General features: G+C 42.3%; 1 pseudogene; it reads left to right on the forward strand.

Annotated features, from left to right (window-relative positions):
* The first annotated feature begins 20538 nt into the window (after window positions 1–20538).
* LOC115663398 (G-type lectin S-receptor-like serine/threonine-protein kinase At1g61370) lies at window positions 20539–28068 on the forward strand (annotated as a pseudogene).
* The last annotated feature ends 44021 nt before the right edge of the window (window positions 28069–72089 follow it).

The following is a 72089-nucleotide window of genomic DNA, read 5'->3' on the forward strand; positions in this document are numbered from 1 at the left end:
GCTTTAACATGTTTCCTCTTTCTTTTGATTCTTTCAACTCTTAAAGTTTTAAGGGAAAGAAATACTTACCTATCTTTGCAGAGATGAGAGGTAAACTGTAAGGCAATAAGAAAGACCGTGTTAATGAACGGCTCTTTGAGGGACGGGAATTGGGAACGATACAACATTACCCTTCGTGATTCCCCTCATTTGAGATTAAATTGACAACTCCTTGAGTTTTCTCGGATGTTGACAATTCCCTTCTGACACAAGCAATAGTTTATGTTAGAAATGAGAGGATTGAGGGTAAACTAAGAATGATACAAATTACCCTTCTTCCATTTTGCCTTCAAAGCTAGCAAAGTCTTTTCTCCTCTTTACTTTGTTCAGCCTTCTCTGTTTCAGTCTACTCCTCCATACTCTTGGTTTCGAAGCTCGAATGAAATCCTCTATAATTAGGGGTGCTTCCAAATAGAGGGTTCTATTGTCAGCGCATGCTGTGTCAATGCGGTTCCGGCATGTTGAGAAGTTTCTCGTGAATGCTCTGATTCTTGACTGCACAGGCATGTGCAATTGCTTGCATGGGCAGCAAAGCTAATCTCTGCTTTAAAGGTCTTTGACGGACGTAGGCGTGACCGCCATTGAGACTTCGATGGTTGTCAGGATCAGCTTTGACGTCATTTTGTCATGTAAAGTCCTTTCCAGCTGCTTGCACCATGAGTGTTCTTTACTCAATTTTGTCCTATATAAAAGGAAAAGATATGTCATTTTTATGCTAAAGTGGATGAACTTTAGGAACGAAATACACCCTTTTAGATGGACTGCGAGATTGCGTGCCCCTTGGTCTACTCTTCCAATTAAGCACTTCTTCATCATGTTTCATTCGAGAGGTCCCAACATTGGTGCTCTATCCGGCTTGCTAGCATGTCTGAGTCTAGCATGCTCCCCAGTTCATTATCTGCAAAAGAAAATGGGTGGAATGTCATTTCCAAAATTTGTTAGGGAATAGGACATACCTTTTTCTTTCAAAATGGGTAATCTTTTCTTGATCTGCCCCCGACTTTTGTACGAAATGATATTTCGCTCATTATGGGGTCAAGGAATGGTCAGCATTCTCTTTGACTTTCTGGTGTTGATATCACCCACTGGTAGTAGTGAGATTTCCCCCATGTTTCATTTGAAGGTTGGATGATCTTCGCTCGGACTACCCCTATCAGATGAATTGGTCCGCTAGCATCATCAGGGTCTGATGTGCTCTTCAATTTGTGTCATTTCCAAATGTCCCCTTTGTAATAACGAATCAAAAAGGAGTATGCTCTGAGACACGAAGTGAGCGAGTTAGAAAAACAAACAGGGCTATGAGCATACACGCTTTTCCACCACCGTTATTTTTGAAAAATGATAAAACGTTTGTTTTATTTTCAAAAGCTTAGAAACAAGGAAGCATGAGGAAGCCCGGGCCTCAGAACACTTTCCTTTTCGTGGCTGGATATCATCAACGGGCCGGTTTGGTATACTACCTCATGCCCTCAAAACATTATTTATTTACAATACATGGATTTACAACCTCAAAAGAGGGAGAGTTCAAAAAGACATTTCCTCCAGCAGAAATGACGACAAAAAGCAAAATACAAGGATAGCCCCTTTTCCAGGGATTCATGCAGAAGAGAGGAGAGAAATTCTACTCAAGCGGGCTTGCGCCCATTCCCTTCACCGGTCTCGAATGAGAAAGTCTTGGTATCCAGCAGGTTTTGAATTCGGTGCTTAAGAGTATAGCACCCATCAGTTGAATGCCCCACCTTGCCCATGTGATAATCACATTTTTTAGACGGATTGTAGTTTGAAAAGCTCTCAGGATTAGGTCGCTTTGGTTCAGTGGAGAGCAGCCCTTTCTTCTGGAGTATTGCCAGCATCTGAGACGGAGGTCCTGGGAGGGGAGTGAATTGTCTCCGGTTGTTTCGCTTTTGTGATGGAGGGATACTGGGTTTGTATTGTTCATGTTGCATAAACTTTGGGCATAGGGTGCTCAATTCCTTAGGATCAGGGGACTCGTGGACATTGTCAGCCATGACATCTTTACCCATTTGGTTGAGACCAGAGGGCTCCATTTGAATCATCACCCCTGGTCTTGGATGGCGAAGTGGAGTCATGGTGAGTTGATCTAAGCGGACTGACAGATGTTCCACTTGTTTTGAGAGTTGTTGAAGAAAGGCGAAGACTTGCTTCATTTCGGTCTCCATGTCCGTCACACGAGTTGTCATATCTTTTTCAGCCATTTTTACTTGGCAGGTTGGTATAATTCGTAATTACCTGTTAGAAAAATGGCAACGAATGAATATAAAATCTCATAAATGATCAGTCCATGACTGAGTCTAGTATTGCATCTGTCTATCATGTATTTTCTTTATTTACAAAAAATAGGGGAAGCAAAAAAAGGTTTTTATTTATATTAACATTACAAACGGCGTCCCCGGGGTTCGAACCCCGATCGCCTCGGACCGTTTCGCTCATCCCGGATACCACTGGGCCGAAGGCCACGGTGGTGTCATTAAAGCGCAAAACAAATATTTATAACAAATTTTCTCCCTTTTGAAAATGACAAGAAAACGTATGGGAGAATAGTGATTTGTAATGTACTTATAAAAATAAAGGTACGAATTGGAAGTAAGTATTCTAAAAAAGTTTTAGTAACTATTTCTTCCAAAACAATTACGGTATTAAATCCACAACTAACCTAGACTAATCATGGACCGACCGGGATATATAAAAATAAATAAATTGCAAAGTGCATGAATAGAAAACTTACTTTACCAGGAACCATGGCAATCACAGAGACATACGCATGAGGAGTGAGGTTCGATTTCTATTTAGACTGGTTCAGCAAAATGAAATTAAAAGGGTGCCTGACCATCGCAGCCTCGCGTTGGTGTCAAGTCCTTTTAACCTCGGCCAAATCGAAAGGAATATCTTATAGTCACGCGAATAGCGGCTAAAGATATTTCTTTACGATTTTTAGAAATAAATTTCGGGGAAAAGAAAGGCAACCTCTACATCGTGGGCTCGCATTCGAGGTCGTATCTTTCTTAACACCATCCTAAAATGCCCTATTGCGGCCCAGGTCCGGCAGCGTAGTTGTGTGTGCAACGGTGTAGTGCTAAATCATTAAAGCATGCACAACAATTTATAAACAATCAATTTGAACCCGCAAGAACAAATAACACCTTAATGTCAATGTCATACCTGGAATCCTCGCTGCCAAACAAAAATTATTTTTGAACAGGATTAAATTTTTTTGGCTTAAGTCCACTTTTTTAAAAAAAAAAACAAGTCCCCAGCGGAGTCGCCAGTCTGTCGCGACCGAACTCCCGAGCCCTTTTTTTTATCGAACATGCAAAAAAAGGGGGGCTCGCCTGGTATGTGCTAAGTCTAGGTTCGGGACTTAACTCGGGCTCTCTCAAGCCCATACCATATCGCGACTTAGGGTTTAAGTTTTTTAACATGCAAGTGGTTTATATCAAGGAGTCGCCACTAATCGATTTGGGGTGGGTCGATTAGAAACCCAAATAGGGTGATGGGAGAATCACCCTATTCCTACAAGCCAGAGATTAAATGAGTTCGGGGATTTGGTTACACTAGTTGGATAACTAATGCCCTTTCGGTACCATTTTACCCTGTTCATTTCTGAAAACATTTGTCAGGCAATTTGGATTGATTTTAGGACCTTTCTCCTAACATGTGAGGTGATCAAGCGAGTGCATAATCAAAAACGATCAGCAGTCAGAAACACAACAATTCATGTAGCCTAAGGTTCTAACCTTAACTAAGTCAGATGACATTCAAAACACAACTCATGCGATTGTATTAAAAACATGCATAATAACACAACGGTAATAAAATTAACATGCAAAATACTACCACGCAATCCTAGGCTTGTCTAATTTAAACAAGACAAAAACTTACATAATAATACCATAATAAATTAAAACACTTAGATATAACATAATTAAAAAAAATCTTTTCTTTTTAAAAAAAAAAATTTTGAATTTTTTTTAGAAAAAAAAAATATATATATATATTATAATAATAGTACAGAAGAAGAAAAAAAAATAAATTGTTTTTAATAATTTTTTTTAAAAAAATAAAATAAAAATATTAATATAATATTAACCCGGGTCGGGTCGGGTCGCGGATCCGGGTCGGAACCGACCTGGGTCAACGGATCCGACCCAAGGGGTTGACCCGGGTCGGGTCGCGGACCCGGTCCGGGTCGGAACCGACCCGGGTCAACGGATCCGACCCAGGGCGTTGACCCAGGTCGGATCGGTTGACCCGGGTCAGGTCAACCCTGCGTGTACAGACACGCGGGGGCGCCGGCGAGGCCAAAATTGGCCGTCCGCCGGCCGACCCAGACCTCCGCCGGCGCAAAACCGGCCTCTGGGAACGCCACCAAGCCTCGCCGGCCACCTGGGTCGCCGTCCGACCACCGCTCGCCGGCCGGCGACCGAATTAAAAACCGGCCTCACTGAGGCATTTCAACAAACACTCGGCGTGCGTGACCAAAACAAAGATATTCCGACCTGTTCCGGCGAACTGGTGGACTCAGGCGACCCAACATACCTTCGGTGACGACACATGGACGGCGGGGGACGACGGTATGGGCCGGGACTCGCGCGAAACAGCCGACGCGGGTCCCGGCCAAACCGAGCATAAAAACAGGGGAGAACAGAGGCGGATGGGACCCCAGGAAAGCTCACTAGTCGACGGCGCGTAAGGAGGGGCTTCCGGCTGGTCAGGGGGGCGACGGCGACACTGCTGGCTCTTCTTTTGCTCCGGCGGAACCTCGGTATGCCTTCTTTCTCTCTGATTTCTCTCTCTGTCTCTCCCTCTCCTCCGGTGCTCTGTTTTGGCCGAGAATGACCAATCGGCCGGCGACGTCGGTTCGGTGGATCGTCAGCGACTCTGGCTCGTTTGGGGGACCCCTGCGACTGTGTTCTTCCACCTGCAAACCAAAAATCAAAAAAAAATTTCTCCAATCCTCTCTTTCTCTCCCACGGTCTCTCTCTCTGTTTTTCTCCCAAAATTGGCCGACCCAGGCTCTCTGTGTCGCCGCCGTCGGCTCGGCGGTGGGGATGGATGGCTGAAGCTGAGGCGCGGTGGCCGCCGGAAGCTCCCTTTCTCTCTCGGCTCATACTCTCACGCTTCTCTGTGTTTTTGTCAAAAATGGCCGGCCCCCTCTCTCTTTCTCTTTCTGTCTTTCATAGCCGACGACGACAAGTCTGGGCCCGGCCGCGTCGGCGTGACGATGGCCTGCACCGGCCTACGCCACCCCACGACTTTCGTGGCTATGGCAGGCCGGTGCAGAGCAGGGGGGCCGTTCAATGTGCAGAGAGAGAGAGAGAGAGAAGGAGAGAGAGAGAGAGAGAGAGAGAGAGAGAGAGAGAGAGAGAGAGAGAGAGAGAGAGAGAGACCGGGAAACGGGGGGAGAAGGGACTGGCCTTAATGGCCAGTCCCTAGTGGCGTCTTGCCCGGTCCCGCTTCCGGCCGGATGGGGACGGGCGGCCGCGCTCGGCCGCTCGTCGCCTCTGTGTCAGCGGCAGAGGAGAACAGGGGGAAGGAGAGCGACGGCTTGGCGAGGGGGAAGAAGGAAGGGAGCTGGGCCGGGCCGGGCCCAGCTCGCGCGGGAAGAAAAAAAAAGAAAAAGAAAAGTGGGCCGAGCCCACGCCGGGGAAAGGGAAGAAAAACGAAAAAAGAAAAGGGCCGGGTCGGCCCAGCCCCGACCCGGCCCGACTCGGATTTTTTTTTTAAAGGATTAATTAAGGAAAGAAAAAAAAAGCTCAATTAGGCCCTATTAATGCAAATATCCCTAATGCCTATATGCAATGCATTTAGATAGAAATATTTTTTTGTTTTAGGAATTAATGAAAATTAACTCCTAAATTTTGTGTAATTAATTTTGGGCAAATTAAAAATAGGTGTCAACACCCGCGATCCGATCGTACGTCGCTGGCCAAACCAAATCCGTCACTCTCCTTGGACCGGCCCACATTGGCACAAAATATTCCCTCGTCGTTTCTCGGAATCGGACTCAATTCACTGTCGAGTTCTTGGGTCCACGTACCGTTTTCCTAGTTAGCAATTCCCTATTGGTCAGTATCCCGAGAATGATCAGTTCCGGGCGAGACTTACTAAAACGAAATGAGAAATACATATCCATTTTATTGATCATGAAAGTGGGTCGAATTCATGACATTACAGAACACTACACACAAATCTTTATAGTGATTCGGCTTTATTAAGCCTACGACCACTCTTAACGTTGGCAGCCTATTGGCTGTGTTTCACTATTGAATCATCAAGAGATTATAAGAACAGTGCTTCTCAGATGATAGATTGCACTATCACGTACACTCATCACTCAAGTAATTTTCTTTTTAAAGTAACAACGTGGAATACAGTAATCACAAGTGTGTAAGATCGAAGCTCTATTCAAACTTTGGAATTCTCGATTCTGATTTTCTCGTACGACGTTTGCACTCTTTTTATACTCCTCTATTTCCAATCTATCCGTTGGACAGTCTTCGAAGGATTGATCTCCAAATCAACCCGTTGGAAAATCTTCCCAAAAGAAGATGCATAACCATTAGAAGAAGAACCATTATCACCAGGTGATTTGATCTCCCATACAATCAAATAAAGGTTTCCATAAGTGTAGTTCTTTGTGTTTAAAGAACGATCTTGTGATTGCCAATTAAGATATCTTGAGATATCGATTATAAAATCAATTTGATTGTCCTGCATAAACTTGCCAAAAATAACACTTATTGAATTTGACGAGGAATTTTGAGTCTGATAACAAAGTTCTTTCATCGACTAAGTCTGATGACTCAGTATTTATCTGCATCAAATAACTTAAGTGTAATTGTGGTCAGAAAATGATTGTTTTGTCTTTCTTCAAAACTAATTAGGGATTTTCCTCAACATTCTCCCCCTTTTTTATGATGACAAAACTATCCATATGCTTTAAAAATATTTATGTGAACAAAATACTCTGTTAAGAGGATATGACATTCAAAACACATAAAGCGGTGTTAATTTCTGATACCAGCATAACAACTCATCTGTATAACATTCTCATTCATATTCTGTATAATATTTCTCCCTCTTTTTGACATCAGTAGAAAGGATTAGTATTAGATAATAGCAAAATCAATAAGAGTTCAACAACCAGTTTCGAATCACAGTTCAACATCCAAATGTCAAAGTGCACACCAATTCACAACACATCAAAAACAAGTATCAAACGCGGAAACTTTTCTCAAATTATCTTAGAGAGATTATTTCCCCCTTTTTAATGGTGACAAAACTTTCCATGTAGATATATAGGTTTTGAGATAATTTTGAGAAATATGATCAAACATATAATGTAGCAGATATTCAAGATATTCTATATGAGCAGATATGAGATTTTTAAACTCTAATCATGAATAAGATAAGGCACGTAATATGATTTGCATTTAAGCGAAGCGCAAAATCTGAACCATAAAAATCTAAATCACAGTCTATCTCTTTTCCTTTGCATCCAATAGTCTGCATATCAAAACATATTATATCGAGCATATCAATGCATATTATATCTGCATATTTCTCTCCCTTTTTGTCAACATCACAAAAAGATATAATCACAGCTCAATATTATGCATCAAGTAAATATAATTAACCAATAACCACGTATGCATATTTACATTCTCTCCCCCTTTTTGTCATAATCAAGAAGCGATAATAATGAAGGGTATCACGTAGAGAATATACAATAAGCTCATATTCACATACTATCTTCAAAATATATTTGGCATATATTCATCATCTTTCACATATATTCAATATAGCTCATGTTCTGTAGAATCAAATATCATATATATCAACAAACACTGGTGCACATAATAAATTTCACAATCTTTTTGTCATAATAAAACGATAATGTAAATAAGAGATTTGTATATAACAAAAAATAAGGGAAATATAAGAAATACTAACCTTGATTATGCAGAACTTAGCAAGTTCTAACATACATTACCTTTTCTTGCATAGTAATCAAGAGCGATATAAATTAAATCAACTTGATGAGGGTTTTCCCATATTTGATCTATGCTCCCCCTCAATTTGATGCCATTTTGAGATGATTCCCATTGCTTTTGCAGTTTTCACTTTTTGCTCTTCACACCTTTTTGTTTTTCTCCCCTTGTCATCAAGACAGCTTTTGCGAATAGCTTTCATTGTGGCTTGCACATGTTAAAGAGAATATTTCCTTTATTTTCTTTGTAGCAGCAACATCCGCAACATAGCTTTCATACAATGCATGAAGCGTTTGCTCAGAGTATTTTGACATGCCTCCTATAATTTGTCAGAATATTGCGTGAAGGAGAAATTTTCAATCCTTTGGAAATATAGTAGAATTTCCACAATTTTGGGATCAAGCTTTTCAAACTTCATATGGAAAGATTCCTTTACGACTTGTAGATTCTTTTGGACGAGAGAATAATCTTTGCAAAAATAAGGAGTATATTACGTACATACCTTCCTCCGATTTACGGATCAAACTTGCTAATTATAATAATACTTCCAAGAATGTAGCAAGTGTATTCAAGTATGTAATAATATCTTTCCATATTGTAGGAATTTTCCTTAAGCATGAATCTCATATGCATAAAGATAATATGACATTAATGAATTTCACAAAAGAATAGTATATATTTCTACCACGTGCCAAGTCATGTAATAAATATGCACCATGCCTTATGACAAGAGATGTTTGCAATATAAATCATATGTAAGTCATAAGCAATCATCATGATTCGTGTAGAAATTTGCAAGGCAAGATGATAAATATGAATTTTTTATTCTCTTACCCAAGGTATATGTTTGAAATATACCGTTGATTTAAAGATGATCCTTCTCAATTTTCGCTTGAGATAATCCTCTAATTGCACCATGATTTGTGTAGATTTGCAATCATTCTTCCTTTGTAGAATTTTCTGCAATAAACTCACTTCCTTTCTAGTATCCATGTATTTGGATCCTTTCCTTTTGTTAGGTGCAAAATAGGAAACTTTCGTAGAAGCTCAAGGATACTTTCCCAACAATCTCAGTAGAATATTTAAGGGAAATATATCATGCATAGTAAAATAATATCTCGTAAAAAAAATTCTTTCTCTGTAAGTCATGACAAGATCGGATCGGAGAGCACGCAACGAGTCCATAAATCTGAATTATTTCTTTCCCAAAACGAAATAAGATATTAATCAATCTCTTTTAAAAAATTTCATCTCAAGATCCTTCAAAATAAAATTGACTTTTATTTCAAAAAGACATTTCCAACGCAATTATAGAACATGCCAAAGAATATCGAATACAATGGGAATTTGTAGATATGTAAAGTATGTTCCCAAAACAAATTTAGAATTTGAAAAATATACCTTTACTTACCAAATTCTCTTTCCTTTATTCTCTGCAAGAAAAGTAATCTCATCTTTTTTTTTCGTACCCATATTTTCTTGGGTCCATTTTAGTTAGGATCAATCATTCTCAGAATGTCTCTCTGAACAGGTCTCCAATCCTTAGGACAATCATTCTTAAAGCAATTTGTATCACCGCAATTTGAGCACTTAAAGGAAGTTTGACCATTGAATTTCACAAACTGCTTCTGAAAGAGATTTTAATACACAAATCTAGGGGATCTTTTCTTTAGTCTTTCTTTGACATTGGGAAAAACATTTTTCAATTCAATATTTTTCTCAAAACCCAAACCTGATTTATTATAATAGGGAACTTGAATTGACAAAATATGTTGAAGATTTTTCGAACCCATTGAGAATTTCTTGGTTATATTTGAAATTTCATTTTTCATAAGTTTTTTTTCTTTAGAGATACGATCAAAACTTTCCTTATCTTGAGAAATATTTTTCAGATAAAAAATTTCCTTTTTCAATAAATCATTTTTCTTTTCAAGGAATTATTTATTCTCCTTGATAAGATTAAATTCTTTTTGCAAAAAATCAATCTTATCCTTTTGCGAAATATCTTGTTATTTTAAGAGATTGTTTTCCTTTTTTAAACATTCATTTTCATATGCAATTGACTCATCAATTTCCTTGTTTTAAGTCGCACTTTTTAAAGTCAAAATCCTTTTTCAATTTAGAAATCTTTTTGAAAGCAGTTTTATTAACAGAGACTAACTTATCAATATAATTTGCAACTGCTTCAGGAATTTTGGAATTACTTACTTCGTCTTCTTCATCAGAACTTGATTCTGAGTCTGAATTTGCCATCAAGCAGATACTGGCATACTCTTGTTCGCATTCATCATCATCTGAGTCACTCCACGTTTTAGTTTTGAAAGCCTTCTTATATCGTTCATACTTTCCTTTGTTCTTTTTTAGAATAGGACATTTGGGCTCTATGTGTTTGTTCTTTTTGCAGTGGAAACATATCATGTCCTTGTTTTCTTCATCTTCGGCACTCGATTTCTTCTGAAGGTTTAGCTTCTTGGCTTTTGATGGCTCAGAATTCTTGAATTGCTTCTTTGACTTATTCGTCTTCACCTTATTTGCCATCTTTCTCAGTTTCTTAACCATTAGAGCCAACTCTTCATCTTCATCTGAATCTGTATCATCAGAATCAATGTTAGTTTTTAAAGCTATGGATTTTTTACCTTTGGATTCTTCAATTTCTAAGAACTTTTCAGTTTCATAGGATTGAAGAGTTCCGATAAGTTCGTCCACTGTGAGTGGTCTAATCTCCTGAGTTTCTCGAATAGAAACTTTGATGTTGTTCCACTCTTTTAAGAGAGCTCTCAACAACTTGTTCACCTTCATAGGTTCTGAGATGGGATTGTTTTGGAATTCAAGCCCATTTACGATCTCAGTGAATTTGCTCGGCATCTCAGAAATTGTTTCATTTGGTTTCTGAGTGAAAGACTCGTACTGCCCAAGGAGAATGTTGAGATTTGTCTCCTTGACTCTCTCTGTTCCTTCATGAACAAGCTTGAGACGATCCCAAATTTCTTTTGCAGTTTTGAGATTTGCAATTCATTTATATTCAACATGTGCTAGAATATTGTATATGGCCGTTCTAATCTTTGTATCTAGATAGATCCTTTTGGAAATTTCCTTGGCTGAGAGAGGTTGAGCTTGAGGTTTGATTTGCTCTCTATTTCGTTCGTCAGAAGGTGTCTCATTTTGCCCATTTGAAGTTTTTGGAGGTTTTGTTTCGGTTGAAATGTTTGGAATGATTCCATGTTCAACGATGTCCTATATATCCTGATCTATTCCCAAGATGAATGCCTTCATCTTGTTTTCCTAGACACTGTACTCAGTTCCATTGAAAGAAGGCGGTTTGTTGTTGTGACCTGACTCAGTATTACTAGCCATCAAGAATCGTTAGCTCATAAGTAAAACAACACTTCAAAGAAAAATGAGCACTAAGCTCTGATACCAAATTGTTACGGCTAGTGCTATCATCTAGAGGAGGGTGAATATGTGATTTTGCCAAATTGGATGATTTAAACGTGCGAAATGAATATAGTCGAGATCAACAACTCGTATGGTTAATATCATATGAATACGTATGACAAACTTGTATATAAGTTGTCGTCAGATAATTGTGTCTGATGACTATGATGATGTTTTAACGAACTCGTTGGACAGATATGTATGCAGTATAATATCAACAATAATAAATGAAAGTTTAGGGATAGAGAACCTGCACACAAATCTTTATAGTGGTTCGGCTTTATCAAGCTTACATCCACTCTTCACGCTAGCAGCTTGTTGGCTGTGTTTCACTATTGAATCACTAAGAGATTACAAGAGCAGTGCTTCTCAAATGATAGATTGCACTATCACGTACACTCATCACTCAAGTAATTTTCTTTTTAAAGTAATAATGTGGAATATAGTAATCACAAGTGTGTAAGATCGAAGCTCTATTCAGACTTTGGAATTCTCAATTTTGGTTTTCTTGTACGACGTTTGCACTTCTTTTATACTTCTCTATTTCAAATCTATCAGTTGGACAGTCTTCAGAGGATTGATCTCCAAATCAACCCATTGGAGAATCTTCCCAAAAGAAGATGCATAACCATTAGAAGAGGGAACCATTATCTCTAGGTGATTTGATCTCCCATACAATCAAATCAAGGTTTCCATAAGTGTAGTTCTTCATGTTTAAATAACGATCTTGTGATTGCCAATTAGGATATCTTGAGATATCGATTATAAAATTAATTTGATTGTCCTGCATAAACTTGCCAAAAATAACACTTATTGAATCTGACGAGGAATTTTGAATCTGATAACAAAATCCTTTCATCGACTAAGTCTGATGATTTAGTATTTACCTGCATCAAATAACTTAAGTGTAATTGTGGTCAGAAAAGGATTGTTTTGTCTTTCTTCAAAACTAATTAGGGATTTTCCTCAACAGCTGGCAACCCTCCTGTGCCAAATTGAAAGAAAAATAAAATAAATTTAAAATTTAAAATTTTCATTTTTTTAATTGCAAAACTTATACATGTCAGCACTGGCCGTGTTATGTAGAATGGTTGACATCTACATCAGTGATTTTCGGACCAAAATTTGTCGAAAGAACTCATTTACCAAATTGCTTAAACGTTTAGGACTAAATTGGCCAAATTAGAAGGTTTAAGACTGAATTGACACAAGTATAATAGGTTTAAAACTTTTTAAGTAATCTACCCTATTCATGAACATGGTCAACATCCAAAACCAAAGGACATGACCAATGAATTGGCCAAGAGGATGGCAACCGACGGGTCCAGATAGAGGTTTGCTGTCCAAGACGTTGACACCATGAGGTTGAAGTGGTTATACACATTCACACTGTGCACACCGAACTTGACGGTGGTAGATTGCAAGGCATAATTGCAAGTGGGGGTAATCTCCCAAGCGGTAAGGTAGGACAGAGAATCTTGCGTTTTACAAGTTTTATAACAAGACTATCGTCTACAAAGCATTGGTACCAATGCCACAACTAATGCTGGCACTTGGCAGCCTCTCAAAACTAACATATATCAAAACCAAATACTAAGTGGTTACACTTGGAGATGCATGATATAACAAACTCTTTAGTAATAATTCCATCATCAATTTTAAAGTGAAATCTAATTGCACTAGAAATTTGAGATTTCCTCTTATGAAGTGCTAGAGAACAAAACACACCGAATCCCTTATGAAATCTCTACAGTATAGAGCCAACAATAGAATAATCATTTCGTACCACAATGGTAGCAAGAGAACGGACCAGACCGTGCACTTTACTTAATTACACTGATTCGGACTCCTCAACCTCTTGGATCAAAGATCTCTTACACAACTCTTTGCCATACTCAACACCATCTTCCCATGCTAGTTTTTCCCATGTTGAACTAATGAGGCCTAAAGCCATCCATAACCTAGCTATATTAGAGCAAGTGATTACATATCCTTTGGGAAAAAAGTGAGTGCAGCATAAAAACATTTTAAATGGGATAATAAATGGTCATAGCTAAGCTTAAGTACCAGTAGAATGTTCTTTTATGATTCCACTAACTTCCATGTTTTGTTGTCTCTTACATGTGCTCAATACCATTCTTTGTCCTTTGTGTAAAGTAGACTCCAAAGTTTACACAAGGAGAGGAACTCCTTGAGATTTTTTGACAATATCATTTCAAATCTCAAGGAGATCAGGACATGGTTGCTTTTCCTTTTCTTCAAATGCTCATTTATTAAACAAGGCTATAGAATTTTTAGGAGAATGACCTTTTAGATTATGTGCCAGATGAAAACTCGTTATAGAAACGACTTCCAAACTGCGTGTGAATCTGGAACTAACTCATAAGAGGCACATCTTGATAGAATGATACAATGTTACACGTGTCTAATGAAAGCCCTATCAAAATGGGTGGCCTCCTAGAGACAAACCCCTTTATAACTGTTTTATTTGGAATTATCTGAATGGAGTTGTCCCGAACTGATCTAGGAAGAATTAAGAATATTATTCATGAGAACCCGACCACAAAACTCAAGAACTCCCCAAGGCTGTAAGGCTTATTTCTACAGGCTGTTTGCCTTGGACACCATTCAGAAAGCTCTCCGCGACAACGATGGTGGATCCCAAAGCACCAGTTGTGAGCAATGCCAGTCAGAATTAAAAATTAAATTAAACTTAAAAAAAATCCATTTTTCCTTTCTAGGATTTGGATGTGGGTTCTCCAGAGAAATTATCTTTAATAAAGAATACCATAAATAATCTTTTCAATTATAACTATTCCAAACTTGGGTGCGCCTGTTTGTGTGATGAAAGACTTTCCTGGACTATTTTCGTTCATCTTTTTCATTTCTGGTGGCATTATAGTATGAATCAAATTGAATCTATCAGAAGTATTACTCTGTTGCCGTAATTTGATGGAAAATTCAAAGCAGTAAGCGTCACCAAAATCACTTTCCTCCCCATCTCTCTCTCTCTCTAAAACAACATCACTGGGCTACATATGTTGACTTTTCTTCTTCCGGACTCCGCGTTGGGGCCAAAGAAGATTGCAACTCACGCAATTGACTTTGGTCAATGAACATCGTACGAGGGTAAATGCTGTATTGAAAACTCACCGTCCATCTTACTCGTCTGTCCACCTTAATATTGATAGCCCAACTAACCCCAACTCCTGTCGCTTTAACGTTATGTAATGGACTTTTGTTTCTCTTATGTAATCGACTTATTTTCTTGGTCTGTTGTACTTATAGTGTTCTTTGACTTTAAGGAAAATCTCACATCTGTTTGTCTTGTCTTGGAAAAACCTCTTCTGACCTACCCGTAGAAACAAAAAACTATGTAATAACTTTGCATGATTTAAATTTTCAATATGTTTTATGACTTTAAATATGTCATGTGGAATCTCAAATTTTAAAAGGATTCGAGTTTGTAAAGGAAACCAAAAGTTTCTTAAGAGTAAGTTTTCTGGTTTGAGTAGATACTTTTAAAGGAGCGGTTTATGTTGGATGCAAATACCATGTATATATAGGAGTTGGAATTCAACTCAATGGACACAAAATAGAGCAAACAAGAAGAGTGTCAGGATTTTTTTCAGTTAGCTCTTTGTAAGAAATTGTGAGATAACACTTGTGTGTTTGTTTTGGGTGTAATTGGGCGTTGGGAACACTCGAAATCTCTTGTATCCTTATCGTTTTTTTTTTCCATCTGATCCCACTTAGATGAGTTTAACAAACTCATGATGAATTTGAAGAACATTGATGAAGCCCTGATTGATGAAAAAAAAGGCATGATGTTGTTAGCATCTCTACTAGAGTCATGTGAGCACTTTACAATTCACTGTTACAAGGGCATACTACAATTACCTTAGAAGAGATAAAATTAGCCTTGTTCTGTAAGCAGTGGCCGAAGAAGTTGCGAGATCATGATCTAGGGCAAGATGTAGCACGGGGACTCGAGATTTGGGGTAAAGATGAACATCATGAGTCTAGTAGCATAAGTAAAACTAGTTCGAAGTCGCACCAAAGAAAGAAATGTTAATACCACGAAAAACCCTAAATTGGTACACTTGTGACAATTTTACTCCAAACTAATTTTTTGACCACAAAAAACCCAAACTGGTATACCTGTGATAAATTTACCCTGAACTATTTTTTTGATCACAAAAAACCCTACACTGGTACATCTATGATAATTTTATGCCAAACTAATTTTTTGACCACAAAAAACCCTAAACTGGTACACTTGTGACAAATTTATCCTCCGCTAGTTTCCGTTAAATTTTATTATCGAATTACTAAGTTTGATGACACGTGGTAGTTGACGTGTGTATCAGTTTGGGGCTTTACCCCTCTGTTTGTCACAGGTTTACCAATTTGTGATTTTTCTCGATATTAATCCAATTTAACCGATACTGATGAAGGGTAAATTTGTCACAAATGTACCAATTTGGGATTTTTAGTGGTCAAAAAATTACTTTGGAGTAAAATTGTCACAGGTATACTAGTTCGGAGTATCTGGTGATCAAAAATTAGTTTGGGTTAAAATTGTCACAAGTGTACCAGTGTAGGGTTTTTGGTGGTAAAAAAAATAGTTCGGGGGTAAATTTATCACAGGTGTACCAGTTTAGGATTTTTGTGGTAAAAAAATTAGTTCGGGGTAAAATTATCACAAGTGCACCAGTTTGGAGTTTTTCGTGATATTAACCCTAAAAAGAACAAGGGTCATGTGAAGAGATCGTCCAAAGTCGAGAAACATAGGTGGTATGTAGAATGACACAAGCAGTGTGGCAAATATTGCTGAGGAGAGCACTAATGATGCGAAGATTGTCTTGTGTAAGACTACTAACAAGTCGGGAGACGAATGGATAATAGATTTAGGTGTTCTTATCATATGACACCTCACAAGAACTAGTTCACTACGTACCAGACTGAAGATGATGTTAGAGTTCTAATCGTGAATAACGTAGCATGTAAGGTTGTGGGTGTAACAATAATTTAGACTTGGATGCATGATGGGTAGATCCCATACTGACATATGTGAGGCATATACTAGAACTCAAGAAGAACATTATTTCTCTAGAGACAATTAATGATCTTAGGTATAAGTAATATTACTGAGGGTGAAGTGCTGAAAATCTATTGGTGTGCCATGACAATAACAAAGGGGAAAAAGGTGAGTCCTCTCCATCATCTACCGAGAGAAACCGAGACAAAATTTGCTATATTTTTATTAGGTGAGTCAAACTCAAACTTGACTTAGTTATGACATATGCGATTGGGGCACATAAGTGAGGCATATATGACAATATTGAGTGAGAGGGAGTTGTCGAAGGGTTAAAAGACAGGGAAATTGGACCTGTGTAAGCACGAAATTTTTCGGAAGAGTGCTATGTCACAATAGAGTTGTGCATTCGATGAATCAACTGGTTGATTACATTCATTCAATTGTTGGGACCACCTCTTGTTCTTTCGTAAAAAGGTGCCCAATATATGATGATATTCATCAACGATTATTCAGGGAACGTCTAGGTATACTTTCTAAAGCACAAATCCAAGGTGTCCGGTCGATTCAAGAAGTTTAAGTTGCAACGATTTTACTGATTTCTACAAAAAAGATGGAATTATGAGACAGTGCACAATGCCTAGGACACCACAGCAAAATGTCATCGTAGGATAAAGAAACAAATCTATACTTGAGCAAGCTCTGTGCATGCTTTCACATGCGGGACTGACCAAGGTATTATGAGCCGAATCAGTGAAAATGGCTATTGAGTGGAAACTCTAGAGGAAGTATGGTTAGAAAAACCTATTGATTACTATGGATTATGACAATTCAAATGTCATCCATATGCTCATGCTAGTAATGATAAGCTTGTGCTGAAGGTAAAGAAGTGTATACTTCTAGGTTATGCACATTTGTGAGGCTATTGACTTTAGTACATTAATTCCAGGCGACCCAATTTTCTAGTCAGCAGAAACATGGTCTTCTACAAGATTGCCATGCTTTGATAGATGAATCCTAAGACAGAGCAAATGGATCACAGTGTCAATAGTAAGGTGAAGCTTCAGGTAGAGGCTTTTGAGACCTTATAGGTAATAGTGACTGAGACTGTAAGTGAGGCCGCAATTCATGAAGTGGGTGTTGTAAAATAACTAGCAAAGCCGCAATACAATATAGCCACCAGCCAATGGAAAAGGCACAGCAAACCACAAGCACATTATGATTATAATGGTATTACTTATGCATTGACTGCGGTGACGAGATAGAGACAGATGAACAATTGTCTTACTTTGAGGCAATCGCAAGCACTAAGTCATCATAGTGGCTAGCGACTATGAGCTAAGAGATGGTATCTCATCATCAGAATTAGACATAGGAGCTAGTCAAAGTATCCAATAGCAGAAGATTGTTGGGTGCAAATAGGTCGATCATCAGAAGAAGAGCATTCCCAGTGTCGAGGTAATGAGGTACAGGGCAAGACCTATTGCAAACTATATACTCAGTGGTAGAGCATTTACTGTAATGAGATGTTATATCCTATGGTAAGGCATACTTTTGTTCAAGTGTTACTTGCTTTAGTTGCCAAACAATAACTCGATGTAAAAACAACATTTCTTTACCATAAGATGGAGAAGTGGATTTACATGAGGTAGTTAGAGAAATATGCTATTCAGGGGAAGGAAGACCATGTTTATTCATTTAATAAATCTTTCTATGGACTGAAACAGTCTCCAATGTAGTGGTTTAAGTGTCTTGATGCTTTCATATATAATTAGGACTATTTGAAAAGTCAATTGCATGGCTTTGTTTACTTTGGAAAATTGAAGTATTTGGTATTATTTTATGTTGATGATATGTTCATAGCTGCTAAACATATGTCTTATATTGATGTGTTGAAGTGACAGTTGAGTGCTGAATTTGATATGAAAGATTTAGGTGCTGCAAAGAAGATATTGGGCATGAAGATTTCTTGTGATAGGTCTACAAGGTTTTGTGCCTATCTCAAAAGAAACATATTAAAATGATTGTGGTGCATTTTAGCATGCAATCAACAAAATCTGTGAGTTCATTTTTAACCATGCACTTTAAATTGTTTGGATAAGTAAATATTGTAGACTAAGGGGCAGGAGGAGCATATGTCCTATGTCCATTATTCTAGTGCAATGGGTAGTATTTTGTACACCATGGTGTGCAGTATGCCCAACATTTACAAGTTGTGAGTGTGGTTCGTTAGACGAAGCATTGTGGTAAGACTCATTATGAAATCGCGAAGTGGATCCTCATTTGTTTAAAGGGGACAACAAACGTTGATATAGTGTATTGGAAGGATGGCGATGACAGTGTGGCCAGGGGTTATGTTGATTCGGATCACATTAGTGACTTGGATGAGTGAAAGTCTTCGATGAGGTACATGTATGCATTGGCAGGTGGTGCAGTGAGTTGAAAGGCATCCTTATAGGATAATGTAGGCATATCGTCTACGGGCGCAAAGTACATGGCACTAACTTTCATAGACAATGATTTAGGGATTTGCTCTTGAGCATTGGGTTGGGGCATAAAAGTGTTTGTATATACTATGACAAGCAATGTGGGAAATATCTAGCGTTGAATCCGATTTATCACAAGCGAACAAAGAATATCAACATCAAGTGCCGTTTTATCCAAGATTTCATGATAAAGGGTAAGGTTGTTGTGAAGAAGATCATGACAGTGGAGAACCGAACAAACATGATGACGAAACTTATTCCTTTGGCAAAGCTCAAGCTTTACTGGAGCTCAATTAGTGTTCGAAGAAAATGAGTGCTCATCAGGGCATTGGGAGAGCGGACATGGATGATGGACAGTATGACTTAGCTACAAACATCGAGCTAAGATGAAGATTTGTTAGAATATGTTTTGAGTTACTCAATGAACCCGATTCAAGTAAATTTCCTAATTTGGGTAGGTTTCTCAGTTTGAGTAAAGTCCTAGTTTGTGTAGGTTTCCTAAAAGGAGTTTCTTCTTTTGGATATAAATTATGTATATATAAAAGATGTAATTCTACTCGGTGGACAAACAATAGAGTATTAAGAAGTTAGTTTATATTTCATGTCTGAAAGTTTTCTGAGTGATTTCTCTGTAAGAAATTGTGAGATAACACTTATACGTTTGCTTTCGATGTAATTAGGGGTTGAGAAATACTTAAGTTAGCGAGCGATTGTAAGCTTTGTACTCTCCGGATTCATAGTGGAGTTTTTTGGGGCGAGCTTTGCCATAGAATAGACATTGACACTTGTTTCGAACCATGTGAATATTTGGTGTCATCACCATTCCTCGTTAATTTCTTCAATAATTTTGTTCTCTCACTTTATCTTAAATTACAAAATTAATTAGTTTCCGCATCATTTTTACAACAGCTCAAAACTCGACCCTCGAATTTCAATTTGCAATGATGTGCTTTGCATTAAATTTTCAAAAAGGTGATATTTTACCTCCCAAGCTTTCAATTGCGCAATTGAAGCTAATCTCGATTGCATTTTTCCAATGGAAAGTGACCATAAAATTGCTCAGATATCACTTTGGTGCCCCAAGTCTAGTCATTGTTATATATCATCCACCATTTACATATCATTGTGTAGACCACATGGTGCACAAGAAGTTATCGCGTAGGCATAATCTAATAGGCTATATCAATCCTACATTAAGAAACACGGTAAGAACCGCGGGACCCAAAACAAATACTTGCCACCTGCCTTTAATAGAGCAAGTATGTAGTTTATAAGCAGGACCTTGCTTGCAATTGTAGCCCTTGGATTACCACCAATTGAACATCTGACATAGACAAATATTGGCAATCCAACGGGTATAATTATTAAAAATATAAGAGCCAAACCCCATATTTTAGATAGCTTTCACTATCACAAAATTTTTTTCTTTTGCAATTATTTACCAGATTTGGCGGTCTGTGTTAGATTCCATTAAATACAAGTAATTAAATTTTCAAATAGTTTCCACGAAAAAAATATATAGGAGAGGAGACCATGGCTCTTCTTCTTCTTCCTATGATTCCATGCCCGTGCAGCGAGACCAAAGGGATTCATCAACAAAAAGATGAGTTCCTGCTTCACCATCTCCTTCTCTCTCCTCTTCTTCTTCATCAGTTTTGTAGGTACTGAATCAGCACCTACGTTTCTACGGCACTACTGCCCAAACACCACCCTCTTCACTCCCATCTCCACCTACGAATCCAACCTCAACACCCTCCTCTCTTCCCTCTCCTCTGTCGCCACCGACAGCACCGACGGCTTCGCTAATGCCACTGCTGGCCAAAACCCTCCCGACCTGTTCTACGGGCTCTTCCTCTGCCGCGGTGACGTTGACACCGCCACATGCAAAGACTGCGTGGCCACTGGAAAACAGGATATACTCAAAAGATGCCCCAACCGGCGAGTCTCTGTGATCTGGTACGATGAATGTATATTGAGGTACTCCGATGGATCCATCTACTCGGTCTTGGAACAAGTGCCTTCTCTCACGATGTACCACACCGGGAACATCACCAATCCAACCCGGTTCATGCAAATCCTGGGAGAGACCATGGACGACATCACCGCGAGGGCTTCGGTCCACAAGCCGGGGAAGAAAGTCGCAGTCGCAGCGGTGAATTTCACGAGCTTGCAGAAGCTGTACATGCTCGTGCAGTGCACGCCAGACTTGACGGTGTCGAAGTGCAACACGTGCCTCCAGGCGGCAATCGCAGGCCTCCCCCAGGGGAAGCAAGGTGGGAGGACGTTGACTCCGAGCTGCACAATGAGGTTCGAGCTGTACCCAATTTACAATGCCTCGGCCGTGGCGGCCCTGGTGCCTCTGCCGTCCGACCTTCCATCTCCTCCTGCTCCCGTGACCAGACGTAAAGGTACGTACTTGTTTTTGTTATTTGTCTTCCGCTATAACAGTAAGATCTATCCAATTTAATTTTATTTTGGTAAACTGCTTATCCTATATAGTTTAAATTCTTGCATTGAATATTTTAAGGAAAAAAGAACATCACAAGTGTCATAATTCTCGTACAAGATATCATAAAATTTTAATCGATCATTAAAGTGTCATGACTTTTAAAAACGTTCACTTGAGTGACGTCCGACGTGTTATTAATTTAATATAAAATCGTCCAATAAGATTTACCAGGGAAATGAAGTCGTCAAAAGTGTGCAAAAATGAGTCGTTTTGCCTTTTCTACCCTAAATTGACGAATTACGGCTGAGTCCAACTCAACCCTAACCTTGACCCTAAATTGGGTCCAACAGCGGCCAGTCTTTATGTTGCTGGTTTTGCCAAAGGACGCCTTTGGTACGAGGGCGCCACTGCTGGTCCTCGAGGCTTGCCACAGTGGAAATCCTTCTTATTTGTGATAACATAGCTTTCTCTTCGTGAAATTGACTGGTATTTCGAGTATTGAACGTTGGAGATTTTCCCTTTGAGGCTACATGCTCAAGTGGCAGCTCTTAGGGCCATGCATAATAGGGTGTGCCCATACCAATGGGCTCATGGCGATGTCCTTCCTCTCGGTTTCGCGAACAATCACTTGGCTGTCAATTTGGGGCAAGAAAAGGCTAAACGATGTCATTTCTGCATGCTTTAATGATATCATTTGCCCAGCAAGGCTCGTTGAATAATTTTATATTAAATTAATATCACATCAGATTTTTCGACAAGGGAAATCATTATAGTCACTCAACTAAACATGTTTTTTTAAAATTATGATACTCAAGTGATTGATCGAAAAGTTATTGCACTGAAGTGAACGCTGTATTAAAGTTATGGCTCTTGTAGTGTCATTTTCCTTATTTGAAGTAAGCCTACGACAATCAACAAGTCATTTTTAAGTTAAATGGCAATACGAAAGAAAGAAGGGCAGTTGTCAGAGTAACTTGAATGAAAATTTAACTCCGAAATAACCTTACTTAAATCAAACAAAATCGGCGCAAAATTTGTGAATGATCAACCTAAACCCAAAACTAAGCAGTTCAAATATGGAAGAACCAATTCAAGGAGAATGGAAATCTTGAATCAATACAGATGATTGTTTTCCTCTCTGTAAGTCCTTAGCAACTTTATTTAGCCAAATCCACAATATCACAAACTGGTATATACTAATTTACAGCATAATATCATGGGCTTCACCTTTGTCAACTTAGGACGAATAATAAGGACCATGTAGCAAGACATCACCCAATTCTTTAATACAACAGGAACAGTGGACACGTTCAAGTTAGGCAGATGACTTCAATATCCTAACTCCTCAATGTCTCGATATCCTCATCATCTATAAGGAAAAGGGAAAAAAAGCAGCAAATACTCTTATTGGTTAGGAGGATCCAAATATTATCTGCCAAGACTGCGTCAGCTTCGAACAGTGGAGTAAAAAAGCCCGGCCTTAGCGGGTCATGGAGGCTACAATACTTTCGAAAATGATTGATGTAGAGTCCACAGTTCAGACTGAAACCATTTTACTATTGCCAAACGAAGCACTTTGGTCATTAAAAATCTATATCGCAATGGAATGTTGGCATTATGTGATGCACTTGAACTGAGGAAGCCACTATGTATCTTGGCCCAACTGAAAACTAATTTATTCTATAAAATGAACCTATTTGAAGCAGATTCAAAGAGAATCTGCATGCTTTAAGCTTGATTCATAGGCCTTGCTTCGCAATAATTCTGTGGGGAAAAAGGACGTTACAGGTGCCATTATTTTCATACAGAGTACACTTTGGTGTCATAACGTTTTAATCCATCACTTCATTTTTATATTTTTATTTTAAAAAAATGTTCACTTGAGTGACTCCTATGATTTTCTTTACCGAAGAATCCGATGTGGTATTAATGAATATAAATTATCTAACGTGGGTTGTTGGGAAAGTGATACCATCAAAAGCATGTAGAAACGATGTCGTTTAGCCTTTCTTTACCCAAATTAACGGCCAATGTGGTTGCTCGGAAAACAAGAGAAGGACATCTCCACTAGCCCGCTACACACCCTATTACCCATGGCCCCAAGCGCCATTGGCCTCAAATGGAAAATCTCCGATATCAAATCCAAAATTCTGGTCCAATGCCCACGGGAAGAAAGCTACTATACCACAAATCGGAAGGATCACCATTGTGGCGAGCCTTGAGAATCAGCAGTGGCACTGCCTCTAGCGCCTTCGCTTCAAGGGCATCCTTTGGAGGCACCTGCAAGATAAAGATTCTCCACCATTGGACCTAATTTAGGGTAACGGTTTGGGTTGGATTTAGCCTTAATTCGTCAATTTGATTCAAGGAAATGGCTAAACGATGTTGTTTCTGAATGCTTTAGATGACATCATTTCTCCAGCAATACTTAAATAAACTTAACGTTTTTAAAAGTAATGACACTCAAGTAATCGACTTAAAATTTACGACATCAAAGTGAGTATCGTACAAAAGTTATGGTATTGGTCGTGTCATTTTGGCGATTCCGTGTTTATCCTTTGTGATCTACTTATAAGAGGTGAAGTTTTGCAAGCATTTTTTTCACAAATACTTCTTGAATCTGTTCCACATTATTCCAATGACTCTTGCACTTTTGTTCTTTGCTCGTCTTCTCCCTGCTTCAAGCACTTCAAAGCAGCACAATTTACAACATAACTGCATCAAGTCCACTGGTTCAGAACCAAACCCTTGTCTCTCGTAGTCATATCTTTGAGCTCGGGTTCTTCACGCCAAATGGATCAACAAAGCAGTACGTAGGAATATGGTACAAGAACATGACTCCCTCCAAAGTTGTCTGGGTGGCCAACAGGGGCAAGCCACTTGGACACAGATCAATCTGCGAGTTTAATAATTGGCGAAGATAGAAATCTGAAGCTTCTTGATAGGCAACAAAACACTGTGTGGTCTACTAATGTCATGGCGAAGTCGAATTACTCTGAAGCAGTGCTTTCAGACTTTGGAAACTTTGTTCTTCAAGACTGGATTGGGACCAAAATGTGGGAAAGCTTTGATGAGCCAACCGACACTCTCCTGCCAAACATGACGATTGGAGTAAACGTGAAAACAGGAACAAAACGAAACTTGATTTCCTGGAAAGGTGAAGATGATCCCTCGATCGGAAGCTTTGTCCTAGGATTGACACCGGAGACACCGCCTCAGCTTTTCACTTGGAATGGATCAAGTCCTTACTGGAGAAGCGGACAGTGGGCTAAAACCAAGTTCATCGGAATACCGAACATGGACAACACATACTTCGATGTCCAGCAAGATAAAGTCCAGGGAACATCATATTATTCCCTCAATAATCACAACAACGCCATCTTTGGATATACTTTCATCTCATCTGAAGGATGTCTAAAGGCAGTTCTTTGGAGCAATGGCCAGTGGTTTACATACTTTAATGCAACGAAACCTACTAACCCATGTGAAATTTATGGAATATGTGGTCCCTTTGGAGTTTGCAAGTCGTCTAGTTCACCTATTTGCAGATGCTTAAAAGGTTTTAAGCCAAGATCAGATGAAGAATGGAACAGAGGAAACTGGACCAGAGGGTGCCTTAGGGAAATGGAATTGAATTGTCAGAAATCCGCAAGCACAGCAGCTTCAATGACTGTCGAAAAAGATATGTTCTGGAAAATGGAACAAATGAAATTGCCTGATTCTGCTGATTATTTATTGATAAATGATGCGGAAGGATGTCAAAGTTGGTGCCTAGCAAACTGCTCGTGCTTGGCCTTTTCTTATGTGAATGCTATAGGATGTATGGCTTGGAGTAAAGACCTGCTAGATACTCAGCAATTCTCCACCACGGGTGGCGAAGATCTATTTATTTGACTTGTGGATGCGGGTGCGGGTGCGGGTGCCGGTGCTGGTGCGGATTCAGGTTGAAAAGGTTGAATTAATATGACTTTGGTTTTGCACTGCTTGTGGTTCTTATAATATATTTTCCCAGGTTCAGGTGTACCTACGCGGACAAAACTTATCATCAGCCTAAGTACTATTTCTGGCATCATCTTATTTGGAGCTGGTATTTCGATCTATTGTCTTTCAAAGTGGAGAGGTAATAAAAGATGTATAGTTTGTTGCTGTCTTAAGGTGATTTTGCACTAACTGCAATATAAGAATCTTGAATTAATGGTAAAACCATGGCTTAAGAAGCTAAGCAGTTACTACTATAGAAACACTGCTCTGCTTCTAATGTTCTCATGCTTATCTTGAGTTGATTTCGTTCTTTCTTTAAAATGCAGGGAAGTTTAGGACAATGACAATCTCAAGGCTCTTTAGGTCAGTTGCTAAAGCCATCAGATCAGAAGATCTGCTAAGTGAAACTGCATGGAAAGAGCAAATGAAGGAAGATGATGCATCGAAATTGGTGGTTTATGATTTTGATAGCATACGCCTCGCGACAGACAACTTCGATGTGAAAAACAAACTTGGGCAGGGAGGGTTTGGCCCGGTTTATAAGGTAAAAGAAAAGCCATCTCCTAGGGAAATAAAGAGATCATCCAAGATCTGATAGTGCTGTTCGTTTTGAAACAGGGAAAACTGAATGATGGTAAGGAGATAGCAGCGAAGAGACTTTAGAGCAGCTCAGGCCAAGGCATATCGGAGTTCAAGAATGAGATCCTTCTAATATCCAAACTTCAACACCGAAATCTGGTGAGACTCCTCGGTTGCTGCACTGAAGGAGAAGAAAAGATTCTTGTGTATGAGTACTTGCCGAACAAGAGCTTGGACGCCTTCCTTTTTGGTTTGTCTCACTCTTTGAAGAACTTATTTCTGCTTTCAACAAAATCCGGTACTCAAACTAGACATTTCTTCTGTTTGCAACCTTTTTTAGATTCAAAAGAGAAGAAAAAACTTAGCTGGAGCATATGCTTCCGCATTATCCAGGGGGTCGCAAGAGGGCTGCTCTACCTCCATCGTGATTCTTGCCTCAGGGTCATACATCGAGATTTGAAAGTGAGCAACATTCTCTTGGATGAAAATATGAATCCCAAGATTTCTGATTTTGGGCTGGCGCGGATGTTTGAAGGCACTCAAGTTTTGGTAAATACTCACAAAGTTGTGGGGACACTGTAAGCTTTCTTACTCATGAGGCGATACATCACCGTGAAAGCTTATTAGCAGTATAATGCGCTCACCTTTCCCTTCATACATGTTCCTACTATTGCTTTACCATTACCAAGAAACCTCTTCCATGTACATCCAATGGTTCCAATATGTCAGTTCGCTCTGAGGTAATTATAGACCAGCACTGCTTGCAAATGCTAAAAGATATGAGAAATACAGTACGCGCCGAGTTGGAAGTTTATCACCCTCCAATTTTCTCAACTCTCATGTCATCGTCCTTTAGTCTATCATTTTTTGTTTGAACTGTACTTCGGGAACCATCCACTTATGATATTTTGTCTGCAGCGGCTACATGTCTCCCGAGTATGCCATGGGTGGGACATTTTCTGAGAAATCTGATGTTTATAGCTTTGGAGTACTGCTATTGGAGATTGTCAGCAGCAAGAAAAACACAAGTTTAGATTATCCTAGGCAGCATCTCAATCTCCTCGCTTACGTAAGTGCAAGATATAACTTCAAACTATTATACCTCCATTTCAGTTTCCAGCCATGGGTAGTCCTTGAAATAATCTAACAATCGACCATTTGTTACAGGCTTGGCACTTGTGGTGTGAAGGTAGAGGATTGGACCTGATGGATGCAGCCATTGCTGACGCATTTTCGACGTCAGAAGTAATGAGATGCATTCAGGTAGGGCTTCTCTGTACGCAAGACCATGCTACAGATAGACCCAACATGTCGGCCGTGGTTCTGATGCTGAATGGGGAGTCCCATCTTCCACAGCCGAAGCAACCAGCATTTATATTTCCAAGCTCGCCGGTTCATGAAGTCCAATCACAAGAAGGAAGCATCCGGTCCATGAATACTGTCACATCCCGATTTTGGGCCTGGGAAGCCGCAGGTAAATTGTATTGTCCTCAATTTCAGTCCCTGGGAGTTGGCTATGGTTTGAGTATGATGGTTTTCTAATCAGAACTAAATTGTTTTCTCTTGTTTTGGAAAATCCAGTTTCGGATCCTTTGTACCCCTTTTTTTTTGTTATTTTTGGGGAGACTTTTGTGATCCGAATTTCAGAATACTTTCTTCTTGAAAGTTGTTCCAAACATCTTGAAGTTTTACATAATTTAATTTCAGAATTTTTGGAGTTGATATGAGTGGTACGATGGACTGATTTTCGGACCGTGTGAAACTGCCCAGAATGGGTATTTCGGTGATGTTCACACCGTATTTATTTTCTACAAGATTTTCTGGGCCGATTTTGGAAAAGTTTCCTTCATGAAATTTGTTGAGAACTTCCTTTTCTATAAATTGTATAAATTTGGGAATTTTCCGAGATGATTTGGATTCTGGGCAGAGCTTACTTTGAGAAACAAGAATGCTGTTCCAGCGAACTGTTTTTAGTCTGTATTTGAGCTACTAAAATGGTGTTTACAGAGAGATTCAGGTTTTGTGTTCTTGATGAAAAATGTTTGTTAAGGTCTTGTTTATGACATATCCGAATTTGAGAATTTTCGGAGTTGATTTACTATATTTTCAAGTCTGATTTCGTGAACAGTGCAAAGCTGTCCGGTTTTGGCAGAGAACATTGGAATTTCGAATTTAGGCCTTCTAGAGAACAAGTTGTGACTTAGAAGACTCTAGAGAGTCAAGAATTGGTGAGCAAGTTAGTCTAAGCTTGGTAAGCAAGTTGGTCAAAAACTTGAGGAACAAGTTGGACTTGGAAGAGTCTAGAAATGGTCAAAACTTGAGGAGCAAGCCTTGACTCCTAAGCTTGGTGAGCAAGTTTGGCATGCCTTAATGGCCATGTGAGGTAAGCAATGACCTCATGCCCCAAATGACCTAAGCCATGACCTCATCCTTGGATGACACGCGCGCTTACCTCACCTCCCCGATGACACGTGCGCTTACCTCATCCAAGCTTTGGCCCCAAGTTTGTCTCTCTATAAATAGGAAGAGGGCCATTCGGCCAAAGAGAAAGAGAAAGAGAGAGAGAGAATAACCGTGAGGGAGAAAGAGAGAGAGAGAGAGAGACAAAAAAGAGAGAGAAAGAAAGAAAAAGCTTACCGGCTAGCCCGTGTCTCTCTTGTGGTTTGATCGAGTGAGGAAGCCACATCCAAGGCCCGAGTGTTCGTGTTTAAGCCCGAGATCCGCCAAGACTCCCGTGTTCCTTTCTCTAGTTCTTGTTCTAGTTGTTGTGTAAGTGGATTCCCTAATATCGGGAAAGGATGTTGAGATGCGTTGTGACGTGGTTTGCTTGGACCGTTTCTCGGTCGTTTGGTTGGTTGTAGTTGGTTCATTTCTCGATTTGATCATGTTTCATGTTTGATGTTGTTTTGAGATAGAACCGAGCCTTGGTTTGTAAAGTGTACACGATGTGGCCATGCGTGATGTTTTCTTGTTTGAACTTTGCTATTGATTTGCCATTAATGCGGGTGCGGTAAGGGCCGACTTATGTTAACGGCGATCGATATATCCTCGTTTGATATTAGTGTTTTCACTTGCTGAGTCTCCCCGACTCATCCCCCATTTTTCCCTCTCAGGTCCATAGGATGGTCGAACGGACTACGGACGGCATCTCCCCCAGCCCGCGTTGGCAATCCCGTGGAGCAGCGAGCCGAAGTGCTCACCGCGATAGGTGTCAGAGAAGACCGTTCCTATCGCCGAATCACGATGCTTGTGACGATTCGATGAGGGCCTAACAGACTTGGTGCCTCATCCGTGCATAGGTTCAACGGTGCTTTGGCGGTGCGGGCGGGTCGGCTCCGGGATAAAGCCACGGGTGGGATGTGAGATGGCCAGACGGACGGGACCGGGGTGGAGGTGAAGAAGCGAGTAGCGAGAAGCCGTAGTGGGTATAGGATAACCCAAGTCAAGTTTGCCATTTGTAGTCGGCTATGAAATATGTGTTATTTGCCATGGCCCGAAGGGCTTGTTAAAACACGTTTGCATGCATTGGAAACATAAGATTTGCTCATGATGCTGCTTGTCTTATTTCCGCTGTGTATTGATTGTGATTGTCCCGAGTTATGCTTCCGCTTGTGTGTAACAAAAGATAATAATTAACGGGACGTCATGTTAATGACCCCGAGGTCAGGGCGTCACAAATACCATCACCATTACTACAGTCGAAGGAAGATAAAATTCTCATATGCATACGCAATCTTTTGTTGCACTTTTATGTGTAATAATGACATAAATATAGAGATTGTGAGGGAATCTGAGTTGCTAGCTCTCTAGTAGGATAGTTTTACATGTGCATGGACGCACAAAAGTTCTGAACGTCTATACGCATAAGGATTATATCTACCCTTTTCGCATATGAAAGTGTTTTCCATCTCAACATTCCCAGTTACATCCATAATAGTCTTTGTAATGTCCTTACCTCGGGGTTATTAGTGCGACGTCCCGTTCGTTATTATCTTTGACTAAGCACAAGCGGAAGCAATTAATTCTGGACAATCACAATCAGAACAAACAACGGAATTATAACAAGCATCATGAGCAAACCTTGTATTAATATGTAACATCCTTATCTTACTGTCGGGGTTATTCATTTGACATTATAGGCTTGTCGCCATCTTGTTTCTTTCATCTTATTAATAAGCACATGCGAAAACGTGTAAACAAATTCCCAAATAGCATAATAGCTGGAAAATCAGGAAAAGCATAACAGGCAAGACATATTATTGCCATTTTACTTAAACATATTTTACAAGCCTTTTTTTTCACCGGCCGTTCCACGTACAAATCATATCACAAGCGAAGGTCGAGATTAATACTAGCTCCTCTATGTCATCCTCCATCTTACGGACCTAAAAAGGAAAACAACGGGGGATGAGTCGGGGAGACTCAATGAGTAAATTCACTAATACTCGTGCAAGATGATGCCTCGTCATTGTACTAACGCATACAAATATTTTCCCCACCTTATGTTGATGGCAAATCAATAGCAAAGACTTTGACCTTGCCCTTGCTATGTTCACATGGAAGCTCATCTTTATTCGGTCACATAAATTCAAACACACATACCGGCACACATATAGAATTCATTTATCACATACCGGCACACATATAAGATTCATGTATTGTCATCCTGGCTCAACCAGGGCATCCCAACTCAACCGAGGCATCCAGCTTCACGCTAGGCATCTTGGCTCAACCAAGGCATCCCGGGGCTAGCTCACCTGAGGCATCCAGGCTCAACCAAGGCATTCTAGCTCAACTAGGGCATTCCGACACTAGTTTACCGAGGCATCCGGGCTCAACCTAGGCATCTGAGCTCAACTAGGGCATCCCGGCGCTAGTTTACCGAGGCATCGCCGCCAATGCTATGTGACGACGGTCTTCTTCTTTTATTTAGTGATCACACATCATGGGTCACACAAGCCGGTTTATTATCTTGATTTCATTAGTCCATGCAATCAAACCCAAAGGCATGCCGTGCTTGTGTAATCATGATCCCTAGAACATTTGCCTAACATGCGGGTCGCGGTCGAGGGCTCGTGGTTCGGTCTGCTATGTCGAGCGTCGGCTCGAAGCTGAACTTAGCCTGGATCTACACCTCCCAATATAAACCCGCACCAAGTCGAACTCGTCCCATGACGCCATAATATGAGTACGAGACCATACGACACCCCGTTTCGTGACTCGTACGTGCCTTGACTTACGATTATGAAGCAAAACAAGAATCATTCATGCAAACATCAAGCATCACAGACACGGTCACTACTCAGGCCAAACTTGTAACACCATGTCCTATCTTTCTATAAATCAACAAGCATGGATGAGAACATCAAGCATGGTAATAAGTGATGCGTACAACATCAAGACAAACAACAACATGCAAGTCTCAACAAAGGCTCGGGTGAGAACTCAAACCAACAATGCATCATATCTTCCTATCTCGAGATTAGGGAATCCACTTACATGCCGCGTTCCAACCACGTAACACACCGCCCTATCCGAGTGCTAGGTAATCCACTCACCTATAAGCTCAAGAAAACATCTACGGCTGTCGGCGGCGGCCAATGGCGAGAGAGAGAGAAGTGTTTGGTGTGAGGGTGAGAGATGAGAGAGAGGAGAGGAAGTGGTGTGATAGGGGGGGAACTAAGCCTATTTATAGGCAAGCCAACTTGTTCCCCAAGCTTAATCATGAAGAAAAGCCAAGTGACATTAATGAAATAGCCTCTAAAGTCAAGTGCCATCATGACTATGACCTAGAAAATCTTGATTATTAATAAAGAAGAGCCAAAAGATCATAATGAAATAGCCTTGAAAGTCTTAGCCATTAATTTGGCTTCTTGAACAAGATTTATTTCTAGCCACATAATCTTAGCTTGGGCTCTAAGTTTCAATCCAGAGTTCATGATGACCTATAAGAGTAGTTAAGATCCTAAAACTTGGTCCTCAAGTTGCAATTGGCCCTAAAGTCTAAGCTTCATAATTAAGCTTCTTGTGCAAGCCTTCAATTTGAGGCCATTCATTTCCAACTTGGCCTCCAAGTTTCTACCTTAAGATCATTATGCCCTATTGATTCAAGGCCTAAATAAATCATGATGATCTCTCTTTCTCTCTCTCTTTGGCCGTGAGCCATCTTGCAAGGTGTGAATGATGGTCTTGGTCCTCAAGACTCAATTATAGAAGCCTTCCAGAAGAACACATTTCAGCTTCTGCCACCACATGTAAAGCCTCATTTCCCCCTTTCATATGACCTCCAATAAAAGTGTAACATATCTCGTTTGAAAGATCAGAATGTGCACATTAAATCACCAAAAGACATCAAGTCAAGATTCCAACGTTCTCATATAGAAAATGATGAATCTTTGAAATCTGACAAAACCGGCAGTTTTTGCATTGTTCTAGAAATCGGGCCTAAAAACATAGTAAATGAACTTAGAAAATTCCCAAATTTTAATATGTCATAAAAAGGACCTTAAAAAACATTTTCCATGTAGAACATAAAATCTTAATCTTTCTGTAAACACAGATTTTAGTAGCTCAAAAACAGACTAAAATCGGTTTGCCGGAACATAATCTTTTCTTCTAAAAGTAAACTCTTTTGAGAATCCAAATCATCTCCAAAAATTCCCAAATTTATATATGTTATAGAGAAAGAAGTTCTCAACAAATATTGTGAAGGAATTTTGTTTAAAATCAGCCCAGAAAAGTTTGTAGAGAATAGAAAAATTGTGAACATCATAGAAATACCCATTCTGGGCAGTTTTACACGGTTCGAAATTAGGCTATCATACTACTCATATCAAGTTTAAAAATTATGAAATTAAAGTATGTAAAACTTCAAGATTTTTGGAGAAACTTTTAAGAAGGAAGTGTTTGGAAATTCGGATCACAAGTCTCCACAAAAATAACAAAATAAAAGGGGTACAGAGGATCCGAATCTGGGTTTTCCAGAACAAGAGTAGAATTGGCTCCGATTGGAAAACGACCAAACTTAAACCATAGCCATTCCCCAGGGACTGAAATTGAGGATGTTACAGTCTTTTTGTGGAATTTCGGTGCCACTTGTGGTTCCGTCAAAGAGGCTAACTATTGATAGTTAAATATTCGATTAAAAGATCATTTATGCATTTGAAATTTTTAAGGATCAAATCCTCTTTCAAATGATAGAATTTGACCCCTAAGAAAACAAAGGAAAATGACCCCATAAGTGCTATAATTTTCATACGCTGCTTACCAGAGTGTCATAACTTTTTTTTTTATCACTTAAGTGTCGTAACTTATGTAAGGCACTCACTGGAGTGCTATAACTTTTTTTTCGATCACTTAAGTTTTATGTAACTTTCGGGGTAAGTACATCGCAAGTACCATAACTTTTGTACGGAGGACACTTAAGTGCCATAACTTTTTTTTGGCTCACTTGAGTGCCATAACTTTTAAAAAAAAAAGATCACTTAAGTGCCATTTACGAGCTGGTCGTGAAGGCTCGAAACCGCGGCTTTTCTGGTCGAACGGTGACCTTCCCGGTAAGGCGAGCACCACCAGCTTGAAGAAGGAGTATCGGTGAATCATTCCATGGCCTCCGTTCATCTCGAAATTTTTGTTTTAGCCTCCGTTGACGAAGGTAAAAATGCTTCGTAGTCACACAATTTATCGAACCGATTTGTGTAACTACGAAACATTTTTACCTTTATCAACGGAGGCTAAAACGGAAATTTCGAGATGAACGGAGGCCATGGAATGATTCACCGACATCCCCTCTTCAAGCTGGTGGTGCTCGCCCCGCCAGGAAGGTCACCGTTCGACCGAAAAAGCCACGGTTTCAAGCCCTAACGACTAGCTTGTCAGAGGAGTTGGTCATGATGGCTCGAAACCGCGGCTTTTCCAGTCAAACGGTGACCTTCTTGGCGAGGCGAGCACCACCGGCTTGAAGAGAGGGTGTCGGTGAATCATTCCATGGCCTCCGTTCGTCTCGAAATTTTCGTTTTAGCCTCCGTTGATGAAGGTAAAAATGCTTCGTAGTCACACAAATCGGCACGATAATGTGTGACTACGAAGCATTTTTACCTTCGTCAACGGAGGCTAAAAAGGCAATTTTGAGACGAACGGAGGCCATGGAATGATTCACCGACACCCCCTCTTCAAGCTGATGGTGCTCGCCTCACCGGGAAGGTCATTGTTCGGCCTGAAAAGCCGCGGTTTCGGGCCCTCACGACCAGCTCGTAAGTGGCACTTAAGTTATCTTTTTTTTTAAAGTTATGGCACTCAAGTGAGCCAAAAAAAAGTTATGGCACTTAAGTGTCATCCGTACAAAAGTTATGGCACTTGCTTACTATCCCGTTGTTTATATGTTGTACGGAGAGTTCGAGGTTGCTTCCGCATGCGTTACTTGTTAGTGTTTCGAGTGGGTCGGCGACAAGTCCTGGGATGTCGCGTACATTACGACCACGAAGGGATGATCGCGCGCTCGTAGGGTTCGGGGCATGACAATATTCGCATGTTCGCCTCATATTTATTGAATTTTCATTATGGTTGTTGATTTGTAATTTATCGACACATTTTTCGTATAGTTTATATATCTAATCATTTTATCATAAATAGAGATGAGAATGACAAAAGAAATGATAAATGAGATGGTGAAAAAATAAATTGAACGTACATTTAGTTAGTAATTGTATTTTAGGGATAGGTTCAATTAATGTTTCATTGTATGTTATTTCGTCTGATACTTCATTATCATCATTTAGCTTTAGGAGACTTGCATTCATTAATTTAGGGCATTTGTGAATTTAATTATTGATACAACTTATGACGGTCCTATCCCAAGGCTCAATAGTAAGACGATGAATATTTCTTACCCAACTTGTCTCGGGATTTCTTATTGCACTTCAATTGCTTTTGATTTCATCGTACTTTACTTGGCATGATGTCATTTTCATGGTTAATGTACTTGTATTGTGTTACATGACTTTGATCATGTTTGGTCATCTAGATGTGCATGCTTAGGATTTTAAAAGTTGAAAAGATCACATGATTAAATGTTTTCAAGAAAGAGAAAAATGTACTAAATTAGCCGTTAGATAGACATCTACTCATATCAAGTCCCTAGGCCCGAGTCTCTGATTCGCAAAAGTAAAATGCTCTCTCATGTTTTACTTGTCCTCTAACTAACCTTCAATAGATTAGTTTCGGCTCTTAAATTAAAAATAACTTTACATAATTAACTAAGGAAACCAAATTGCAATTGGCTGGCTTTGGGAGAACTAGGGCCAGTAACTAAAGCCACCTCATTAGGTGTATCGTCAGGCATATGCTTTTCATTTAATTATAAAATCAACCAAACATCAAATTTGACAGATTTGATATCTCACTTATATAGTCATTTATCATAACTTTGAATGTCAAATTTTCACATTTTAGACCATTCCACAACAATACATACTTAGCCAATTTGATTACCTTGGTTATTGAGGTGATTAATCAAACTTTAAACCAAGAATTTCACTTACCAAACTTCCAAGCGCAAACTGTAAACACCAAGGACAGCATGCTAACCCCCAATTTGCACCGCCCAAGTAAAAAATTATCATTAAATTAGACCAACTAAGCTTGATTCAAGCTACCAACCCAACCTAAAACAATCTCAGAACCTTGAAAGGAGCTTACCACCAGGTTTCTAGCCTCCAAGATAATTCAGCCTTCAAAATTCATCCAGAAACGAACGCCCACATGCAACACCTTCAAAAGCCCTAATTCCACCATTTCCATTGGTCCAATTGAGTCTTTGGCTTAGGCAACACTTAGGACTTGTCTTAAATGTCCCACCCTCAACCAGGAAGTAATGGGCGCTCCAAAAGCAAGTTCCATTCCACTGGACTTCAAGTTTCGCCACAATTCTTCACAAACTAACTCATAGTTTTAAAGGACAACCTTTAGTACCTCTGAATTCCGAAAATGGCAAAAAAATTTACACTAAGAGCTTACGAAATTCGCCTCAAGTGCAAGAATATTCCATGAGCAACATTTTCATCTGGTTCACCGTCTTCATTACCTTTAACTAGAAAAAAATTGGTGAAGATTTGACAAAGTTCCAAACAAAAAGCATGGTTTCTCTCTTAAAAATAGGTCCTTGGCCACAGCTCCCCTTCTTTTCTTTATAATCCGTGAGCTTGCACGTGGATTGGTGATATTAACATTTGCATAGTATTGCCTTAATTTTGGGGTCAACATTTTCTTTTTCGACAATTCATTATTTAATAGACAATCCTTATGAAAGCAAGAAAAGGAGAAAATGACATTACAATCGCAATAATTTTTATACGGTGCTCACTTGAATGTCATAATTTTTTTTATCACATAAAAGGTATCACACTACAAAAAAACATCTTTTTTCCAACGAAATTTCCAACGAAAAATTGGGAAAAATTCGTTGGAAAACGAATTTCCAACGAATTTTCCAATGAAAAAAAATTCGTCGTTAATTCTTCGTCGCAAATTTTTCCAACGAAAAATTTCAATTTTCGTTGGAAATTTGCGACGAAATTTTTTTCGTTGGAAAATTCGTTGGAAAATTCGTGGCTAAATTCGTTGGAAACACTACAAAAAAACAACTTTTTTCCAACGAAAAATTTGGAAATCCAACGAAATTTTTTTTTGGTCGAAAAATCGTGGCAAAATTAGTTTCGTCGTGACAAAAATCGTGCGGGCGAGGGCCGGCCTCGTCGCCGGCGAGCTCGAGGTCGCCCAGATCTGGGCGAGCTCGGCCCTCGCCATGACCGGCGAGGGCCAGCCTCGTCGCCGGTGAGCTCGAGGTCGCCCAGATCTGGGCGACCTCGAGCTTGCCGGCCATGGCGAGCGTTCTGGGCGACCTCGAGCTCGCCCAGATCTGGCCGAGTTCTGGGCGAGCTCGAGCTCGCCGGCCATGGCGAGCTCGGCCCTCGCCATGGCCGGCGAGGCCCAGCCTCGTCGCCGGCGAGCTCGAGGTCGCCCAGAACTCGCCCAGATCTGGGCGAGCTTGAGCTCGCCCGCCATGGCGAGGGCCTGGCTCACGGCGGTCACGCTCGGCCTCGCCGCCGCGAACGCGACGGACACCGCCCCCTTCATTGGCCGGATGCTCGGCGGCGGCGGGGGGAGCTTGGGCCCAGCGGTGGAGCAGTGCCTCAGCGAGTGCGCCGACCAGTACGCGGACGCGGTGGAGCAGGTGGAGGCGTCGATCGCGGAGAGAGAGAGAGAGAGAGAGAGAGAGAGAGAGAGAGAGAGAGAGAATGTGGAAATTGAGAATCGTTGCGGGAATAATGAGCGCGAAAATGTTGAATAAGGAAGGAGTAGGGTTTTCGTTGCAAAATTCGTGGGAAATTTCCCACAAATTTTGCAACGAAAATTGTAAATACCGAAGCCCCTTGTAACTGATCAAACAAATCATCTATCCTTGGCAGGGGATATTTATTCTTGATCGTCACTTGATTCAACTGCCTATAATCGATATACAACCTCAACGACTCATCTTTCTTCCTTACAAACAACACTGGCGCTCCCCATGGGGACGCACTTGGACGAATAAAACCTTTGTCCAATAATTCTTGCATTTGTAGCTTTAACTCTTTTAACTCTGACAATGACATTCTATAAGGTGCCTTCAAGATTGGTTGAGTACCAGGGGCTAATTCATTTACAAATTCTACCTCCCTTTCTGGTGGCAATCTCGGTAATTCCTGAGGAAAGACATCGGGAAAGTTGCACACCACGGCTATATTCTCTAGCCTTGGTTCCTCAATTGTCGAATCAACTACTACCGCTAAAAATCCTTCGCACCCTTCGTCCAGCAACTTAGTCACTTCCAGTGATGAAATCCAGGGAATCGAGGTTCCTCCTCGATTTCCTACAAATTTGAATCTAGGATGTCCAACTAGATTAAATTGGATCACTCTGCTACTACAATCCATTACAGCCCTCTGCCTAGTCAACCAATCCATACCAACAATCACATCGAAATCAAACATAGGTAGAACAACCAAATCTATTCTTTCTTCTACACCACCAATCACAATTTTGCACTCCGAACATCCTAGCGAAACTAGCACTTTATCATTCAACGTAGTAGCAACATATAGCACAACATCAAGTGGTCTTGGTTCTATCCCAGTCAATCTAACGAATTGCTTAGACACAAACGAATGTGACGCCCCAGGGTCAAATAAAGCATATGCAGCATGATCATAGAGAGAGACCGTACCTGTGACCACGCCAGGCGCGTCCTCAGCTTCCTTTCTCGCCATGGCATATACTCGTCCTTGGGCTGCCGGCCTATTCTGATTAATCGAAGGGGCAGCTCCAATTCAATTTCCTTGCCGGGGCGGCTATAACTGTACAGGCGACTGAGTTTGCCTGAGGTTGAGGCAATTTCTTATGTGATGGCTCATTCCGCCACATCCAAAACAAACTCCACCTCTATTTGGGCAAGGTCCATTACCATGCCTTTGTCCACACAGACGACACGGGCCATTCAGAAAGCGATTCGGCTTACCGATGTTCCTCTTAACGGAAGGAATAAAACGCTAATTCCCCGACATCGATCTCTTCCCAAAATTACGATTGTCCCTAACTGGAGCTTATCTCGATCCAGAAGATCCGCTAAGTCACGCTCAATCGCCTGAGCCCGCTCATAAATCTCATTATAATCTTTTAAATTCAATGATATCATTTGGCTACGATGGTCTGGTTTCAACCCATCTCGAAACCTTCGGACCTTGTCCAAAGGATCCTATACCATCCTCGGGGCAAATGTAGACAATCGTGCAAACTCAGCTTCATACTGATCCACTGACATCTGTCCTTGACGCAATCTCATGAATTCAGCCAATTTTCTCTCCCGAGCACTTTCCGAAAAATGCTTGCCATTAAAGACTTCCATAAATACAACCCAAGTCTGAACGACACCTGCAGGAAACACTAGACCCCTGGTGGCTTTCCACCAATCACTTGCATTTCCTTACAATCGATACACTGCTAAAGTCACTTTGTCCTCATCCGTACACCCTACCTCAAAAGCCTTTTCTAATTCTTCCACCCAAAGCGATGCAACCTTGGGATCGCCTTTACCATCAAACTTAGGGGGCTTTAATTTTAAGAACTGCTCTACCAACTGATGCATCTGACGATTCGAATTCACCTGCCCTTGCCCTTGATCCCTATTGTTACCATTCATGGCAGCAGCTGCTGCGGCCTCAGCAGCCTGCGTGATATTGGCAGCTCGCTCCTGAGTCTGCCTACCCATTAAAGTCCCAACCTCCTCAAATGCTCTTAAAATTCCATCAACTCTAGGATCTTCCACAACTCTAGCTCGTGCACCACCTCGACCTCCTACTCTCCTTCCTGCACCTCTTCCCGCGCCTCTTCCTTGGCTGCTCATTCTCATAAAATTCTATCACTCACCTACCTGCTATAATTCCACTCAGGAATTAGAGACCTAGGCCAACTATACCAGTCTAGTCCTAGGCAGTGAATCACGACGATAGTTCACTTAGCAGGCAATCAACCACCACAACACGAGATCACAATTAATAAGTTTCGTGCACGTACCTCAGGTCCAGACGCACCTGCAACTCAACCGTTAAAGCACTCAATTCACCCATCAATCATAACAAACAATCCAGAGATACGCGTAGCGCTAGACACACCTATGACTTACTAAGGTCTCCCTAAATAGCTACCCCGGGGTCTCCGTTCCTTATCACTCCAGGCTTCGACCGACTCGGATCGAGCTGACCTTGCTCTGATACCAATTCAACTAGGATGTCACGCCCTGAACCCCATCGAGCTCGCGACATCCCTCTTCGGTCGAATTAGTGCAACGTCCCAGGAAATGCCGCCGACCCAAACCAACACATCAGAGTTCGAGCACGGCGGAAACAAGAACATAAACCCTGACAGTAAAATCATGGGGTAATAGGAAAGGATAAATCACCAAACCACCAAGCACTATATTACACCGCGATATATACAATATCCATTACAAACAGCAACCAGCCACTTCATTACACCCATCATATTCACAATATTCAATACAAACCATCGCAACCATCAAACCTCCGGACTAACAACCGCCGATATCAAAAGGGATTATCAGCATCGAGTAGACTAATACTACCACCAAAAAGGAGCGCCTCTCAAAACTGTCCAACCCCTAACTTCTAACTAACCCCTATTCGTCCTAGAGGGGATCCACTAAGAATCAGTCTCGTCGATGCCAGTCTGTTCCTCTGAAGACTTCGACTTAGCATTGATTTCAATCGGATTGTCCTTGTCTCCCGACTTCGCTGGAACTTCGATCGGCTAAATGGTTTTAAATAAAACCGTGAGAACACTTCTCAGTAAGCAATACCCTCAACCCTACCTAGGCTAACACGTATCTCTGGGCATGTTCAAGCACACAAATCACACAACTAGCAAGCCAGAACAATAGCAGGCACAAATGTCTCACCTTGATATGCACGAAAACTTACGCACGAATTCAAATATTATTACTAGAAACCGACACCATGTCGCACTAAATAACACCAATCAAACCATATTCATGCCCACACTCGCAAAACAAACACAACATCATGCGATTCCCATTTCACTCGAGCACACGCATCCAATTCATTTTTGACCCGCGTAAACACGCCTCAGGTCCAACAACACTTCGGTAGCCCGCATAAACCAACATGCCTCAGGCTCAGTGTCTCTAGCCCACGTAAACGAACACGCCTCATGCGCAACACCGATCTCCCTTTTTATAACACAACCCGCATAACACGCATCAGGTTGAACAACACTTCTATAGCCCGCGCAAAAACGCCTCAGGCTCAATGTCTCTAGCCCGCGTAACACGCCTCAAGCACAACACCGATCTCCTTTTACGGTACAACCCGCGTAAAACGCATTAGGTTGGCAGTCTTCCGGTAAAACCGGGCATCGCCCCGCGTAACACGCCTCAGGACGGGTTCAATTCCCCGCGTAAAACACATCAGGGATTATGCTATCACACATGCACACATTTTCCATTTATTTTCTAGACCCCGCGTAAAAACGCATCAGGATATTTAATGATCGTTCAACACGTCGGGCACCCAATCACATGCCAATTTCATACGACCAACTCGCACACATCATTCAACATATTCAGGCTAACAATAAGCCATGCTAACTCACAATTTTACCAATTCAATTCGCACGTGCACAATTTAACGCGAATTTTTGCATTTTAAGCCGAATTACACCATTCAAGGGTGTCGTACTCCTACCGACAACCCCAATCCAGCACGCGCCACATTTCGAACATAAATATACACCAATTCAGCCACCATATGCACAGCAACTCAGCCAACACAGAAAAATCACTATAACGGCACATTTAGGCCCGTTTTTCGCGCAATAATTCACGATAATCACCCGTAATCATTCCGATTACCTAATCAATCAATTCTAACCTTGAATCCACCTCAAACACTATCACAATTCCATCCAAACCACTCAGCCAAATCAGTCTACCAATTCCTCTCCGAATAACCCCTAAAACTCGCAAAAATGGGCTCGAACTAACCCGAAATCACCCGTTATCCTAGGCGAGGTTTAGGATATCACTTACTCGAGGTCCTATGCGAGCTCGAGCACTCAAAGGTGACTGAATAGAGGAGAAACAGCAGCAGCGACGGCTTCGAGCGGCGAGGACCACCAATGGCTCACGGTGGCCACGGGCGGACGACGGCGGATGGCGACGAGCTGCTGGTCTTCCTCGGCTGGGCTGAATTGAAATGAAGGCTGGTGATGGTGTTTCGGTGAAGGGAAATACAAGAGAGAGAGAGAGAGACGGTGGTGGCAGTGATGTGGCAAGGCGGAGGGGCGAACGGTGGCTTGACAGAATGGCAGCGGACGGATGCGCGACGGCGGCCAAAGGCGTGGCCGGCTGGCCACTTCACGTGAGGGAAAGAGGGGAGGGGATTCAGCCAAGAGGAAATGGGGGAGTTGGTCGTGGGAAAAATGAGGAGAGAGAGAGAAAAAAAGGATTAAATAGGCTAGTCAAAGTCTTCTAAGGTGAAATTACCATCCTACCCTCCTCTCTATTTTCCATCCGACGGCCACGATTCAACCTTATCCAAAAATCAACGGCCAAGATCAATCCTTACCAAAAATATCCAAGGGTAAAATTGGAATTTCACAAAAAGTGCAGGGGTAAAATCGTCCAAAATTTTATACTTCTAAAGTGGGGGTGAAATGACCAAAATGCCCTTCCACTTTTATACTTGGCCTTCACAAAATCCCAGGGGCAAAACGGTCATTTTCCACTTCCTGTCAAAATTTCAGTTTTCTGACGAATCCGGACAAATCCGAAGCTGACCATGATAATAACGACGTCGTCCAATTACTCTGTCATGACTTTCAAAATTTTCAACACCCAAACTCAGTTTCTATTTATTGGCCAAACTCAAATAAACGCGACTTGAGCTTATCTCAAACTAACGGGCGGCTTTCGGGAAAATTCGTATATTCGACCCATGGTCAATGCTAAATCGAGCCACGTTTAAGTTCGCTCGAGCCATGGTGACCTCGATTGTTATATAATTGCGAGGATCAATCACTAGTTCTAAAGAATGCGATTGTTTGGAATAGGTTTAAGATCGTTCGCAAATTTCGTATTCTGGCGAGGTGGAATCACTCGCGATCCAATTATACGACATTCACAAATCGATCCATGACTATCCTTAGATCGGTCTATATTAGCCCAAAATATCACCTCGATAATCCTTATGGTCGAAAGTCAGTCCTTGGTCAGGTTCTATGGTCGCACAAATCTAGATCCCTAATTAGCCTTTCCCTACAGGTTAGTATCCCAAGAGTGATCAAGTCTGGGTGAGATTTACTACAAGTGCGTTATTGAAATTATGCATTTCATAAATACTAAATGGGTCGAAATTTAGAATGTCACAGAAAGAGATTTTGATACACAAATCTGAGGTGTCTTTTCTTTAGTCTTTCTTTGACATTGGGAAAAACATTTTTCAATTCAATACTTTTCTCAAAACCCAAACCTGATTTATTATAATAGGGAACTTGAATTGACAAAATATGTTAAAGATTTTTCAAACCCATTAAGAATTTCTTGGTTATATTTGAAATTTCATTTTTCAGAAGTTTTTTTTCTTTAGAGATACGATCAAAACTTTCCTTATCTTGAGAAATATTTTTCGGATAAAAAATTTCCTTTTTCAATAAATCATTTTTCTTTTCAAGGAATTCTTTATTCTCCTTGATAAGATTAATTGTTTTTTGCAAAAAATCAATCTTATCCTTTTGCGAAATATCTTGTTATTTTAAGAGATTGTTTTCCCTTTTTAAACATTCATTTTCATATGCAATTGACTCATCAATTTCCTTGTTTTAAGTCACACTTTTTAAAGTCAAAATCTCCTTTTTCAATTTAGAAATCTTTTTGAAAGCAGTTTTATTAACAGAGACTAACTTATCAATATAATTTGCAACTGCTTCAGGAATTTTGGAATTACTTACTTCATCTTCTTCATCAGAACTTGATTCTGAGTCTGAATTTGCCATCAAGCAGATATTGGGATACTCTTGTTCGCATTCATCATCATCTGAGTCACTCCACATTTCAGTTTTGAAAGCCTTCTTATATCATTCATACTTTCCTTTGTTCTTTTTGAGAAGAGGACATTTAGGATTTATGTGTTCATTCTTTTTGCAGTGGAAACATATCATGTCCTTGTTTTCTTCATCTTCGGCACTCGATTTCTTCTTAAGGTTTAGCTTCTTGGCTTTTGATGGCTCAGAATTCTTGAATTGCTTCTTTAACTTATTCATCTTCACCTTATTTGCCATCTTTCTCAGTTTCTTAACCATTAGAGCCAACTCTTCATCCTCATCTTCATCTGAATTTGTATCATTAGAATCAATGTTAGTTTTTAAAGCTATGGATTTTTTACCTTTGGATTCTTCAGTTTCTAAGAACTTTTCAGTTTCATAGGATTAAAGAGTTTCGATAAGTTCGTCCACTGTGAGTGGTCTAATCCCCTGAGTCTCTCGAATAGAAACTTTGATGTTGTTCCACTCTTTTAAGAGAGCTCTCAGCAACTTGTTCACCTTCATAGGTTCTGAGATGGGATTTTTTTGGAATTCAAGCCCATTTACGATCTTAGTGAATCTGCTCTACATCTCGAAAATTGTTTCATTTGGTTTCTGAGTGAAGGACTCGTGCTGCCCAAGGAGAATGTTGAGATTTGTCTCCTTGACTCTCTCTGTTCTTTCATGAACAAGCTTGCGACGATCCCAAATTTCTTTTGCAGTTTTGAGATTTGCAATTCGTTTATATTCAACACATGCTAGACTATTGTATATGGCCGTTCTAATCTTTGCATCCAGATAGATCCTTTTGGAAATTTCCTTGGCCGAGAGAGGTGGAGCTTGAGGTTTGATTTGCTCTCTATTTCCTCCGTCAGAAGGTGTCTCATTTTGCCCATTTGAAGTTTTTGGAGGTTTTGTTTCGGTTGAAACATTTGGAATGATTCCATGTTCAATGATGTCCTATATATCCTTATCTATTCCAAAGATGAATGTCTTCATCTTGTTTTTCCAGACACTGTACTCAGTTCCATTGAAAGAAGGCGGTTTGTTGTTGTGACCTGACTCAGTATTACTAGCCATCAAGAATCGTTAGCTCATAAGTAAAATAACACTTCAAAGAAAAATGAGCACTAGGCTCTGATACCAAATTGTTACGGCTAGTGCTATCACCTAGAGGAGGATGAATAGGTGATTTTACCAAATTGGATGATTTAAACGTGCGGAATGAATATAGTTGAGATCAACAACTCGTATGGTCAATATCAGATGAATGCGTATGACAAACTTGTATATAAGTTGTTGTCAGATAATTGCGTCTGATGACTATGATGATGTTTTAACGAACTCGTTTGACAGATATGTATGCAGTATAATGTCAACAATAATAAATGAAAGTTTAGGGATGGAGAATACTGCACACAAATCTTTATAGTGGTTCGGCTTTATCAAGCCTACGTCTACTCTCCACGCTAGCAGCCTGTTGGCTATGTTTTACTATTGAATCACCAAGAGATTACAAGAGCAGTGATTCTCAGATGATAGATTGCACTATCACGTACACTCATTACTCAAGTAATTTTCTTTTTAAAGTAACAACGTGGAATGCAGTAATCACAAGTGTGTAAGATCGAAGTTCTATTCAGATTTTGGAATTCTCAATTCTGGTTTTCTCGTACGACGTTTGCACTCCTTTCATACTCCTTTATTTCCAATCTATCAGTTGGACAGTCTTCAGAGGATTGATCTCCAAATCAACCCGTTGGAGAATCTTCCCAAAAGAAGATGCATAACCATTAGAAGAAGAACCATTATCTCCAGGTGATTTGATCTCCCATATAATCAAATCAAGGTTTCCATAAGTGTAGTTCTTCGTGTTTAAGGAACGATCTTGTGATTGGCAATTAGGATATCTTGAGATATCGATTATAAAATTAATTTGATTGTCTTGCATAAACTTGCCAAAAATAACACTTATTGAATCTAACGAGGAATTTTGAGTCTGATAACAATGTCCTTTTATTAACTAAGTCTGATGACTCAGTATTTACCTGCATCAAACAACTTAAGTGTAATTGCGATCAGAAAATGATTGTTTTGTCTTTCTTCAAAACTAATTAGGGATTTTCCTCAACAGCCGGCAACCCTCCCGTGCCAAATTGAAAGGAAAAATAAAAATAAAAAAAAATTTCAATTTTTTTTTAAATTGCAAAACTTATACATGTCAGCACTGGCCGTATTATGTAGAACAATTGACATCACATCAGTGATTTTCGGACCAAAATTGGTCGAAAGAACTCATTTACCAAATTGCTTAAACGTTTAGGACTAAATTGGCCAAATTAGAAGGTTCAAGATTGAATTGACACAAGTATAATAGGTTTAAAACTTTTTAAGTAATTTACCCTATTCATGAACATGGTCAACATCCAAAACCAAAGGACATGACCAATGAATTGGCCAAGAGGATGGCAACCGACGGGTCCAGCTAGAGGTTTGCTGTCCTAGACGTTGACACCATGAGGTTGAAGTGGTTATACACATTCACACTGTGCACACCGAACTTGACGGCGGTAGATTGCAAGGCATAATTGCAAGTGGGGGTAATCTCCCAAGCGGTAAGGTAAGACAGAGAATCTTGCATTTTACAAGTTTTATAACAAGACTATCGTCTACAAAGCATTGGTACCAACACCGCAACTAATGCTGGCACTTGGCAACTCCTCAAAACTAACATTTATCAAAACCAAATACTAAGTGGTTACACTTGGAGATGCACGCTATAACAAACTCTTTAGTAATAATTCCATCATCAATTTTAAAGTGAAATCTAATTGCACTAGAAATTTGAGATTTCCTCTTATGAAGTGCTAGAGAACAAAACACACCGAATCCCTTATGAAATCTCTACAGTATCAGAGCCAACAATAGAATAATCATTTCATACCACAATGGTAGCAAGAGAACGGACCAGACCGTGCACTTTACTTAATTACACCGATTCGGACTCCTTAACCTCTTGGATCAAAGATCTCTTACACAACTCTTTGCCATACTCAACACCATCTTCCAATGCTAGTTTTTCCCATGTTGAACTAATGAGTCCTAAAGCCATCCATAACCTAGCTATATTAGAGCAAGTGATTACATATCCTTTGGGAAAAAAGTGAGTGTGGCATAAAAACATTTTAAATGAGATAATAAATGGTCATAGCTAAGCTTAAGTACCAGCAGAATGTTCTTTTATGATTCCACTAACTTCCATGTTTTGTTGTCTCTTAGATGTGCTCAATTTTATTCTTTATCCTTTGTGTAAAGTAGACTCCAAAGTTTACACAAGGAGAGGAACTCCTTGAGATTTTTTGACAATATCATTTCGAATCTCAAAGAGATCAGGACATGGTTGCTTTTCCTTTTCTTCAAATGCTCATTTATTAAACAAGGCTATAGAATTTTTAGGAGAATGACCTTTTAGATTATGTGCCAGATGAAAACTCGTTATAGAAACAACTTCCAAACTGCATGTGAATCTGGAACTAACTCATAAGAGGCACATCTTGATAGAATGATACGGTTTAGCAATGGAAATCCAATGTTACACGTGTCTAATGAAAGCCCTATCAAAATGGGTGGCCTCCTAGAGACAAACTAGAAAAAAAAATACATTTTCTTTTCCAATAAAATAGAGTAACTCAAGTGAAACATTTTCGGAACTTGTGGATGAAAATTTTTCTGTCACTTGGTATATTTTGTTTATTTTCCCCCTTTATAACTGTTTTATTTGGAATTATCTGAATGGAGTTGTCCCGAACTGATCTAGGAAGAATTAAGAATATTATTCGTGAGAACCCTACCACAAAATTCAAGAACTCCCCAAGGCTGTAAAGCTTATTTCTACAGGCTGTTTGCCTTGGACACCATTCAGAAAGCTCTCTGCAACAACCATGGTGGTCCTGCCATAGGATCCCACAGCACCAGCTGTGAGCAATGCCAGTCAGAATTAAAAATTAAATTAAAATTAAAAAAAATCCATTTTTCCTTTCTAGGATTTGGATGTGGGTTCTTCAGAGAAATTATCTTTAATAAAGAATACCATAAATAATCTTTTCAATTATAACTATTCCAAACTTGGGTGTGCCTGTTTGTGTGATGAAAGACTTTCCTGGACTATTTTCGTTCATCTTTTTCATTTCTGGTGGCATTATAGTATGAATCAAATTGAATCTATCAGAAGTATTACTCTGTTGCCGTAATTTGATGGAAAATTCAAAGCAGTAAGCGTCACCAAAATCACTTTCCTCCCCATCTCTCTCTCTCTCTCTCTCTAAAATAGCATCACTGGGATACATATGTTGACTTTTCTTCTTCCGGACTCCGCGTTGGGCCCAAAGAAGATTGCAACTCACGCAATTGACTTTGGTCAATGAACATCGTACGAGGGTAAATGCTGTATTGAAAACTCACCGTCCATCTTACTCGTCTGTCCACCTTAATATTGATAGCCCAACTAACCCCAACTCCTGTCGCTTTAACGTTATGTAGTGGACTTTTTTTTCTCTTATGTAATCGACTTATTTTCTTGGTCTGTTGTACTTATAGTGTTCTTTGACTTTAAGGAAAATCTCACATCTGTTTGTCTTGACTTGGAAAAACCTCTTCTGACCTATCCGTAGAAACAAAAACTATGTAATAACTTTGCATGATTTAAATTTTCAATATGTTTTATGACTTTAAATATGTCGTGTGGAATCTCAAATTTTAAAAGGATTCGAGTTTGTAAAGGAAACCAAAAGTTTCTTAAGAGTAAGTTTTCTGGTTTGAGTAGATACTTTTAAAGGAGTGGTTTATGTTGGATGCAAATATGGAATTCAACTCAATGGACACAAACTAGAGCAAACAAGAAGAGTGTCGGGATTTTTATCTATGAGCTCTCTGTAAGAAATTGTGAGATAACACTTGTGTGTTTGTTTTGGGTGTAATTGGGCGTTGGGAACACTTGAAATCTCATGTCCTTATCATTTCTTATTGATTTCTCTAGTAATTTCGCTATCTCACATTTGACTTAAATTACAATATCTGTTAGCTTCCGTATTATTTTTACAACAATTTGTACCAGAGCTAAGACTAGGATTTTATATTTTGATTTGGGCTTTTGCTTGTCTAATCATTATCTAGAAATTTTGTTGTTGCAATTACATCTTGAGCGAAAGTAAAAATTGAGAAGTTTAACAATAGGAATAGCTTTGGGTTGTGGAGCATTAAAATGTGTGCACTATTAACAACCCAAGATTTAGTGAAGGCACTGAATGGAAAAAATGAATTGTTAGAAATGATTAAAGAGGCTATAAGGTAGAGATGATAGAGAAAGTGAAGAGTATAATCCTGTTAAATCAATGAGATGAGGTGTTAATAGAAGTGGCCGAGAAGAAGAATGACATAGCTTTGTGGGCAAAAATTCATGCCCTTTATGTAACAAAGGGTTTAAATAATGGCCTATATATGTTAAAGAGGCTTGTTTCAGTTTCAATTTCCTAAAGGTACTTCCATTTGAGCCCACTTAGATGAGTTTAATAAACTCATGATGAATTTGAAGAACATTGATGAAGCCCTGATTGATGAAAAAAAAGGCATGATGTTGTTAGCGTCTCTACCAGAGTCCTGTGAGCACTTTACAATTCACTGTTACAAGGGCTTACTACGATTACCTTAGAAGAGATAAAATTAGCCTTGTTCTGTAAGCAGTGGCCGAAGAAGTTGCGAGATCATGATCTAGGGCAAGATGTAGCACGGGGACTCGAGATTTGGGGTAAAGATGAACATCAGGAGTCTAGTAGCATAGGTAAAACTAGATCGAAGTCGCACCAAAGAAAGAAAGGTTAATACTACGAAAAACTCCAAACTGGTGCATTTGTGACAATTTTACCCCAAACTAATTTTTTGACCACAAAAAACCGAAACTGGTACACCAGTGACAAATTTACCCCGAATTATTTTTTTGACCACCAAAAACCCTACACTGGTACATCTATGATAATTTTACGCCGAACTAATTTTTTGACCACAAAAAATCTCAAACTGGTACACTTGTGACAAATTTACCCTTCGCTAGTTTTCATTAAATTTTATTATCGAATTGCTAAGTTTGATGACACGTGGTAGTTGACGTGTGTATCAGTTTGGGGTTTTACCCCTCTGATTGTCACAAGTTTACCAATTTGTGATTTTTCTCGATATTAATCCAATTTAACCGATACTAACAGAGGGTAAATTTGTCACAAATGTACCGGTTTGGAATTTTTAGTGGTCAAAAAATTAGTTTGGAGTAAAATTATCATAGGTATACCAGTTTGGAGTATTTGGTGATCAAAAAATTAGTTCGGGGTTAAAATTGTCACAAGTGTACCAGTGTAGGGTTTTTGGTGGTCAAAAAAATAGTTCGGGGTAAATTTGTTACAGGTGTACCAGTTTAGGGTTTTTATGGTAAAAAAATTAGTTCGGAATACAATTATTATGAGTGCACTAGTTTGGGGTTTTTCGTGATATTAACCCTAGAAAGAACAAGGGTCACGTGAAGAGATCGTCCAAAGTTGAGAAACATAGGTGGTATGTACAATGACACAAGCAGTGTGGCAAATATTGCTGAGGAGAGCACTAATGATGCGAAGATTGTCTTGTGTAAGACTACTAACAAGTCGGGAGACGAATGGATGCTAGATTTAGGTGTTCTTATCATATAACACCTCACAAGAACTAGTTCACTACGTACCAGACTCAAGATGATGTTAGAGTTCTAATCGTGAATAACGTAGCATGTAAGGTTGTGGGTATAACAATAATTTAGACTTGGATGCATGATGGGTAGATCCCATACTGACATATGTGAGGCATATACTAGAACTCAAGAAGAACATTATTTCTCCAGAGACAATTAATGATCTTAGGTATAAGTAATATTCTAAGGGTGAAGTGCTGAAAATCTATTGGTGTGCCATGACAATAATGAAGGGGAAAAAGGTGAGTTCTCTCCATCAACTACCGAGAGAAACCGTGACAAAATTTTCTATATTTTTATTAGGTGAGTCAAACTCAAACTTGACTTAGTTATAACATATGCGATTGGGGCACATAAGTAAGGCATATATGACAATATTGAGTGAGAGGGAGTTGTCGAAGGGTTAAAAGACAGGGGAATTGGACCTGTGTAAGCACGAAATCTTTCGGAAGAGTGCTAAGTCATAATAGAGTTGTGTATTCGATGAATCAACCAGTTGATTACATTCATTCAATTGTTGGGACCACCTCTTGTTCTTTCGTAAAAAGGTGCCCAATATATGGTGATATTCATCAACGATTATTCAGGGAACGTCTAGGTATACTTTCTAAAGCACAAATTCGAGGTGTCCGGTCGATTCAAGAAGTTTAAGTGGCAACGATTTTACTGATTTCTACCAAAAAGATGGAATTATGAGACAGTTCACAACGCCTAGGACACCACAGCAAAATGGCATCGTAGGATAAAGAAACAAATCTATACTTGAGCAAGCTCGGTGCATGCTTTCACATGCAGGACTGACCAAGGTATTATGAGCCGAAGCAGTGAAAATGGCTATTGAGTGGAAACTCTAGAGGAAGTATGGTTAGAAAAACCTATTGATTACTCTGGATTATGACAATTCAAATGTCATTCATATGCTCATGCTAGTAATGATAAGCTTGTGCTGAAGGTAAAGAAGTGTATACTTCTAGGTTATGCACATTTGTAAGGCTATTGACTTTAGTACATTAATTCCAGGCGACCCAATTTTCTAGTCAGCAGAAACATGGTCTTCTGCAAGACTGCCATGCTTTAATAGATGAATCCTAAGATAGAGCAAACGGATCACAGTGTCAATAGTAAGGTGAAGCTTTAGGTAGAGGCTTTTGAGACCTTACAGGTAATAGTGATTGAGACTGTAAGTGAGGCCACAATTCATGAAGTGGGTGTTGTAAAATAACTAGCAAAGCCGCAATACAATATAGCCACTAGCAAATGGAAAAAGGCACAGCAAACCACAAGCACATTATGATTATATTGGTATTACTTATGCATTGACTGTGGTGACGAGATAGAGACAGATGAACAATTGTCTTACTTTAAGGCAATCGCAAGCACTAAGTCATCATAGTGGCTAGCGTGTGACATTCTGAAATTAGACCCACTTAGGATTTATGAAATGGATGATTTTATGGACGTGCTTGTAGTTAGATCTCGCCCAGAACTGATCACTCCTGGGATACTAATCGTTAGGGAATGGCTAATTAGGGATTTAAATTCGCGCGACCAAAGAAACTCGATCGTGAACCGACTTTCGACCATAAAAATTGTCGAGGTGACATTTTGAGCCAGTGTAGGCCAGTCCAAGGATTGTTAGGGATCAATTCGCCGCTGTCATACGATTGGATCGCGGGCGATTCCGCTTGATCACGAGATGAATTGACGAATGACCCTAAACCTATACCAAACGACCGCGCCCGTCGGAACTAGTGATCGATCCTCGCGATTACGTGACCACCGAGGTAGTCACGATCCGAGTGAACTTAAACATGGCTTGATTCAGTATCGGCCACAGGTCAAACGTGCGAATTTCCCCAAAAGCCACCCGTTAGTTCGAGATACGCTCAAGTTACGTTAATTAAATTTAGTCATTAATTAAAGACCAAGATTGGGCATTGGAAATTATGAAAGTCACGACAAGATAATTGGACGACTTTGTTATTGGCTTAGTCAGCCTCAGACTTGTCCGGATTCTTCAGAAAATTCGAATTCTAGCAGGAAATGGAAAATGACCGTTTTACCCCTGGGACTTTGTTAAGGCCAAGTATATTGTGAGAAGGGCATTTTGGTCATTTCACACTAACTTTAGAGATAAAAATTCTTGGACAATTTTACCTTTGGAAATTTTGTGAAATTCCAATTTTGCCCTTTGATATTTTTTGTGAAGATTAATCTTGGCTGTCGATCTTAGGATAAGGTTTAATAGTGGCCGTCGAATTGGAAATAGAGAGGAGGGTAGGATGGTCTTTTCCTAGGGGGTTAGTGTCACACCCCGAGCCTTACGGTGCACGATAACCCAACCGAGGTTGATTCAAGTGTGACGTCTCAGGACGCGTCGCCGACCCAACACCCAACACAGAGAATCATGCACACGCGGAAGCAACATAAACACCCGTATAATTTCAAACACATGACCAAGGATAGCACAATCAATAAATAACATTATAAATAAACACTTGCATTAACATCGGGAAACATATACAATATCCAATTACAGCATACGCACAAAAACCAAAAGCAGGTCAACGGCCACTATTGACAAAAAGGGGTAAGTGGTCAGGCAGTTAGACTACTACCTAAGGTGGGGCTCCGATCAAATAGGTACTGGCCTGACCTATCTGAGGCTAAGGCTAACCCTAAGAAACCCAGTCCGGGTCGGATCCCGAGGACTCAGAGGAACTGTCAGACAGCTCGACCTCGGAGTCTAGGGAATCCAGCTCGGACTCGGCCTCTGCCGGCTCCTCCTCAGAATCCATCTCCTCAAGCTCGCCCTCCTGCTCGGGGTCCAGCTCCATCGGCTCTGGCTCCTCGTCCGACTCCATTGGCTCCGGGTCAGAGTCCCAATCCACCGGCTCCTCGTCCATCGGGTCGAACTCGTCAACCTCCCAGATAACAGGCCGGCGGCCAAAACTAGAATTCCCCTCGGACGTGTACTCGGGGCTCACCAGGTCTCCATCCTGACATTGGGGATCTACCTCACCTAGCCCGTTGAACGGGACGTCAAAAGTCCTGAGGGGCCCAAAAGTCCCAGAGTAGTTTCTGAAACACCAGGCTATATACTCGTGAGCCTGAAAATGCTGCTCGCCCACATCAACCCATACGGTGGTAAGGTGTCTAATATACGTATCCCCGTGCCCTATGGGGTACTCGGTCACGTCCCGATCTATCCGTGACGGGATCCCAAAACGTATTAGTACCTCAGACATCTTCAGGGCCGGGGGTCTGAAAAGTTGCGTTTTTAACAACAATGAGAACGAATCTCAGCGAGTAAAACACCCTAAACCTAAACTAGGCTAACATGCACCTCCTGATAGGCAAACGAAACACATATAACCAGTAACAATTGACAATCAATTGACCTAGGCCCTCGGGCCCAGATCGAGCACACAATTGACCCTGCAGGTTAGGCATAATATAATCACCATAATGGCATATACGCGACAGGCTTATTCACACATACGCCATACACATGCTCATGCTCATTAATGCATGCATTACACAAGAGTCACCGACACTCACATGCTTGCACACTTGCCAATGTACTCTTGCACAAATATGCCATCAATATGCCATGCTCTTGATTCGGCTCAATAATGCACACTTGCACACTGCCAATTTCTCATTTAGAGCTCGACCCGCGTAAAACGCATCAGGTCTGACCCGCGTAAAACGCATCAGGTCTATTCATATCCAACACTTCCTGGCCGGCGTAAAACGCATCAGGCCCAGTGTCTCTAGCCCGCGTAAAACGCATTAGGCGCAACACCGATCTCCATATACTGACCGAACCCGCGTAAAAAGCATCAGGTTGGCCGTCTTCCGGCAATCCGGGCATCGTCCCGCGTAAAACGCATCAGGACGGGTTCAATACCCTGCGTAATACACATCGGGGCTTTATGCGATCACACGTGCACACAGTCAATTTTATCTGAACCCCACGTAAAACGCATTTAAGCAATTAAGCGATCACATGCTCATATCAGGCACGCATACTCGCACAAATCTCATCTCAAGCCAATGCTCAGCATGCGAAATGCGTGGCCATGCAGTCCAGCACTCGTGCAATAACATGATGCACAATGAGCATCCAATTTCACATGGGCACATAATTGTTTCAATGCCAAGACATGCCCAACAAATGCCACAACATGCTCAATAACAATCCGACATACTCAATTTAGTAGCAACATGCCCAATTAACGTACTAGCATACCCAATTTAGCAATTCAATGCAATTAGCATAATACAAACTCGCACACTCGAGGCCCGCCATGCTACTCCATACACGGTCACAATATTCACGCGACATGGCATCATGAAATTAATAACAACCGAGCACAATTCAGCCACCAATCGGTCAATCCAAGCACCCTCGACAATTACGCGATTAAATCCTAGTTTGTCCAAACTTAGTCCAATTTAATCCCAACGTGGACAGCCACAAACCAGCACCTCTAGGCCTCCAATCCACCTCCAAATCAACATAATAATCCACTAAAATCATCACAATACCAGCCGCTATGATCAGCCCACTAATTACCCCTAAAATTACACTAATTAACTACTAAAATACCCTAAACCTATCTAGAAATGCTTAATTATCCTAATTAGGGTTTAGGGGTAATTACTCACCTAGGCTCCTAAGCTCCAAACAAGGCTGAACAGGTGGGGACAAAGGGCGGCCCGAGTTGGTCTCACGGCGGCGGACGGTGGCTCCCACGGCGGCACACGACGGCGGCGGCGACGGGCGGTTCACGGCCAAGGGAGGTTGATCGGCGACGGTGGGGGGTGACGGGATGAGAGAGAGACGAGAGGTGAGGGTGGTGGCGCGGCAGCAGCGGCTTGCGCGGACGGTGGCCGGCGGCGCTTGCGCGCGGCGGCGACCGGCTTGGTGTTCTGGCGAGCGGCTCTCGCACGGCCGAAGGGGAAGAAAAATGGAGAGAGGGAGAGGGAATGGGACGGTCGGGTGGTGGTGCAAGGCGGCGTAGATGGTGGCACGGCGGCGGCGGCTCACGGCCGATTAAGAGGGAGAGAGAGAGAGCTGACGGGATGGAGACGGGGAGCTGGCCGGAGGAGTGATGGTGAGAATGAGGGAGAGAGAGAGAGACTAGAGTGTATTATTGGGGGGATTAGTGGAGTGGTTGAACTACTTTTCCAAAAATGACCATCTTGCCCTCACACCAAAGGCTAGGATCAAGTCTATCTAAAATATCTAGGGGCAAATTAGTCCATTAATTCTAATAATAATAGGGCTGAGCAAGACCATAATACCCTCCAATTAAATCTCTAAAATTCGGAATACAAGCATAGGGCATAGGGGCAAAACGGTAATTTTCCGATCCCGGGTCAAATTTCTAATTTTCGACTCTACTGATCCCAAATATAATTGGCCACACTTATACGACGTTGTCCTTGCAAAATAGTTGCGTACGCCCATGAAATTCGACACCGAAGTCCGGACTCAATTCCACTATCGATTTCACTCAAATGCGATTTTAGCGTCTCTCACTAACGGACGGCTGTTTAGGGGTTACGCGTATCGACTTAGGATTACTCGAATCGTGACGATCTCGATCTCCCAGAGAACATGAGGATTTATCATTAGTTCCGGGGGTCGCGATCGTTCGGAATAAGTTCGATATCGTTCGCCACGCGTACTCCCGATCGTGCGGAATCACCCGAGATCCGATCGTATAGCGTTGGCCAAACTAAATCCGTCACTCTCCTTGGATCGGTCCACATTGGCCCAAAATATTCCCTCGTCGTCCCTCGGAATCGGACCCGATTCACGGTCGAGTTATTGGGTCCACGTACCGTTTTTCCTAGTTAGCCATTCCCTATTGGTCAGTATCCCGAGAATGATCAGTTCCGGGCGAGACTTACTAAAACGAAGTGAGAAATACATGTCTATTTCATTGATCACGAAAGTGGATCGAATTCAGGACGTTACAACTCTTCCCCCCTTACAAAAATTTCGTCCTCGAAATTTACAATCCAAACCCGACTACTCAAATAAATGGGGATGCTGCCGTTGCATTACTTCTTCGCTTTCCCAGGTGGCGCCTTCTGTCCCGTGATGTTCCCAAACAACTTTGACCAACGGGATCGTCTTATTCCTCAAAACCTGCTCCTTCCTGTCCTCGATTCGCACCGGTCTCTCCACGTACGACACCCTGTCGTCCACGTCTATTACTTCATGATTCAGCACGTGGGTCGGATCCGGTTCGTACTTCCTTAACATTGACATGTGGAAGACGTTGTGTACCTGCGATAAATTCGGCGGCAAGGCGAGACGATAAGCCAATGTTCCAATCCTTTCCAAAATCTCGAACGGGCCTATATATCTTAGACTCAACTTTCCTTTCTTGCCAAACCGAGACAGTCCTCTCATCGGTGAGATCTTAAGAAATACATGGTCACCAACCTGAAACTCCAACGGTCTACGCCTTCGGTCCGCATAACTCTTCTGACGGCTCTGAGCTGTCCTTAGCCTTTCCCAGATAATCTTTACCTTTTCCATCGACTGCTGAATCAACTCTGGACCCGTTACACTTCTTTCTCCCACTTCATCCCAACACAACGGTGTTCTGCACGCTCTGCCATAAAGTGCTTCAAACGGTGCCATCCCAATACTCTGCTGAAAGCTGTTAATGTAGGTAAATTCAACCAAATGCAACTGCTCTTCCCACTTGCCCTGAAAATCTAATACACACGCTCTCAGCATATCCTCTAAGGTCTGAATAGTCCTCTCAAATTAGCCATCCGTCTGCGGATGGTAGGCCGTACTGAATTGTAACTTTGTTCCTAGGGCCGCTTGCAGACTTTTCCAAAAATTGACGGTAAACCGGGGATCACGATCCGAAGTGATTGATACCGGTACTCCATGAAGACGAACTATCTGCCGCACATATAAATCTGCGTACCTTTCTAGCTCGAAGTCCTTTCGCACTGCCAGGAAGTGCGCTGACTTGGTCAATCTGTCTACTATCACCCAAATAGAGTCGTGTCCCCTCTGGCTTCTTGGCAATCCCGTTACAAAATCCATTGTAATATGCTCCCATTTTCATTCTGGGATTTCCAACGGCTGCAACATTCCACCAGGTTTACAATGTTGTGCCTTCACTTGTTGGCACGTCAAACACTTGGCCACATGCTTGGCCACATCCACCTTCATTCCGTTTCACCAATAATGCTGTCGAAGGTTCTGGTACTTCTTCGTGCTGCCTGGGTGATTGCTATAGTTGCTCCTATGAGCTTCCAATAAAATCCCTTCCTTAAGCTCCAAATCATCGGGCACGCACAAACGTCCTCGAAACTTAAGAATTCCGTCCTCAGACACTTGGAAGTCCGATTTCCTCTTAGTGCCATCCATCTCCAGAATCTTTTGAATCTCAGGGTCCGTAGACTGCAACGCCTTCACCTTGGTTTGCACTTCCGGTTCAATCCTTAACTTTGCCACTAAACTGGAGAGGTGTCCTACCTCGAACTTAAACTCTGAGTCTCGCGCTCCTTCCAATAAAATCCACTCTTTGACCATTAACTGCGCGATGCTCGATTTCCTGCTTAAGGCATCCGCTACCCGGTTGGCTTTTCCGGGATGATACAAAATGTCACAATCATAGTCCTTCAGAAGTTCCATCCAATGCCTTTGCCTCATATTCAATTCCTTCTGCGAAAACAAATACTTGAGGCTCTGATGGTCCGTGTAAATCTGGAACCTTTCTCCACATAAATAGTGCCTCCAAATCTTAAGTGCGAAAATGATTGCTGCCAGTTTCAAGTTGTGAGTCTGGTAGTTCATCTCATGAGGCCTTAACTGACGCGATGCATAAGCAACCACCCTTCCATGTTGCATTAGCACGCATCCTAATCCCTTGAGCGAAGCATCGCTATAAATCTCATATCCTCCCGGTCCTGACGGAATTGTTATCACTGGCGCAGTCGTCAATCTCTGCTTCAACTCCTGAAAACTCTCTTCGCACTTTTCCATCCATTCAAACTTCGTTTCCTTCTTAAGCAACCTTGTCAATGGAGTGGCTATCGCTCAGAATCTTTCTACAAATCGTCGACAATAACCTACCAGTCCTAAGAAGCTCCGAACCTCAGTAACTATCGTCGGTCTTGGCCAATCCATCACTGCTTCAATCTTTGCCGGATCCATAGAGATTCCTTCTCCGGAAATTATATGTCCAAGAAATGCTACTCGGTTCAGCCAAAACTCGCACTTGCTAAACTTAGCATACAGTGCATGCTCTCTTAACGTCCGTAGAACTTTTTCCAAGTGTACCTCATGTTCCTCGGGACTCTTTGAATACACCAAAATATCATCTATGAAGACAATGACGAACTGATCCAAAAACTCCTTGAATACCCGATTCATTAAGTCCATGAAAGTAGCAGGGGCATTAGTTAGTCTAAACGGCATTACCGTGAATTCATAGTGCCCATACCTCGTCCTGAATGCTGTCTTTGGGATATCCTCTGTCACGCCCCGAACCCCCATCGAGCTCGCGACATCCCCTGCTGCAGTCGAATTTGTTGCGACATCCCAGGAACGTCGCCGACCCAACCCAGACATCAAAGCCACATGCGGAAGCGAATAACAAAACCCCGGACAAATAATGACGACAACGGGGTAGAACAACAGAACAATCCAGCAACCACATATTCATGCAACACCAAATATACAAACATCATATTACAGACATAAATACAGACTAACATCCTCCACCACCGTTTAAACAAAAGTTCAGGGGTTTGGTTATCTTAACTTCACTATCGGATAACCCAAGTTATACAACCCCTAAAACACCCTAGGGAAAAACCTAAGGGTCGCCCTCTTCCATTCTGCTTCTGAATTTCTGGCTTGAATCTCTGGAACTCACCTGCAGCTCCACTGGGCACCAACAGCAGCTCCCCGGACTTTCAAAAAAAGAAAAGGCGCACTTCCCGGGTTTAGGGCTGAGGGTCTGAAATTGGCGGTTATACAACCATGAGATGAATCTCAATAAGTGTACAACCCCAAACCCCACATAGGCACTCACGTACTGCCAGACAAAAACACGCATAACACACGACAATCAAGCAAACTAACAACCACACACGACCCTACCTGGAATCCATCATGCATGTTCCTGCACGTTAGACAATAACACAATCAATATACCACAGCAATGAATCACAGACGCGCGCGTGTCTCGATTATAAGATAAAACCCACTTGGGCACGTCCCATACCGTGCCTAGCAGTTTTTACCCCATAATTAAGCATCACATCACGCGATACAAACACACTCGCACACCAATTCACACCACACGCCACTTTCCCAAACCTCGCACCTCAAGCCAATTCTCACTCATTCTCAACTCTTCCACCACTACCGCGCCCGCGTAAAACGCATCAGGCCAACGGTCTTCTGACCTCGTCAGGCATCGTCACCCCGTCGGGCCGGGCATCGTCACCTCGTCAGGGACGGCATCGTCCCGCGTAAACGTACACGCCTCAGGATGAAATCCTACATACACTTTCCTTCTACCGCACCCGCGTAAAACGCATCAGGCCAACGGTCTTCTGACCACGTCAGGCATCGACACCTCGTCAAGCCGGGCATCGTCACCTCGTCAGGGACGGCATGTCCCAAGTAACGTACACGCCTCAAGACGGACCTTTCCAACCAAACCACATTTCCATATCCTCGTTTCACTCAAACCACACTTACGCACGACCAGTACTCGCACGGCCAAACACAATTCCACATTGCATGCACATTTCACAATTCACATACACTTTGCAAATATACATTCTCACCACGCAAGCACACCACACAATCATACACATATAACACGCGATCCCGAAGCACTATCACACATTCTTGGCACGCGAACATATTGCGCAATTGCACTACCACACCATCACACCTCACGGCCACACACGTGACATATACGACCACGCGTACACAACCCGAAACACAATCCCAAATCAGCCAACTACCACAAATCGCACAATCACGCACAAATTTCCATTCAAGGCACAATCCCAATAATTAATCGCACAAATTAATTCCGATCAAACCTCAACATCATAGCCCTAATCCAAGCTCCCTAAACCTCAAAATTCTTCACCTAACCAGTTCGCAACCACCAAATAATCAGTCACTCAAATCAGTCCCGAACAGCCCCCAAAACAGTCACAAAATCGCCTAAACCGGGTCCTAAATGAGTCTAGAAATACCCGAGCTCCTAAGTAGTTTTTGGGGGAGACACTTACCCAAAAAGGCGAGACAGAACGGGGCTGGAAAGGGCCGGGACAGCAGCAGCAGCGGGAGTGGCGTCGCCGGCGACGTACGGACGGCGTGAACAGTGATACCCCGTACGGACGCGGTGAACAGTACCACCACCCTCCATACGGACAGGCTGGGACGGGGTGCCGGCGAGGTGCCGGTGACGGCCTCGCGCCGTACGGACGTGACTGTACGGACTGCTACAGTACCGTATGGACACTATACGGACGGGTACGGTCGGCGTCGTACAGCGTGCCCGGACGTCTGGGTGGCGACGGAACAGTGATCGGAGCTCCGACGCGGCGGCAATCGACCTCCAAGCGGCGGTTCTCGGCTTTCCTTTCGCCGAACAGGGAAAAAGAGGGAGAGAAAGACAAGATGGGGCGATGCTGCTGGTGGGTGGTGGCTGGACAAGGCAGCAGCAGCGACGACGGCGGCCGGCGTGGCTCCGACGAGCTCCGGCGAGGACGGCCAAGGAAGAAGGAAAACGGAGGAGGAGGAAGAAACGTGGGGGAGGGGCTGCTGTGGGTGGTTTGGCCGAATGGGGCTGGGAGGAGAGAGAGAGAGGGAGAGTCAGCTGGTCAAATATGACAGCCCCAAGTGCCACGTGTCGCGATCCTACGCACTTTGACCATTTTACCCTTGATCCGACGGTCTAGGTTTAACCCAATCCAATAATTGAGGGGCAAAATTGTCCGAGGCCCAATAATGCAGCTGAAAAAAACCAATAATAATAATCCCAAAGAATTTCCCAAAATTCGGAACTGAAACGGGCCCAGGGGCAAAATCGTCATTTTTTCGGTCCCGGGGCGAAATTCCAATTTTTATCCCAATCAACCCCAAATATGCGTGGCCAACATAATATGGCGTCGGAATCGTGAAAATAGCTTCTTAAGCCCTTGAAAATCGACTGCAAAGTCCTGAGAATAAAATAATATTATTTTTCACTTCCGAGCCAAAATTTCAATTTTTGACCGAAACAACTCTAAATGCACGTGGCCACCCCAAAATGACACTAGCCTCGAAAAATAACCTCAAACGACTTCAGAATCACCATCGGTGACCAGAGGGGCAAAAGCGTCATTTTCCGGGTCCCGGACCGAAATTCATTTTTTTGCAGAAATGGGTGGCCCCAAGGTTGGCCAAGCCAAAAACGTCATCAGCCGCTCAAAATTGTCACTTTCAAAATTCTCGATTCCCGATCCCGAATTCCAAGAAATGACTAAAATTGAACAATCGCGACTTTAGCTTATCTCTTGCTAACGGGTGGCTCCTTGGAATTACGCGCTCTCGACCCGTGACCGACACTAAGTCAAATCACGTTTAAGTTTACTCTTCCCAGGACGACCTCGATTGTCATATAATTGCGAGGGTCTGTCACTAGTGCCCTTCGGACACGATCAATCGAATAGACCGATCTCGGTTGGCTCAAAACATTCCCTCGTCAATCCATATGGTCGAAGATCAAACCAAGGTCGAGTTCTTTGGTCGTGCGAACTCAATCCCGTAATAGCCTTACCCCTAAGGTTAGCATCCCGAGAATGCGCGGGTCCCGGGTGAGATCTCACTATAAGTGCATTGGCCAAAATATTCATTTCTTAAATCCCGAGAAAAGGATCGAAAATTCAGACTGTTACATCCTCCTTTTGGATCCTTAACTAATGATACCCTGTCCTTAGATCAATCTTAGAGAATATCGAGGCTCCTTGTAACTGATCGAACATGTCGTCAATCCTTGGGAGGGGATACTTATTCTTGATCGTCACCTGATTCAGCTGGCGGTAATCGATGCACAGCCTCAACGACCCATCCTTCTTTCTGACGAACAAGACTGGCGCTCCCCATGGAGATGCACTCGGTCAGATAAAACCTTTGTCCAGCAGTTCCTGCATCTGAACCTTTAATTCTTTCAACTCTGACAATGACATCCTATAAGGCGGCTTCGAGATTGGCTCAGTCCTAGGGGCCAACTCAATAACAAACTCCACTTCTCTTTCTGGTGGCAATCCCGGCAATTCCTAGGGAAAGACATCGAGAAAGTCGCACACCACTGCTATATCCTCCAGTCGCACTTCTTCTGCCATCGAATCAACCACACTGGCCAGGTAATCTTGACATCCCTCATCCAACAACTTGGTTGCTTCTACTGATGAAACCCAAGGGATCGAGGTTCCTCCTCGACTCCCTACAAACTCAAATCTAGGGTGTCCAGCCGGACTAAACTGAATCACCCTGCTACTACAATCCATCACAGCATTCTGTTTGACTAACCAATCCATGCCCACAATCACATCAAAATCATATATTGGCAAAACAGCTAAATCTATCTTGCTTTCTACGCCACCAATTATTATCTCACAGTCCGGGCATCCTAACGATATGCATATCTTATCCATTAATGGCATAGTCACACATAACCGCACTTCTAGTAAAATAGGTTTTAATCTAGCCAATTCAACAAACTGAGCAGATACAAAGGAGTGCGACGTTCCCGGATCAAACAAAGCATATGCGACATGATTGCACAGAGAAACCATACCTGTGACCACGCTTGGCGCATTCTCAACTTCCCTTCGCGCCATGGCGTACACCCGTCCTTGTGCCGGCGGCCTGTTCATATTAGCCAGCGGGGGATTCCCGGCCTGATTTCCAACTTAGGGTTGTTGGACTTGCATCGGTGGACCTGCTGGGCGTTGCTGGGAACAATTTCTTATCTGATGCTCCAGACTCCCACACTTGAAACAAGCCCCAAATCTGTTCTGCTGGTGGCTCGATTTTCCGATATTCTTTCTAATCGGTGGGACGAATCGCCGGTTTCCCGCCATCGGTTTCTTCCCGAGACGACGGTTGTCCCTATTTTGGGTGAACCGCGATCCAGAAGCGGCTAACCTTTCCAACTGATCTCGCTCTATGGCTTGAGCCCACTCATACATCTCCCCGTATTCCCGAATGTTGAGCGATATCATCTAACTCCTAAGGTCCGGCTTTAGCCCATCTCGAAATCTCCGAACCTTATCCTGCGGGTTCTCCACCATCCTAGGTACAAATCTCGACAATCTAGCGAACTCCGCTTCATATTGATCTACAGTCATCTGTCCTTGGCAGAGCCTCATAAATTTCACTAGTTTCCTTTTCTGGGCACTCTCTGAGAAATACTTTCCATAAAAATTCTCGGTAAACACAGCCCAAGTCTGGGCGACACCCTCTGGAAATACTTTGCCCTTGGTGGCCTTCCACCAGTCATTTGCATTGTCCTGCAACTGATATACCGCCAATGTCACCCTTTCAGTCTCGGTGCATCCCAGAACATCGAAGGCTTTCTCCAACTCTTCTACCGAACGCGGTGTAGCCTCAAGGTCACCCTTCCCGTTGAACTTCGGCGGTTTTAATTTTAAGAACTGATCAACCAACTTAGACATCGGCCTGATCACATTTGTCGGTCCCGGAATTGGATTCCCATTATTCCCCTGATTCTCATTATTTCCGTTATTCCCATTGGCCCCATTGGCAGCAGCAACGGCGGCTTCAACAGTAGCGGCAATAGTGGCATTCCTCTCCTGGTTCTGCCTACCCCCTAGAATTCCCGCTTCCTCGAGAGCCCTCAAAATTCCATCTACCCTTGGATCCTCTGCAACCCTCACTTGCGGTTCTACGCGGTCTTGCTCACGGCCTCGACCTCTACCATGGCCTCGACCTCTACCTCTTCCTTGGCTACTCATCTTCCCAACTCGCATGCTCACCTACCTACTATAATTCCATTCAGGAATTAGAGACCTAAACCAAGCTAAACCGGTCTAAGGTCCTAGGCAAGGAACTAACACAACAGCAATCAATCACTCAGCATGCGGCCAAACACAAGCAGCATAAGAACTCAACCAAAGAGATACACGTACTTACCTCGGGTCCTACCGCATTTGTACTTTACGGGTCAATTCAAACAACCAGTCAATCAAGATACAGACAGTCAGGAGGTACACATAGCACACAAGTCTCCCTATTGGCTACCCAAGGTCATCGCTCCTTATCAATCCAGGCTTCGACCTAATTGGACCGAGCTAACCTTGCTTTGATACCAAATCAACAGGGGATGTCACACCCCGAACCCTATGGTGCGCTTCAACCCAACCGAGGTCGATTCAGGTGCGACGTCCCAGGACGCGTCGCCAACCCAACACCCAACACAGAGAATCATGCACACGCGGAAACAACATAAACACCCATACAATTTCAAACACATGACCAAGGATAGCACAATCAATAAACAGCATTATAAATAAACACTTGCATTAACATCGGGAAACATATACAATATCCATTTACAGCATACGCACAAAAATCAAAAGCGAGTCAATGGCCACTACAGACAAAAAGGGGTAAGTGGCCAGGCGGTTAGACTACTACCTAAGGTGGGGCTCCGATCAAAAAGGTACTGGCCCAACCTATCTGAGGCTAAGGCTAACCCTAAGAAACCCAGTCCGGGTCAGATCCCGAGGACTTAGAGAAACTGTCAGACAGCTCGACCTCGGAGTCTAGGGAATCCAGCTCGTACTCGGCCTCTGTCGGCTCCTCTTCAGAATCCATCTCCTTAGGCTCGCCCTCCTGCTCGGGGTTCAGCTCCATCGGCTCTGGCTCCTCGTCCGACTCCATCGGCTCCGGGTTAGAGTCCCAATCCACCGGCTCCTTGTCCACCAGGTCGAACTCGTCAACCTCCCAGATAACAGGCTGGCGGCCAGAACAAGAACTCCCCTCGAACGTGTACTCGGGGCTCGCCAGGTCTCCATCCTAACACTGGGGATCTACCTCACCTAGCCCTTTGAACGGGACGTCAAAAGTCCTAAGGGGCCCAAAAGTCCCAGAGTAGTCTCTGAAACACTAGGCTATATACTCGTGGGCCTGAAAATGCTGCTCGCCCACATCAACCCATACGGTGGTAAGGTGTCTAATATACGTATCCCCGTGCCCTACGGGGTACTCGGTCACGTCCCGGTCTATCCGTGACGGGATCCCAAAACGTATTGGTACCTCAGACATCTTCAGGGCCGGGGGTCTGAAAAGTTGGGTTTTTAACAACAATGAGAACGAATCTTAGCGAGTAAAACCCCCTAAACCTAAACTAGGCTAACATGCACCTCCTGACAGGCAAACGAAACACATATAACCAGTAACAATTGACAATCAATTGACCTAGGCCCTTGGGCCCAGATCGAGCACACAATTGACCCTGCAGGTTAGGCATAATATAATCACCATAATGGCACATACGCGACAGGCTTATTCACACATACGCCATACACATGGTCATGCTCATTAATGTCTGCATTACACACGAGTCACCGACACTCACATGCTTGCACACTTGCCAATGTACTCTTGCACAAATATGCCATCAATATGCCATGCTCATGATCCGGCTCAATAATGCACACTTGCACACTGCCAATTTCTCATTTAGAGCTCGACCCGCGTAAAACGCATCAGGTCTGACCCGCGTAAAACGCATCAGGTCTATTCATATCCAACACTTCCTGGCCCGCGTAAAATGCATCAGTCCTAGTGTCTCTAGCCCGCGTAAAACGCATCAGGCGCAACATTGATCTCCATGTACCGACCGAACCCACGTAAAACGCATCAAGTTGGCCGTCTTCCTGCAATCCGGACATCGTCCCGCGTAAAACGCATCAGGACGGGTTCAATACCCTGCGTAATACGCATCGGGGCTTTATGCGATCACACGTACACACAGTCAATTTTATCTGAACCCCACGTAAAACGCATTTAAGCAATTAAGCGATCACATGCTCATGTCAGGCACGCATATTCGCACAAATCTCATCTCAAGCCAATGCTCAGCATGCGAAATGTGTGGCCATGCAGTCCGGCACTCGTACAATAACATGATGCACAATGAGCATCCAATTTCACATGGGCACATAATTGTTTCAATGCCAAGACATGCCCAACAAATGTCACAACATGCTCAATAACAATCCGACATACTCAATTTAGTAGCAACATGCCCAATTAACGTACTGGCATGCCCAATTTAGCAATTCAATGCAATTAGCAAACCACAAACTCGCACACTCGAGGCCAGCCATGCTACTCCATACACGGTCACAATATTCACGTGACATGGCATCATGAAATTGATAACAACCGAGCACAATTCAGTCACCAATCGGTCAATCCAAGCACCCTCGAAAATTACGCGATTAAATCCTAGTTTGTCCAAACTTAGTCCAATTTCATCCCAACGTGGACAGCCACAAACCAGCACCTCTAGGCCTCCAATCAACATAATAATCCACTAAAATCATCACAATACCAGCCGCTATGATCAGCCCACTAATTACCCCTAAAATTACACTAATTAACCACTAAAATACCCTAAACCTATCTAGAAATGCTTAATTATCCTAATTAGGGTTTAGGGGTAATTACTCACCTAGGCTCCTAAGCTCCAAACAAGGCTGAGCAGGTGGGGAAAAAGGGCGGCCTGAGCTGGTCTCACGGCGGCACACGGCGGTGGCGGCGATGGGCGGTTCACGGCCAAGGGAGGCTGATCGGCAATGGTGGGGGGTGACGGGATGAGAGAGAGACGAGAGGTGAGGGTGGTGGCGCGGCGGCGGCGGCTTGCGCGGACGGTGGCTGGCGGCGCTTGCGCGCGGCGGCAACCGGCTTGGTGTTCCGGCGAGCGGCTCTTGCACGGCCGAAGGGGAAGAAAAATGGAGAGATGGAGAGGGAATGGGACGGTCAAGTGGTGGTGCAAGGCGGCATGGACGGTGACATGGCGGCGGCGGCTCACGGTGCTTCCCCGGCGGCGGTGGCTCACGGTCGACCAATAGGGAAAGAGAGAGAGAGAGAGCTGGCGGGATGGAGAGGGGGAGCTGGCCGGAGTAGTGATGGTGAGAATGAGGGAGAGAGAGAGAGAGACTAGAGTGTATTATTGGGGGGGCTTAGTGGAGTGGTTGAACTACTCTTCCAAAAATGACCATCTTGTCCTCACACCAAAGGCTAGGATCAAGTCTATCTAAAATATCTACGGAAAATTAGTCCACTAATTCTAATAATAATAGGGCTGAGCAAGACCATAATATCCTCCAATTAAATCTCTAAAATTCGGAATACAAGCATAGGGCATAGGTGCAAAACGGTAATTTTCCGGTCCCGGGTCAAATTTTCAATTTTCGACTCTACTGATCCCAAATATAATTGGCCACACTTATACGACGTTGTCCTTGCAAAATAGTCGCGTACACCCATGAAATTCGACACTGAAGACCGAACTCAATTCCACGATCGATTTCGCTCAAATGCGATTTTAGCGTTTCTCACTAACAGGCGGCTGTTTAGGGGTTACGCGTATCGACTTAGGATTACTCGAATCGTGACGATCTCGATCTCCCAGAGAACACGAGGATTTATCACTAGTTTCGGGGGTCGCGATCGTTCGGAATAAGTTCGAGATCGTTCGCCACGCGTACTCCCGGTCGTGCGGAATCACCCGAGATCCGATCGTACAGCGTTGGCCAAACTAAATCCGTCACTCTCCTTGGATCGGCTCACATTGGCCCAAAATATTCCCTCGTCGTCCCTCGGAATCGGACCCGATTCACGGTCGAGTTCTTGGGTCCACGTACTGTTTTTCCTAGTTAGCCATTCTTTGTTGGTCAGTATCCCGAGAATGATCAGTTCCGGGCGAGACTTACTAAAACGAAGTGAGAAATACATGTCTATTTCATTGATCACGAAAGTGGATCGAATTCAGGACGTTATAGGTAGACATCAATTATTGGTGTAAATTAGACTATTTCTCTCATTTTCTCTCTCCCTCTCATTCTCTCACTCTCTCGGCAATCTCTCTCTCCCTCACCCCTCTCTCAGCCGACCTCCCCCTTTCCCTCTCTCCCACCGTGAAGTGGCCAGCCGACCACACCCATCGCCGCCGTGCAACCGCCGTGAAGGATCGCCGCCGTCCGGTCGTCCTTGAAGCCACGATCTCACCACCATCACCACCGCCGTCCCTCTCTCTCTCCCCTGTTTTTCCCCCTCACCGAAACACCATCACCAGCCACCATTTTTCAGCCAAGAGTAGCCAAGAAAGCCAGCAGCCAATCGCCGCCGTTCGCCACCGCTCGTGACCGCCGGTGAGTCGCCGGTAACCCTTACCGCTTGTCGCTGCCGCCGCTGCTGTTTGCTCTCTTTCCAGCCACCGTTGAGGCCTCGATTTCGCGTAGGAATCACAAGTAAGTGATACCCTAACCCTGCCTAGGATAACGGGTATTTTCGGGTTAGTTCGGAGCCGTTTTAGCAAGCTTTAGGGGTTATTTGTAGAGGAATGGTTGGACTGCTTTGGCTGAGTTGTTAGGATGAAATTGTGATGATTTTTTAGGTGGATTGGAGGTTAGAATTGATTGATTTTGTGATTGCAATGGTTACGAGTGATTATTGTGGCTTATTGCGTAAAAAACGGGCCTAAATGTGCAGTTATGGTGATTTTCTGTGGTGGCCGAATTACTGTTCATTCTGTGGCCGAATTGGTGTATATTGGTGATTAAGATATAGTACGTGTTGGTTAGGGGGTTGTCGGTAGGAGTACGATGCCCGTGAATGGTGAAATTTGGCTTAAAATGCAAAAACTCGAGTTAATTGTGCACGTACGAATTGAATTGGATTGGGTGGAAATTTGGCATGTTTGTGTGTCAATTGAGCATGTGAAATGCGTGAGGTTCGATGCGTGCATGGGCTGAATTGGATCGGTTGGTAATTTGACATATCGGTATGTCAATCGAGCATGTTCGTATGATGTTCGAGCGAGCGAACGGGTGAAAAATTTATGTGATATATCGTGCGTGTAGTCACAAAAATCCCTAAGGCGTGTACTGTAATGCGGGGAATTGAGCCGTCCTAAGGCGTGTACTTTAAAGCGGGACAATGCCCGGTATTGCCGGAAGACCGCCAATCTGAGACGTGTACGTTAATGCGGGTTGTACCGTAGGTGGAGAATGTTGAGCCTGAGGCGTGTACTGTAACGCGGGCAAGAGACATAGCCTGAGGCGTGTACTGTAACGCGGGATAAGAAGTGTTGTGAATTTGAGACGGTCATATGTGAACCGTCGATTGAAAGTGGACCTAATGCGTAATTACGCGGGTCTTTGACAAGTTTAATGAGAATAGTGTGGTGAGACGTGAACGAGTGTGTGAAATGCGGAATTGGAAATGCCATATGTTTAACTTTTGTCTCTGGGCATGAAAATTTATTTGAAATGTTTATGTGGTTGGAATTTGTGTAATTGTGACTAACATGCAGATTGTACGCATTAAAAGCCCAGGTAAGTGCAATTGTGTGCCTGTAATGTGCTTATTGAGTGTTATTGTGTTTGGACTTGTCTGGAGGTATGTGTTAGCCTAGGTGGGGTTTAGGGTCTTTACTTGTTGAGATGTGTCTCATGGTTGTTTAACCAAACCATTTCAGAACCCCAGCCTGAACCATGAATCTTCCACCGCCGTCGCCTCAGTATTTTGGTATACCGATGTACACCGATCATAACGTGGTAGAGTATCCGATAGATGAGAATATGGCTTGGATCAAGCACACTACCGTAGTCTGGGTAGATATAGGACAACCCCTCTGGCAAGCCCACACCTATACCGCCTGGTGTTTTCGGGATGGGATGGATGAGTTTGGCCCTATCCGTGGTTTTGATGTCCCTTTCGACGGAGTGGGAGATTGGGATTCGTCAGCCATACCTCCTTCTGATGGGGAGATGACTAGCCCCGAATACTAGTCTCGCACAGTTAGGGCATCAGTACATACCCGCAGCACCTGAACCTTCACTGGCTGAGCTTGATCCGGAGCCGGAAGAATCACAGGCAGGGTATGATCCGATAGATGTGGATCTAGGTGCAGTGCCAGAGGAGGAACCCGGAGAAGAAGAGCCCGAAGAAGAGTCTGAAGAGGCACCGGAAGAAGAACCCGAAGACGAGCCAGAAAGAGATCCAGAAGTAGAACCAGAGCATGAACCAGAGGATGAGCCAGAGGAAGAGTCAGAAGAGGAGTCTAAAGAGGAGGAGCGAATTGAGGTTCTGTTAGAGTCGGGTGATGAGGACAACCCGATTAAGATCGAGGCTGACTCTGAGCCCTCAAAGGAGCAGGTGGCTCATGGGGAATCAGATTCGAGTTCTGGGGAGTTTGACTCAGAGTGGACATCATCCAGGGGACGTAAGGGCTAGTTTAGGGGTAGAGTGAAGGTTTTGAAGTGTCCCATTTTTTGAGCTAGAGTATTCCCAGACTGCTGATCCTTTTTGTTATCGGTGGAGTAGACTTTAGAAGCCGGTGTGCATGTATATTATGTGTATTGTAAATGGAGTGTAATGAATTAGTTTGACTCGGAAGTGAATGTATATATATTCTCCCTATTACCCCTCTCAAAGTATTGTCTAGGTGTGTTGTTTCCGCTAGTGCTTTATCTCTATGACGTAAGGGGTCGGCGACATCCTGGGACGTCGCGATATTCGACTATAGAGGTATATTGCGAGCTCGATGGGGTTCGGGGCGTGACATCACGATTTGAATTGGTATCAGAGCAAGGACAGCTCGATCTAAGTTAGTCGAAGCCTGGAGTGATAAGGAGCGGATACCCTGGGGTAGTCATCTAGGGAGACCTTAGCGAGTCATAGGTGTGGAATGAGGTACGCGTGCCTCCAGACTGTTTGTTGTGATTGCTGAGTGAATTGAGTGTTATAACGATTGGAATGCAGGTGCGTCTGGACCTGAGGTAAGTGCGCAGATTTTATTGATTGTGGCCTTGTGCTGTTTTGATTAATTACCTGCTAAGTGAATTATTGTGTTAATTCGCTGCTTAGGAATAGACTGGTATAGTTGGCCTAGGTTTCTAATTCCTGAGTGAAATTATAGCAGGTAGGTGAGCGATAGAAAATCGTGAGGATGAGTTCGAGAGGTAGAGGAATAAGGGGTCCATCATGTTCATGAGCCCGACCTGCAAGAGATCCGAGAATGGATGCGGTGATGAGGACCCTAGAGGAGATTGGTAATCTGATAGAACGGCAGACTCAGGAACGAACTGCCACTATTGCCCAAGCTGCTGAGGCCGCTGTGGCCACCGCCACCAATAATAACAATGGGAATCAAGGGCAGGGGCAAGTGAATGTGAATAGGCAGATGCATCAACTAGTTGAGCAGTTTTTGAAATTAAAGCCCCCTAAGTTTGATGGTAAGGGCGACCTTGAGGTTGCATCACTTTGGGTAGAGGAGTTAGAAAAAGCCTTTGAGGTACTAGGGTGCACCGAAGAAGAGAAAGTGACCTAGGC

Source organism: Syzygium oleosum, unplaced genomic scaffold (assembly GCF_021117445.2).
Source record: "Syzygium oleosum isolate NSW1041296 unplaced genomic scaffold, Sole_v2.1 Sole_v2.11, whole genome shotgun sequence".
NCBI lineage: Eukaryota > Viridiplantae > Streptophyta > Magnoliopsida > Myrtales > Myrtaceae > Syzygium > Syzygium oleosum.